Source organism: Enoplosus armatus, chromosome 1 (assembly GCF_043641665.1).
Source record: "Enoplosus armatus isolate fEnoArm2 chromosome 1, fEnoArm2.hap1, whole genome shotgun sequence".
NCBI lineage: Eukaryota > Metazoa > Chordata > Actinopteri > Centrarchiformes > Enoplosidae > Enoplosus > Enoplosus armatus.
The window spans coordinates 22,417,838-22,489,926 of NC_092180.1; the positions used below are offsets into that span (position 1 = coordinate 22,417,838).

Here is a 72,089-nt window from a genome sequence, read left to right on the forward strand (position 1 = left end):
ATTAGTAATGGCTTGTTTAACCATGAGTCCAGTCTCTCGACAGTGTTGCATGAAAACAGCTTTGTTGTGTGATGTAGCGGCAGAGGTGTGCCGATGTGTGAGCCAGTGTTCTGGCCGTGGAAGCCGTGCCTCCTCCTATTGCTGCTACCTGTGATCTCAGGCTTGTAAGGCCGTGTCTGCAGCCCATAGGCCCCCTGTGTTTTAAGAACCGGATAGCGTGCTCGCCGCTGCCGTCCATGTTTGCAGGATATTGAAAAAGACCTTTGTCAGGAAGCTGAGGCCCTCTGGCCATTGGGGAGCAGTGATCGTGCTGCTCCAAATGACCATATCAACTTTCTCTCTTCATCCCAATAAACAACAAAGTCAGATGTGTGATGGGTGACACTCATGCAATGGGCTCTTTCGCTTTACTGTGCCTTAAAAGAAGTAGCAAGAGACGAGTGCTCCTCCGGTCGCTGTTTTTTATTTTCCACCCAAGTGTATTTATTGCTGTGTAAAATAATATATAACACATGGCAGACGGTAACATATCTTCCTGAGTGCATTGTGTTTGCAATGTTGAAATGTGACTAGAAATGAATCAATGCACAAGGTAGCCCTGTTGCTATTACTATGCAAACCAGATAGATGGCTTACATTTAATTTATATAATATTCCCCGTAGAATCATTTTTATTACGTGTGGAGATCTTGGTAGGATTATTTGGCCTATAAAGAAATTAACTTTGTCTCTTTGCTAAGTACACCAATGCATCAAGCCATTATCTCCGTGATAGATGAATCATATTTGATATTACGCAAGACAAATGTATTCATATTGCATATTTTTCTAATTTTTCCTGTCTGACCATCTGTGTGTGTTACGTCTTACCAAGATTAATCCGCTGATCCTATTGGGATAGAGGGCAGGTGTTTTTTTTCCCTAACACACAATAGTAAGTCAGAGCTGATATCAAAGTATAATCCACCACATCATATTTTAGATCTTTGTAATGTATCAGGGACAGTGATTTCCACAACTGGGCCATATTGAGACCTGATTTATTCCGTATTATTATTTCATGTGTGTTAAGACTAAGCAAAAGGGGGCAGACTGCGACCAGAAAAGCGCTATGAAGAGCCTTGTGAATATCAGTGACATATGAAATAGTACTTTGTGCCCTTGGATCAGTGTGCTAAATCATTTAAGCAGAATGACCCTTGACTGGATTAAAGGGAGGAGGGTTAACCGGGGGGATACTGAGACCTGTTTGGCTGGAAAGACACAGGGCAAAGGTTGCCCTCCGGGCATGGTCGCCGTTGACCCAAATTCCATCCATCCTCAGCTACAAAGATCTGATGATTATTTTTCCAGGAAATTGCCACATTTGATCTCACCTACACCTCTCTCTTTACTTAAGTGGCTCTAGGTTAGGTGTGATTGAAGTCAGACCATGATTTACAGAGACAATACTCACCTAGCATGCTGTTCGGCCTGTTATAGCCACTGTCTTACATGTGCCCTCCTAAATTCGCTTATGTAGAAGACTTGTCTTTCCTAAGGCGTTAGACGGGACGAGTGGATGCACAGACAGATTGCAAACTAGTGTTAATGATCGGCCTGTCAGGCAGAATCTGTATTACTTAATCTCCTGGTCCTGCTGTACGCGATCAAAGCAATGCAAATGCAATGGGGTATTGATTTCTACAGCGTCCCTGCTCTTGCATTTATATTACTCCTTTTACTGCTACCCACAGCTTCCATCCACATCTCTAAGCCCAGAACTATTGTCATTCAAACAACCTGGAACAATAAAGCTGGTATTTCCTATGTTTTAGCTAATGTTGAAAGCTGTTTTTGCATGATGTTTAACAAAATACAAGTGACGATATCTTATTTGATGTTATTTTGTATGTACAGTCAGCTAACGATGACTATGTTTTTGCAAAAAAATAAATAAATCTGTATATCTCATGGCGGATATGAAACTTGTCAACTGAAGATCAGGGGATTAAAGAAGATATAGAGCTGAAACAGATGGTTTGCTATGATGTGTCCTAAATGCTAATCCTGTCAACCTTTCACATAGCCAGCTGTGATTGATACAGTATGACATATTGTAAAAGTTATATTCTGTGTTGTACTCTCTAAAAACCCTGTCCTCACACGTGATAGGCTGTCTCCAAAAAACAGGACAACTGACAGAGAAAACTAATTGATGCTGTTTTGATCAAGAAGGCTGTCTGAATCTGGTTAAAATATGTGTTACTACTCATGAAGAATGTCACTGGACAGCAGTGGAAACCCATTTAAAGTCCCATTCTTGAAATGTGAGCAGCCACAGTGAACTCTCTGTCACAATGAAACATGGTGATTAAGACAGCCAGTGGGAGATGAAAATGAATTCCTTCAGCTCTGAGGAGGTGTTGTATGGAATTGTCACAGGTCACCCCACAGGCGTCTGACGTTAGCAAAGTAATTCATCCAGCGCATTATCCCAATAATGATAAATTTCAAGCATTATGAATTGGGATGTTTCCTCACACAAAACTTTAAATTATATTTAGGTAAAAGGTCTAAGGATAATTTGGTTTTCTTTAAATTTCTCACATGCTGCTGTTGCAGACTTGTGATTCTGTTTATTCTCCAAAAGCAAATTGTGACATAGAAAGAGTGAAGTCCTGGCAGGCCGATTAAATCATCATCATCAACAGTTGTGCTGCTTTTTTTTTTCTTTATTTATTTTTTATAATTTTTTATTTTCTTTATTTATTTTTAACTAGTTTAAATGTCACTTATGGAATTTTAATATACTGGACTGCTACTGAATTTCTTTGGCCATGCGGGGGCAGCAGAAACAAGCTGTGAACAGTTGCTTATTTACAGATCGAGCAGATAAGGCGCAACACTTGCATTCATTTGGAGTCATGTTCCTGGCTAGTTGGCCAACGTAAGTCCAATATTCACTATCCTTTTACCTTTGGTTTGGTTTCTACCAGAGGGAAATATCTGGCTCTTTAGCTGCTAAATGCTCGTCTATGTTCACCAGCTAGTTGCTATCCCTGTCTGCTGAGCAGGTAGCGTACAGGAGGTTTTTTTGCTGAAAACACCATGGTGATTTTTTGACTTCTGTTTGAAAATGTGATGACGATTCAGCCTCTGGGGGTTAATGTTTCGGGGCTTCTGGTGTAGCCAGCAGATATCTGGATAATGGATGTCTGAGCCAAGACTTCCTTTTCCGTGCATTGGTCATTGTTTACAGTTAAATTAGCAATCTTGGAAACCCATCTGCTATCGTCTGATGATGATTTGAATGCAGATACATCTTTTTAAAAAACCTGAGATTGAAAAACTAATTCGTTGTCAGACAACAGCCGCTGGATTCCAAGACTGACTGTTTAACTGCATACAACCATAAATCGCTTAAACGTGATTGGTCAAAACTACTCTGACTACAAACAGAAACCAGAACATTTGCATAGAGCTTCTGCATGTTCTGCAAATATCTGTTTATAGAGATTAGTTTGCAGCAGATGTATCACATTTAACGAGTAGAACTGTTTTGCTGAGTACGTTTAAACAAAAACAGCAAAGAATGTGGCAGACTAAAAGCTCCTATCATGTAACATTGCTGTTTATTGGTCCCGTATGATTGTAGGCCTGAAATCTTTTCAGCAATGCTGTCTGCTCAACTCATACCCAAATAGTGGCTGTGCTTGTGTGTGGATGGCACCCTTCAGTTTTCTAATTGATGACTACTGGGTGCAGTCCGACGGAAGCAGTCTGCTGGCAAACACACGGGAGGAAACCACTGCCAAGACAGCTTTTCTATCAGATTGCTCTTTGAACTTCAGGCTTATGAGCTGCTGACAAACTCAGACTCTGCATGGCGGCGTACTGCAGTGCCCCTTGCCTTCCTTCCTCTACTCAATCCCTGAGACCTTGTGGAATCTACAAAGTCAACATTAGAGTCTGAAGAAGGGAAATATCCTGCTGTTTTTCCCTCACAAATGTGTGCAATCTCTGGCGCACTGTGATTTTGACTTAACTCTAAATGGAAACAGTGTTGTTTCTTTTCTTTCACGCCACCACCTAGCAGCAGAACAGCGTGTCAGACCACTTTCCTCAGGATAATTTCAGACATGAGAGACCCGTTTCAGCCCTCTCCAGCCCCCCTTTGCCTGAACGGTCTGGCCTTCATTAGGCCGCCTTATTGGTTGCACATGGCCAAAGTGGACTTTGTGTTTACCCTCACGCAAAAGGTGCTGAGGAAATTGCTGAGTCTTCTGTCATAAGACAAGTCCTGAAGGCGATTTCCTTGGCTTGCTTTGCACGCGTGGCTTGGCGTCAGCCCGGTGGCAAGGGGAATAATAAGGCTTAGAGTGAGAAGGGCCTTAAGCCTGGCAGGTCCTCATGCCTCACAGAAAACTGATATCTACAGTGGGCCGGACATGGAGCCCTGAGGGATCTCTGATGCCGTCCTATGGGAGATTAGCTTTGCTATCCTTCACCTTGTATGCTTCCTTTTTTAATTCACTAAACTAATAAACTAATATTATTTAAAAAAGATTAAATAATCACAGAAAGTGGCTGCTGTAAAGATTAGATGTAGTAGGGTAATTCATATGATTAATAATGTGTACAAAAAATGGCAGACCTGGTGATGGAATTCAACATTGGCTAGACCCAACGTAATGCAGTCCATCTGATATGGTCCTCTGCATTGCTAGTATTTTGCACAGTTGGTATACAGTACAGATAAAAGAAATAAGGCACAAACTTGAAGGGTTGTGTGTTTAGTAGATATTGTAGCTGCCTCTCAGTGGGAATTGATTGAAGGCCAGCTCTGTAAAGACAAACATAACACTTTTGTCTAGACTGGTTGCCTAAACATAATGTGGTCGTGTGGATTGAACGTAGTGTTAACTGTTTGTGTTCAGATCGCTCACCTCTGTTGTGTCTCCTCTCCAGGGTGTTTGGGCTAAAAGAGTCCCCACGGTGTCTGAGCACCAAGTTAGAGGTTCCGGGAGACACCATGTGATAATTAGTGTAGGAGTGTTAGTGAACTTAAATCTTCTGTTCAGGTTTCCTATGATTCTGTTGTAATGTGCAACTAAGTAAGTTTGCATAGTTTGATGTCAGGTGAGGTTGTTGCCAGTGGCGGGCTATGTAAGGCTGCCAGTTTAAATCAAGCCTGGCTGCTGGCAGGATCACATGCTGTCGTGGTCCAAAGTATTTTATGTGGAGAAGTATGTCATTTGTAACTTTGTCTTCATTGTGGGTGAAATAAACACCTGGTTGGTTTGCACCTAACCTCTGCCTCTGATAAAAAAGATATGGGACAAAAGGTGAGTTTATATATAAGAAAATGCGATCCAGGCATCATGACACAGTACCTATATGCAGAAATAGATTGCTATGATGAACATAAGAAGGCACAGATTTAAGTGGACATGCACGTATGTACATATGCTCTATTATTGTGTTTATACGTCTTTCTATGTGTGTGCTCTTGTGCCCTGGGTGAAGATGAAAAGTTTTTTGGACTTGTAACCCCGCTTCCCCTGCCGGTAATCACCCCAGAGCCCTGTAATCCCTGGCGCATGCAGATGCCGCCGGGGGAATATTACTGTTCATAATATTAATCTGCTCTCAAATTCCTTTCTGTTACCAAGATGAGGGGCCTCGTGCACCATGTTCTTATGGGTATTAAGTGTGCTACAAGAGATTCATCGAGAGGTAGATTCTGACTCGTCAGGGATCAAGCCCAGCCTGAGGTCGTATCGCTGCTTTAAGGAACACCCGCGAGCATGCAAAACCCATCTCCATATTCTCATAAACAGCCTGACATGAAAGACGCTGTGCCACAGCAGGGACACAAATCCACACCCAGCCCACATGAATCATGTCAGCCTGATCCAGAGGAGGGTTAAAGCCTCTTTAAGGTGCTCGGTCCCCGGCTGTGATACCTGACTTAGCAGCAGGTAAACCCCCGTGCCACAGGGCTGAAGAGAGCAGCATTGTCTCCATCAGCTGATCAAAGGCACGGTAGCGTACCGCCACTGCACACATCTAAAACCACAGGAGCAGAAATGAATAGGAACCCGCCAGATGGATTGGAACCCTTTTCCCATTCAGCTGCTGTTCATCATCCTGTACCTGGAATTTGGCATTGTAACATTTGTTGTACAAAGCTTAGCGCCATGGTGGATTTGTGGCTTTTCAAAGGGCCTCCGCACAACAGTGTAATCATACTAAGCCTCTGTGAATTTATTATTTAAAAAAATGCAAGTCTAATGACCACAATTACTTTAATCACTGGGTAGCTGTCTTTGAGGTGTGGAGACACAGAGTATTTAGCTAATATGAGCTATTAGGCACTCTGATGACCCTTTTCCCAAATGACACATTTCTCAGCTTTGCTCATTTGTATGTTGATGATGTACAGCATGTACAGCAACCTCACGAGTTCAGGAGTCGAGAAGCCTCACCCTGTCCTTAACTGGCACTCTGTGTTTATTAGTTAATGTTTGGTATTTTTTCCCCTCTCCCTCATGACTTGTGCATGTGCAGCCTGAGATGTCTGAGCGGGTGTGGAATTGGATGCAGTCCACTGTGTCACTGGGAGTATTTATGCAATCAGGAAGCAAGCAGGCAGAGGTGCGGTGGTGCCAGCGGTGTGTGAAATCTGCTGGCAGGATTGACACTTGGATGACGGATACCTGTAAAATACATTCACGCCTCTGAGAGGGAAGGATTATTTGTCTAGTGTTACACAAAACACTCAGCGACACTACTGAGGGACCCCCTCCCCCCCATGGTATTTGAAGAGAAACCCTGTCTGAAGTTAGGCCGAGGTAAAATGAAGAGAGAGGCCTCCACCATAACATTCAGATCATTTTGATGTCTGGGAAATGCACATTCAATTATTAAGGCAGCGCTGCATGTAAAGCTGTTTGTTCAGTTCCCTGAGCAACAGTCACACTGAGAACTTGTAATGGAAAGTCGTTCTTTTGAAACAGTGAGCATTTACATGCCAGGTGTTTGTGTTCTGCCTTCACAGGAGATTGGATGGAAATCTACATTATTTCTACATTATGTGTCTCCATGTCTGATCTCGTGGAGAGGAACAAAGAAAGATGGAGGAATTTGTAATGCAGCATATTGATCGTGTAAGCTGGTGTCTCTCGTTCTCCTGTAAGTGGTGTGGCGTGTTATGACCCTTAGCTTCCCTCTACAGGGGTATTAGTCACCATTAGCTGTTCTAAGGTCACCTTGCAGTGAGCTGACCATCCCTGTGGAGGTGACACTGTCAGAGTGTCACTTGGCATATGTAGACTTGTATCTTAACCTTGACCAAAGAAAATGTATTTTCCAGTAGTTAAAGATTTCCAATGGGGCCCAAGGCTATAAAGCCTCAGGGATTTTACTGTCCAACCCCCTCTGCTTATCCTGCTGCCCACCCTGTTAGCTATCAGTATAAATGCAGACCACCAGTCATGCATTAAGTGCATAATTATTCCATTTCCAAGATAAATCTGGTGTATAGTGTCATATCCATCATGGCTGTCACCTCCTACATAGAGAGTAGGGCACTAAATGAAAGCCTTTTTGCTCATATGCACTTCTATATAGTCATCAATTTTGAGCAGTCTATTCATTGTTTGGTTTGACAGACGTGAGCTAATAATGAATGATCAAGCAATGCCCCTCAAACAAGAACAGCCAGCATAAGCATACACAGGCAGTGTGGAAGAGGGGGGGGTCATTCCACAACACAGACAGAGCTAGACAGGCAATCCTCTTCTGCATTACCCCTTATTTTTTCAAGGTTGCTGTTCTGGCAATAGGGACAATGTCAAAAATTTGTAGCGATCAATATTTGTGAGTATGTCTGATCAAGAGGAGGACCGATATACAAGTGTTAACAAAGGGCCTAGGCCATACCAACGTGGGTTTACAGCTTGTATACACTGGGATATGATGTGAAAACAGTGGTTCAGTCCTCAGATGGTGCCCAAAGAGGAGCTCTTATCCTTGTCCCCGCCTTGTTTCACAGTAAATAACATCGCTTGTCCACTCAGCACGGACATGGAAAAGAGATTTAGGCCTTGACCACGGGATGATGTTTATTTTTTTACTTTTATTATGTGCTATTCCGTTTAACATGGGATTAGGCATGTCACTGCTGATATAAAGCTGAAGTAATGCTTCAGGGCTGATTGGAAGTAAAGCAGGTTATGTTATGTACATAATAAGAATATTTAGGCAATATTGGGGTTATTTTGAAAGGCTTAGTTGAGGACAGCAATCCAAAAACCATCGCTTTCACGCTAGTTTTCACTGGAGACGTTGGTTTGAAGACATGCTACAGCGTGCCATTAATTGAATATATATATAAAAAAATACTGCCTTCACAGTAAGCTATATCTTTATGTAGGTATCACAAACTGCAGTGGCCTTATCTTTTCTTATTTATTTTTTTTTCATTAAATTGGCAGCCATTTTACCTGCTGTGATTGACTGACAGCCGAATACATCACCACATGGCCATATGTTATTTTGTATCTGATATAACAAATCTGGCACTCTTTGTTGGCTGATATTAGTCTTTCACAAAAGATGCATTAGAAATGTATCCAGCATCGTTGAGGGGATATATGTGCCATGTATTATGGGTATTAGTTTAGAATAATGTTGGCTACCCTGCAGAATCTCACAATAGATAGTTCACATTCTGCTTTAGGCTCCCCAAACTGAAATGCGAAGATATGTCATGTGTTACATGCTTGACTGCCCCTGTTACATTTACAGTAATTGATTCTTTTCAATGATTTTAAAATGCTGAGGCCCCTGCCGGCATTGCATGTTTTAAAAGGAGTGCAGGCATGTCACGCATGGCTTCCTTCCACAGATACGCTGCTTTCTTGTAATTCAATCTGGCCTTTCTGCACCTAACCAAGGTGATTAACTCCCTGGGACACAAGAGCTGCAGGACTTCCTCCCCTGGATTATGCCCATTGATTATCACTTTCTGTAATCTCATGCATAATGATGCACATTCACATATTGTCATTCTATATCTGGCTTGGCTTTGAAAATGTTGATGTTATTGTTTTTTTCTTTTTTGTGATAACCTGACAGCAATACTGCCATATAAAGGCAAGACGCAGTAGCTTCATATTTGGTCAAAATCTGACTTTCTGACATGTTAACTATATAAAGAATATTTTGCCAAATGTATAATTTCTGTGACAACAGCTTTTAAAATTTGCAGTAAAAACAAAATGTTGCTAAAAACCGAGCTCTCTGGCTGTGTAGTTACTGAATTCTGGCTTTGTATTGCTGCTTAGGCTGCAGTAACCACACTCTGGTTTGGTAATCTATAAGGACTGTATATAACCCCCACTGTGGCACACAGACAAACAGCCAACGAGACAGCTAAAGCAAGAGAGCCAACGTTATATGGAGTGATAGCTAGCAGGTGAGAAAGCCACGGCTAGCCTTAAAACTAAACCTACTTACTGATTTGGGAATTCCACATAACTAAATGGCAGTAGTTAAATCTATTCATGATGCAGATAAAAAAAAAACTTGCTAAACTCCGGCTAAAGATAACTAGCTTAGCAGAGTAGCACTAACTGCTGTCACAGCTTTTCAATTTCAGTGGAATCCATGTGATTTGGCATTGTTAAGCAACCTTTAAATCTTGTAGTTAAATATATTAAATTGTAAATTACTTTTGTTGTTTATATTGATTTCAATATAGTAGACAGACAGACAGATAAATAGCAAAACAGAGATACATTAAATCCTGTAAGCTATGGACTGTAAATAAACAAAATAAATGTATTATCTTAAACAAACTAGTTCAAATGAACAAGAAAGCTAAAAGACCAGATTTGATTTGTTGATACTGTATCCCCCCCTTGCATTGCTCGAAGACTATCCAAGGGCAGAAGACAGTGTATGTACTTTCACTGGAGGTAAAATAATCAGCCTAAAGAGACGTTAAATGAAGGCATTAAGCCTTTTTATCTGTTACACAGAACAGATAATGCTGAGGTGAAGTTTGAGATGTGTTTCTGCTCTTTTATTTTCATGCATTTCCATTTTTTGTCCTCACAATTATGCTGTCAAAAGGGTCTCACCTACTGTATTTAAAAAAGCAGCCTATGAATTTTTGATAAAAACACATTGTAGACCAGCGAAATAATGCACACACAATGCAAAAAAAAGGACGCATCAAATGTGCTACTGCACTGCTGTACACAGCCTTTATCTGTATTGTGCTGGTAAACAACAGAGAAGTTATTTTAGAAATGAAGCAATTAAGCAGATCCAAAATGAACACAACCCCCTTGTAAACCAGCACATGGCGATGTCATTTGCATGCCTTTGAATAACTAATCTCTGAGGGGAGTTCCTTCAGATGGAATTCTCAATGCCATGCGCTCTTTGTTTTAAACACAGCAAACAAACAAACAAAAGCGTCCTGGGTCCAGAGTTACTTCAGCTGCCCCCCCCCCCCCCCCCCCCCTCCCCATCCTACCCCCCCCCCCTCCCCATCCTATCCCCCCCCCCCCCCCCCCCCTCCCCATCCTATCCCCCCCCCCCTCTCTCTCTCTGCTGACCTACAGCTGACTGACTGTGATTGTAAAGGCCATCACTCACCACCAGCAGGAAAAAAAAGATGGGGGGGTACCCTCTCATTAGATAAATAGAGAGTGAAAAAAAAGGAAAATAGCATCTCAAGTTGAGTGTAGATTTTCTTTTTTTTTTTTTTTTTTGGCCTTAATTAGAATCACCATCCATCATGGTCACATCATTTCTATTCATCCAGCTGATTGGGGACATGACAAATGAATGTGGGAATAAACGGAGTGTCAGGCTGGGGAGGGAGATGGATGTTCTCTCAGCAGGGAGGAGCCGGAGAAGTACAGTTAGCGCTGGCAAGTGGCCAGAGCTTCTGGGCTCCATGTCTCTCCACACATCACCCCAGGGGCCACGAGCAGGAGCACTTTCCCTCTCCGTGGACCCCCTGTTACCCTCCCTTCCCCTATTTATTAGTAAATTAACAACATGTCACATTGATACACTTGCAACCCCCCACCACCTGCCCCAAATGTCCAAACTCACCTCCATGACCTGAAGTATTGGGGTGTCAATCACAGGAAAATGTTTAATTTGTGCAGGCATGCAAAAAGGCTTTGGTTCTCCTCATGACTTCCATGGTGTGGTGGTGCGATGTAACACAAATGTACGATGAATGAGAGTTGAGAGTTGTAGTTGTTGTCTGGATGTAATTATAAAACAGAAAAGCAGAACATTAGCTGAGCCCTAACATTGAATAGATTAAAGACAGTTTAGCACAATGCTGTGTTTTATTCTGCCCCACTGTGTTCTCGGCAGGAGCTGGAGGGCCACTGTGCCCATTGATGTGTAAAGCAGAGCGAGGCAGTGCAAAGGGTTGCTGAGTTCAGACTGAATTAGACACCATTAGAAAGTGTTTGACTGACATACTGTAAGCCCCTGCTTCTTCAGACATTATTAGCAAACTCACTTTGATCCTATTATACAGCAGACAATTGTTATTCTGGAAATGAAGAAAAAATAATAATGTTATAAAGATTAATGCACCCCTACACCTCATTCTTCCATCCGCCCACTTTTGCATAGACCCGGCTCTCATATAAATTTGAATTGGTTTTTCAATTATTAGAGTGCCTCAGCTCTCTCTGGCTAAACAAAGAATTTCCATCAGATCCATTGAGATGAAGTTAGATTATGCATTACCCCAATATCCAATTTAATAACTCCGATTTTCCTTTATTGTTTTTTCTGTTTGCATTGTATTCCTTTAAACGACTTAACCAGGCTGGATGGTGGGCTGGCATAGACAGGAGTTCTGCAGCCTCGCCTGACAAAGACGAACACAGGGCTCGCATCAATGACTGAGAGCATGAATAAATACAGACCCTCTTCAGTAAGGATGACAAAAAAGTTGAATTCATGGTTCAGCTGACTTAGTGGAGCAGAATAAATGTAATTAGATTAATTACAGAGTAAATCAATATCTCTGTCAGCTCAAATAGCTTCAAGAGTGACAATGATCATTGTCAGTTTGTCAGTTTAACTTCTATTAATCATATTTTAATCACATTTCATCTTAGAGATTGCACTGTTCTGTCACTCTATTGCTTTTTATTGTGTTTGAAATAGCAAAAGTTTATCTACAGCATATATCTATATATTTAATTATTTGGTAATATACACTGTATGTGTGTTGTTTCTTGAATGGCAAGTAGCCAATCTTTGCACAAGATGATCTCACAGCTCTACTTTTCTAAAAGCCAGCACATCAGTGGTGTCATTTCAAATTTGAAGAATTATGGTGATTGAGCTGCATTTCAACCTGCAGAGGAAGTCAGAATCACTGTCACATCCAGACGCTTTAGTTTGAAAACAAAGAGATTGGAAAAAGGGATTGTGATCGCAGCTCCGTGGCATATTGGAACAAAAGCCCAACCTGAATGATTTATCTTTTTCCCCCTCTTTGAAGCGAGAAATGCTGTCTCCCCACTGCCTCAGTTTGAGCTGCGCTGGTGGAGTACCTGGGGAGGGCAGCGCCATGCAAGACAGTAGGCTGTGAAGCTCTTGTCCCCATATTTAGTCTATGCAGAGAGACAGTGCATACAAAAGGGAGAGGGAGTACAGCGGCTCTGGCCCGAGGCTATCTTGTGTAGGGCTCCCTGAGCTTGAACAAAGTGCGTGAGACATTTTCGAAACACAGATGCATTTTGTTACAGAAGAAAAGAATAGATGAGAAGTAATGGCAACTCATGAAAATTAAGAAAAAAGGAAAGCTCTGATGCATACCATGTTTCAGCAAGATCCCCGGGTGATTACATGCTATTGAAATATCCAACACAATGCTCGCTAATGCTTGCCAGTATTAAAGCCGAGAGGCAGTGTTAAATAAGGCCATTTGATACAAATCTGTCACTTGACACCCCCTCTGGTACCTTACAATGCATGATGTAAGTAAAAAAGCTCTTGAACTCTTAGGTGCCACCCCTGTAAGCCTGGTTGTATGCAGGTCTAAAGTTTTTATTTAATTATTAATGTATTTTTGGGAAGGAAAAAAAAAATCTGATTTCCCATATTTATAGCCGAAATACAATATTCTGAAGACATCTGTTATGTTATTAATTTCACATAAATCTTAAGCTCCTCTATGCTTGAAATGAGGCTTCATTCAAGCTGAATTAATGAAACATGATTGTAAGTCCCTCACGTGGAAGAGGCTGTCATACAATATTGAGTTGCTTATAATCACTGTGTAATCTCGCTGTCTGCCAGGGGAGGGCGGCGCGAAAGCCCTTCGTAAAACAATGTCTTGAGGAGATCAGAAGCCTGTATCTGGCAGGATAAAAAGGCAGGGAGTCTGCAGCGAGGGAGGAAAAATGACTCATTGGTCGTCTGTAGAGAAAAACTGCAGATTTATGCTGTGTACCCAACCGCTGTGATATGTGCTAATTGTCGAGATCAGAGTACTGCATGTTTGCTTGAACTTAGGTAATTGTGCATGTGAGTGCCTGGCAGTGCACAGAGAGACACTCCGAGGCCTCATGTGTGAGACAGAGTTGAGGACGCCCACTGCGATGAATGACAGCATCACTAACTCTCAAGCTAGCAGGTGAAAGACCCATGGGTGCAAGCCACAAACGGGACTCACCATGAGGGAAAGCTGTGCTCGCATGAATAATAAAATGTAGAAACAAAAACTGTGTGTGGGCACGTCTTCATCCGTCTTTTTTTTTCCAGCTTTAACAGCGTTATTTGGCCTGCGCTGTGTTTTATCTGGCGTGCACAGACTGCTGGGGCTGAATGCCTCGTGCTGAAGGTCTCAGGTGTTTTGATGTGTTTAATGTCAACGCCGTGGACAGCAACAGCCATAGCACTTCATCAGACAGACAGCCCCTGTTGCCAGGGGTCAGCAGTCACGGCACGCAGGATTACGGGGCTCACACTAGGCCGTTCTTGTCACATCGTGTAGCACTTGTCACACCTCTGCTACAGTGTCATTGCGTTGCTTGTTACACACCTACCCTGCGATGGACGAGTCTCCAAAATAGAGCCATTTTGTAAATCGTTTTGCAGTTCCAAAACCGCACATGGCATTCAATCTGTGTTAATACCCAGTGACGTATAATGTTCTTCATCACCTACATCAGTCAAGGGAACACTGGGCTTTATCTGCCATCTCCATCCACCACCGCTGCTCCAAACCCAGCCTAATTATTTTTTATGCAAAGCAACACAAGAGGAGCGAGTGACACAAAAACACAGTTGAAATTGGGATAGACCTCATCATTGTTTGGCTGCGCCCACGACTTAATTAAAATTCGCAAGGAGCTTGGCTCCTTTGTTCCCTCTGTATTGCAGCATTGTTCATCAGAAGTGAGCAGGAGTACAAATAATCGAGTGCAAACACTTCCTCCGGTGAAGCTAGCCCTTTCTCTAGAGGTTTACCCTACTTTACTTTTCAAACTGACAGAAATGGGTTGTCTCAAATCTGCCACGGCATCACTTCATTAAAGAAGTAGCCTGCTTTAAAACAAACAAACAATACACCCACCCACCCCAATCCCACATCCCCCCTGAGCAGGCACATGCACACTTGCCACCCAACCCATCCAAAATGTGTCACATCCCCAGCAATCTGTAATTTTGGACTCGAGGGGTTAATTGCCTGCCATGGCATCAAAGGAGAGTTTTGATGTGCTTTTTGAGGGCTGTCTTTAGCCAAGTTTGGGAGTAGAAGGGAGAGAGGAGTGAAAAGAGGGAGGGGTGTGGTGAGAGCAGACGGAGAGGAGGGCACATGAGATTTCACTCGCGGCATAGCAGAGCAGGCGTCTCCTCAGGTAATCCTGCCTCTCAAAGGCATTATTGAATTTTCTTGTTTTTCTTCTTCTCTTTGTCAAGGCAGGGAGGAGAGAGTGTGTGCAGAGGGAGAATTGGGGAGGGGGGGTTAAACAGAGTGAGCCTGACTTCTGAAGGGTCTGCAGCGGGTGCTTGATTCTCATTCACCTCTGCAGATCCACGTCAAAACACAGCCAGACCTTTTAAGGCGCCTGGCTTTGAAGTGAGTGGAGAGCCTCAAATCCAAGCTCTCCGCCACATATGCCCAGTCTGAAAAATTAGCAGCCATGTGCGTCTCCCTGCCCCTTTGAAGTTCCACGGACCGCTCTTCTCTCCATGTTCTAACAGAGAAATCAGAAGGTATGCAGCCTGACTCCCAGATTAAGGATAGTGATCGTGCTGGATGGGTTGCACAGGCAAAGTGCCTTGTCTCTGGCTTTTGTTCAGTCAGACCATGAAAACCTCTACCTTGTTAACACTGTTTACCTAACTCTTCAGAAAAGCACTGCAGAGTTGAAACAACTAGTAAAACAGTCAGTTGTGACAAAACCCCTCTGTGATCTGCCTGACGTGGATCTAAAGAGGTGAGAGTGTGAATCAAACCAGCAGCTGCACTCATCCAAGACGTTAACCAAATTTCTTTTCTATACCAATAAAGCCTGTGTAGAACTTCTCCTACCCGACATCCAGATCTTTGTTGATCATGAACAGCCCATAAGAATTAGTTATGACTAACCTGCATGATATAAAGTTACTTCAAATGTAATCAAAAGTGCAACACAAGGGCGGCATTAAAAGACAGAGCATTTGCCCTGAGGAACACAAGTGAAAAAAAAAAGAGCAAGGGTGTAAAAGGACTGGAGAGAGCTCCTGTAAGCCATTGAAAAAGGAAAAGAAAAGGATGTGCACAAAAATCATAGAAAAGTTGCTATAACAATATTTCTAGATGTTGCTCCGTCAGTTTAGGCTAACCTACTTTGTAAAAACCAATTATGAAAATTATTTGCATTCTCTTGACATAATGCAGTCTCCTCTAGTTGCAGGGGACTTTGGGAGACCCGTCAAGAAAGGAGTATTAACCACACAATGTGCCGAAGCTGCTTATCCCATTGTAATCTGACCTGATTGGAAGGGTTTGATTAAAAGCGAAGGGGGCCACACGCCTCCTAATCCCTGTTGAGCAACGCTCCATGACCCCATCTAACCTCCTCAAATGCCATACGGCCCCCTCCTGTCAAGACGGCTCAATGCACAGTACCAGACGGTGGAGTGTGCTGTGCAGGAGTTTAGGGCCACTAATCCCCCAAGCTTGTCTTGTCCCTTTCTCCTCTTATCCTCATCAATGAGACTTTCTCTCCCCACAAGAAGATTTGGGAGATGACTGCTATTTTGGTGCTGGAAAGTGAAATAGCCCTGAGGGGCTGTGTAAACATTGTGGCTTAGCGCTAACCGTCATGAGAGAGGCTTCGAGACTAGTCTCCGTACTTCTAAGGCAAGCAAATCCGCATCTTGTTATGAGGGAATCGGCTGTGCTAAAGCCTTGCTCAGTGACACATCTTGTTGTCAGAGGGTTTGTCTAAACAGGTATCACAGCTGTAAGCTGTCGTATCACTGCGCATCATCGGCATCCTCTGAACTTACTGTCATCACATCATCCACCCAGTTCATGAGGAAGCGTCAGTATCAGGGGTTTCAGTGAGAAACATCATTTTAGTGTCAGTAACACAGGAATAACATCTGGGTGTGAGCGCACCTGTGTGCGTTCAAACAAGTGTGCATTTAGGCAAACCCCCATCCTCAAGAGCATCTTTAAGGTGCCTCCTTTGCAGTGAGTGTCGGAAGTCATCTCTAAAGCCCCTCAACTCCCTTCTGTTTGGTGTCTGACTACAATGATAGAAATTGTCAGGTAGGGAGGTGCTTGTGTGTGCTTGTGTATGTGTGTGTGAGGGTGGGAGAGAAGAGGGGAATGGATCAGCTTGCTGTCAGTGTCAGTCTCAGATGGTTTCCTGTTAGTGAACTTTGAAAAACTGTATATTTATGTGTCAGTATATATAGTTTTTTCTTTTACATGGTATGCCCGTGTTTTCATACATGTGTTATAGTATAGTGGTGCTGGTGCTCTGCGGGCGGCCTGCCGCGTGGCTCTGATCAGATCTTATCAAGTCCAGAGAGGAGGCTGATGGCTGCTGGTTGGGTCTGGTTCAGGTGTCAGAAAGGGAAGGGAAGAAAGATTAATGGCCTCTCTGAAATGAAGGCTTTCCTCCAGTTACCCAGGCCCTGCCTGTCAGGGAGGGGTTCTCTAACTGACCGGGGATCGTCTGGGACAGGTAGGGTGATTTTTTTTTTTAAAGGCCTCTCTGCTGATTGGTTTGGCGTGTCCTGTGGAGAGGGTCACTGAGTGATGGAGTGGCGAGGAGACAGCGGACTGCCTTTGGTTGGCCTCTTGGAACAGCTCCCTCATTCATAGCCCTGTCTCGAGACAGTCTCAGGAGGCGAGCTGCAGATGAAAAGGTCCTAATAGGTTGTCAGTGGATCTCAACACTCAGCAGCTCTCCTTATCTAATGAGGATATGAAAAGAACAGTTTGAATAGAACCAAACCCCCAGTTCTTGTTCTGCTACTTTTTTGAGAAGTGCCTTGCTGAATAATTTGTGCAAAGCGGAAACATGTTGACACACGAGACAAGACAGCGCTCATGTCTTCAAGACGTTCAGTAAAAACTTCTATTCTTTAATCCAAGAATGGATTTCATGTGTCCAAAAAGTATCTCAAATTGTCTTTTTAACTACCATAACATGTTAGGGCAGATCAAGACCCAGAGAGAATAAAAACTAGTTCCACTCAAAATATAAAATGTTCGGTAATTATATTATATTTTGATTGTTTTAGGTGTGTAGTAATGCAGTAATGTATCCATTTTCATCTAAATTTAACTTGAATCTGCTAAAATGTATTTGTTTGCGAGCTTGGAACATTTTATCCTGTATATCAGTCTCAATAGATAGCGTTTACAGGCAGGTAGAATATGCAGGTTTCCTAGATTTGGGAGTGCTTCTTAAGCAAATAAACGAAGTAATAAATAATGCAATTTAAGACTAAATTAATATGTTATTATGTGCCTGCCCATACCTCTGGGGTCTATAAGGAGGTAAAAAAAAAAAATCTGTGCGCGTTGCCAGATTTGTGAAACACTTCTTATGAATTGCATATTCAGTGTGTTTAAGGTAGATTTAATTAGAGGAAGCCACTCGGGGAGAGTTTTGTTTTTCATCAGTAATGGCGGCAGGCAGAGACAGAGGCCCTTGGTGGGAATATGTAAGAGTCTCCTGTATTGTAGCACTCAGAAGCTCCAGGCATCTCACCTTACACGTTCACACTGGATCAAGCACTGAGTCTTTTGTGCTCTTCCATCCAAGCACTATTAGCCAGTCCCCACCAAGGCTATTTGGTGTTATGTCAGAACAGGCTATTTTCTTCTCCCTGATGGGCCCAGACACTTTTTTTTTTTTGGCTGTCGTCACCATAGTTATAGGCCTTTATTGCATAAACATGTTGACAAATGGTCCTTTGTAAACTTTGTTGCTGGCGACATTTATTCAGTAACAAAGCAGTTACTTGAGCTGGCTCCTTGGGCTTGCTTTCCATTCAGGCTAGTGATCAGTTGTCTGCACGCCAGTGGCCCCTGGGCTGCTAGCCCACCCATGACGGGGGGGCTTCATGAAGGAACTTATTTATAATTGCAACTGAGGAAAGGTTCCTAAAAGCATTTTTCGCTTTAATGAAGTTTACTGGCATCAGTAGGCTGGTACTTAGCCAAAAGGTTTTAGTATTCTTTAGTAACGTGTTAATATGATTTGTCTTGGCAACAAGCAAAAAAGTGAAATTGGCACAGAGAGTAGCCATGAGCTGGAATCCCAATGCCAAATTTGTCATCCGTGTTTTTACTTTGAGGTGGGGTTGGAGGAAAAAAATGTAATTAAGGCCATTGTTGCAGTTCTCGGTGGGGGAGCATTTGCTTTGGCTAAGCCTTGTAATTATGAATGATATCCTCTTTGGCCTGCTTTACTTTCTGTCCCTGCTGCAAAAATTGGATTTGTTCCACACACCCCTGCAAGACGCGAGACAATCTTTGACCTGGATTGTCGTCACCTGCATTCACTGCTTAGAGCAATGCCTTTCCCCATTCATTTAGCCCATTCACTTAAAAGCTTGCCATCTTACAAGCGACCGTGCTAACACGATGAACACAAAAAATGACCGCCCTGCCTGCAGAGAGGCTGAGTGATCCCATCAGCGTTGGGTTACCTGGCCGCCCCCCTGCTCACTGTACCTGTTGAGAAAGACATTAGTGCAGCGGTATGCTAAGGCAGGAGGGCGGGATGACCCCTGAGGGTTTGGTTGACGGTGTGAAGGCTCCTCCAGGCCTGAGTGCTCTCTCTCTCACTGGGTGTCTCGCCTGACCTGGCCAGTTAGGCCCAGCACAGACCAGGCTTTCATTCTGCCCAGCCCTGCGGCTTCAGCCCCTAATAAAGCTACCATTTGATCCCCTTGAATTTCTAAATCGTTCTCCTTTTGATTCCCTCTTAACTCGGCCTGCATTTTTCCACTTTGTTCTGAATGGAGGGTCAGGTTTCCGCTCCCAGTGATGGAGTGTTTGGTGAACTGTGTATGGCTTCGTGTATGTGTTTAGTAGTCTGTCGACAATAATTATGGCTCATTGATGAGATGATTTAAAGCTAAAAGTTATTACTGTGAAGATATCACATGACTGATATTCTTATGTGCATTTGGTCATGAATTCTAAAAACCTTGTACAAATGAGCTTTAGAGTGAGGATTTGATCATTGTCATTATTCCAGAGGAGCAACTACAAACACAAAGCAACAGTGTATAATTTACTCTTCATATATGTAGGTGCAAGAAATAGCTCATAGCGCACATACTTGTAGACAGAGGGGGAAGCTTGCTTGAAATTTACAGTAGGGTGAGCAGCAAAATGATATGAATAGACCTGTGGACTTCAGAGGCCCAGAAAATTATAGGTTTGTTTTAAAAGGCTGATTATTCTCTGGTGTAATGAGCAAAGTATACCCATAAATTTGCACGGCTGCCTCAAGGCAGAGCCCAGTGTGTCAGGACTGCGTGGTGTTTTCTCTTTAACACCCCTCTTTAACTGCAGAGGATGGTGTTTAAGGAAATTACACCCCAGGTAGCAGGCACTCCCAGGCTTTGTTAATTGAATGCCCTTTTCATAACAGTTGTCCAACGGGTTCCTACTGTGAGCTTTGTTTTTGTAATTGTTGCTTTAAATACACAAATTAAAACACAATTACTGTGTGAGCTGTCTGTAATCAGAAAGGCTAGAAAAATAGTGTCCAACTCCAGTCTTATCCTCTGCTTTGAAATACAGCTTTCACCCTCGGGTAGAAGACTCAGGGTTCCTCAGTGTAATTGTTAGAAGCATTCATTCATACCTTGGCAGTTAAATGATTCAGTGCTACAGAAGTTGTGTGATATGTCTTTGTTGCGACTAGTGACTAGTATCATCGTCATCATCATTAATGTGTGAATGAGATAAGAGTGTTTACGATGAATAAACATGTATGTTGTCACATATGTACATGTATTGTATGGTATTGTGTTGTATTGTGTCATGTATTATCGTATAGTATGGTAGCGTACCATGTTGTATTGTATTGTGTCGTATTATGTTGTATCAAGACAGTCAGTCAATTGTTTCAGCAAATGCCCCAAAATGATTTACGCTGATGTAAATCTCTGACAAAGCCCTCTAGAGGCCACAGTAATTATGAGTGGAACAGAGGAAGAAGTGTCTGCGTCAAAGTCTGCGTAGGAAGGAGGTCAGGATGGATTAGGTCAATAAAACATTAGACTTTAACACAGGAGACGGCTGTTCATTTATCGCTTCCAACATTCCACAGCTGACTTTTTTCTTTTTTTTTTTTAAACCATCATTCCCTAACCTTCACCACAAGGTTATTTTTGTAACCATGACGACAAAGCTGCCCTAACCTAACAAAGTACTTATTTTAACCCAAATGATCTTTCCCGAAATTTAATTGCTAATCTAAGACGATTTTGTGCCTAAATCTAACCAAACCTTAATCATAGTAATATCATAAAACAGATTATTTTTGATGATATGATTTATTATTTTTTCAAACAGTGATTTGTAACAGTTTTGAAAGGCACAGACAAATAATGTTGTCCTGCTTATAGGAAAATGCTAATCAGAAAACACCTCTGTATATGCTTCTAGAGGGCATGACCAAGCATCATCCTTTGTCGGTTAATTTGGAGGACTTGTTTCTTGTATCGTATCATGTTGTGTCGTATCATATCCCTTAACTGTATCCAACATGATACAACACAAAACAATGATACAGCATGATACGATATATTACACAACACAGTACATGCTACAATATAATATGATACTAAACAGATGGGACACGATATGACTGGACGTCTAATTTTACCTCATAAAAAGCAGTTTAACATCCACCATAAGTTACCACAAGGATATTTAGATAAAGTCCAAATGTGCCAATTGCATCAAATACTTCTAGCACATAGAACCCTCATAATGTATGTCAGTTTTCTGGTGTTTGAAAAAGTTAAATTAGTGGCATCCCTCTGGACCTTCTGTATGATCCTCCTCTCTTTTGCATTCTCTTTTGCATTCTCTGCAGCTTTCACGTTGCAGTCCAAATGCCAGGGGAGCGCTGACTCGGGGCCCCGCTCACTCAGATCACAGAGAAAGTATTTCCTGACATGTGTTGGTGCCCTGGCCTGTACCCGTGCCCGGCTCTGTGTGTGTGCCCGTGGCACTCAGCAGAACAGGGGGAAATGAAAGAGCTCTTATGCTGGTGCCAGTCACAGATGCCCAGCACCACCACCCGCCCACGTCACCGCCTGCTCTGTCTCCATTCCCCTCTGACACTGTCCGGACGGGGCCCTGCGCAGACCTGCAGGTGGCCCCATTAGCAGGGAAAGTATGTCAGTGGAGCTGCCCAGGGAGTGTGAATGGAGCAGGCTGTTCCTGAATTCTGGCTCCTCAGGACGAAATAGAGAGGAAGTAGGGCTGTACAGTTAATTGCAAAAACATGGGAGTACGGACTGCTGCAGTTTCTTAATTGTTTTGGCCAAAAGATATTTCTGTGGTGTAGACTATCAAAAGTGCTGTGTGTTGTGCTGTATTTGATATGTTTTATTTTATTCAAACTGAGCATCTTGTAGTACTTAAGCATGACAAAGGAAAACACAGGGTAAGCTTTCTACACACATATCAACATTGATATAATAATTGTAGCATTGATTAAGTACCATATATTGCAATACAAGTTTTTGGTCATATACGGGGGTCCTAGGTGTAAGGAGAGGAGTGCCTATGGGAGTGGGGCTACTGTGTGTGTGTGTGTGTATGTGTGTGTGTGTGTGTGGGTGTGCCTTGTGCAGCGCAGCATCCAGACTCCAGCCTAGCCAGATCCAGGCCCAGCCTCACAGCTATCTGTTCCACAAGCTGAGATCAAAGTGCTGGTGCTGGCAAATCCGCCTGGGCTCCGGGACAGCCTCGCTCCAGCAGCTGCTGAGCAGGAACAGCCCCAGCATGCCTTGTTGAGGTTGGGGAAAGGGGCTGAAAGATTCATGGGCTGGATGTGTCATTAAGTCACTGCATGATTGATGGCCCACATGACTAATAATGTCACATCTCAAAAGGAGACAAGAAAAAGGCAAATATTTTCAAACACATCATTTCTTGTTCGTTTTCACTCTGCCAGACACAGACTGCAAGCAAGCTTTCTGCCTGTCTGTCTTTTGCAACAACTTCCACTCTTGTCTTGTGAGCTCTCCAGGACTTGTTTGGAAGAGATAGATCGATGAAATCATTGATAAGAATTTTGGATCCCGGAGTGGCTCCCTGGGTGGCCTGGCAGCTACTGTACATGCTGCCTTTCTGACACTCTCAGAGTTTTTTCTGTAGTTATATAAATATATGAAATGCAATTAATTATTTGTTTTTTTAAACATTTCTTTACCTACTCATCCATCTTTTATAGCCACTTATTCTATTCAGGATCGTGGGTGGACTGCAGCCTCTCTAAGCATGCAGAAAAAGAGAGGCAAGAAAACACCATCACAGCCCACCACAGGGCTTACACACAAAGACAGATAAACACAGTCAAACTTACACCTATAGGCAATATAGATTTAAGCAGATAACTTGGAGGAAGCCCAAGCAAACATGAGCACATGCAACTCGACACAGCAAGGCTTCACTGTGCCACCATGGTGGCTATTGCTACAGTTATGCCTCTGAATATGTTGCACCTTTATCATGCAGTATTTGATGACAGAATCATGTTTTGCATTGACTAATATGTAAGACACTGTGCCCTTTTGAAATGAAAATGATTACATTTACAGTTTTTGACTATCATCACAAAATATTGACGATCAGCAGCTTCAGTCTAAAAGCATCTAATCACCTTTCAAAATCCCATATTGGTCAAAAACTGTGTGTGACATTTCATGCTGCTGGCTGCTACATTCTGTCCAGTTGATCTAATTTATTTCTCTTTTCAATGAAGGGCCTCCCGAGGCAAGGTGGTGCACAGAGACAGACATGTGAGCCTTTGGCCGTCTGTGTGTGTGTCTGCTCATTAATTAGGCCAGGGAATTCCACCGGCCCACGTTCTGAGGGGGAGCAAAGGTACCAGATGGACTCTGGGAGGGGTGTTAAGATAAGAAAAACAAAATGGACAGAAAAGGCCTGAAGAAGACACAAAACACACACACACACACACACACACACACACACACACACACACACACACACACACACAAACCGTTACAACACTGTCAAAATTGTCATGAAAGATCAGCCAACCCCAACCTACATCACCGCTGCCCTGCACCAATCCTGTAGCACTCTGACTATATGACCGAATAAGAATCCGAATTAAATGCTGTAAAATGTTATCAAAGCACTATCAAACTGAATTTGTGTTCTCCTCTGGAAAAAGGGCATAATCTGCCATAAAGCCAGATAGGCTGTGTTTGACCCATAAATACCCTGTTTGCATTTTGCCACAGTAAATCCTCCACCCTCTCCTGGTAAATGCCAAGTAAAAGAAGCTTAAGAAAAGATAGAGCAATGAATTTGTCGCTCATGAATACAGTTAATGTTGTTTTTTTGTGTTTCATATGTTACTTGATTTGATTTTCTGTTATTGTTATTTCAGCTCTTAATCTTCTGGGATTGGAACTCTCCAGGGTGAGTGTATCTTAGCCGGGCTGATAGACAATGACATTACCATCAGACTTGGCTCTTCAAGCAAACACTAAGATGTTTACTATTTCGCTCTATGTGATTTTTAACGGGAATAGTTGTTTTTGACAACCTATCAATCTGCCACAAGCACCAGAAATCACAATGTAAGGATAATATTTTGAAATAACAACACGCTGTCAGTGATTGGCTGAATCTTAATACGTGCTTCTAGCTTATCCAGAATCTGGCAAGTCCTCCTGCACTTGCTTTTTCGATTTCCCATTGTATTTCAAAATTGTGAAGAAAAAAAAATACAATGCCGAGGAAAAGAGGGAGATGCAGTTCAATAATTTTGATTGGGTGAATTAAAAAAAACTATTTCAATTTCCATTTTGGTGGAGGGAAAGTGATGAAGAAGGATAGATAGATCAGTTGATGAATTATGAACAGAAGGGGAAACGTGCAGGACTGAAATATTCAGATAAAAAAATGGAGCAACTGAGGATAACAGAGTGCGAGTGAATGGGCCCAGAGATTGAGAGAGTCCGGGGGGGGGGAAGCTGCAGATAGATAAGAGTCAGTGAGAGCATGGAGGAAAGTTGTGATAGATAAAGAGGGAGAGCAGGAGAGGGAAAGAGCTTCTTGATTGCCGGTCTCAGGCAGTTTGACTGGTCGGTGACAGCATGCTCCTGCTCCGACCATACGGCCTGTCTCCTTAGCTAACAGCCCAGCTGCACGGGGGAATGTCCCCGGGCCTGACATTTTGACACGGGCGCCACGTTGACAAATAGCTGGAGTTTTCACCTCCTGCTACACTGTCTGCTTCCTGCTAAACCAGCCCTCGCTGACTGTATGAAGTGAGGGGGCGGGAGGGCTGACAGATCTGCTGTCAGGCTGGGGGGGCTGCTGATCGAGGTCTCTGTGGGTGGCAGACTCCTACAAAGAGGGAGGGGCGGGGTGGCGCTGGCCATTGACAGAACACTTGAGCCAGTTTTCGGGGCTCTTTGCACACCGGTGACAGTTATCTCGCACCCTGCCCCACTCCAACACACACACACACACACACACACACACACCCTAACCCCATCCCCAGAATACTCCCAGCTGAGAGGGCTTGTCAGTTTGGTGTTGGCGAAGCAGTGGTGTAATCACAGCACAGCGTGGCATTATAGAGTGTGCGCCCACCTCCCAGGTGTGGTCATGAGACGAGAGGTGTTTTGTATGTGAAAGGGGCTGAGCTCCAGTGTGGAACATTTCAATCCAGTTTTTATTTATTTTGAATTTATTGACAGCGTAAATTTTCTTTGCTTAAAATTGCCCCACCCTTGAGAAAGGAATGTCAACCTCACTGAGACAAATTATTATTTTTATTGTTGACTCCCAGTTATGACAACCACAGAGAAATTGTACAAAGGCGATACTCATAATTATCACAACGTCAGTTCGGTTTACTTTTGTTTTCACAACATATACTGATCCCTTCCTGACAAAAGATAGGAAATGAATGTATTTTGAATTGAATCTGTGCCTCCTTTTTGCCTGAGGTGTCTTGAAATGTCTTTCACACAGTCTTGAATGGGAAAACACACAGGTGTGTGTGCACGCTTCATCCCCCATGTATCTGTGTATGAGTTGGCCGGGGTGAGCGTGTTGTTCCTTGGTACCGGTGGGGCTTTAAGTGCTGGTGGTTGGCTGTTATTATGGGGCCGTATTGATTAATCCCCTCGCCTGTATAACCTCCAGCTCACTTTGAGGTGTCCCCAGTGTGCCAGTGCCTGTGCAGAGCGTACGCTGTGATTAATGCCCATCTCCTGAGTCTACCCGCTACAGAGCACCGTGTCAGGCCAGATTTGTCAGCTCACAACTATAGATTAGTCTACGTCTCCTCTTCAACTTTGGAGCCACCAGTGCCCTGTAGTGTAAATCTGTCCCCTCTCTCCCCTCTCACGCGGCACCCGTCCCTTGGGTGAGAAGATGGCAGATGCATTAAACAATTCACTTAATAGATAAGCTACAATACGCTTGACTTTCTTTTCTCACACCCTCCCCTCTTTCCCCCCACCTCCTTCCTCCCTCTCTTCCCTTGTATCTCCCGCTGCTGAAATGGAATTGGATCAAAGAGGGAAAGACGGGGGTTGGGGTGGAGGGAGGGGTCCTCATTGGGTTTTGTTGAAATATTTATAGGTCAGGGTTGACTGGTTAAATTGAATATCTATGCTGATCTCACTTGCCTGTTTAACTTGCGCCTAGGCAAATATGTTTCCTAGGTGATAACCTTTTATGTACCAGTCTGACTTCATTGAAATGCATAGAGATAAAAATGTGTCACACTTCACAGCCAAGCCAGGCAGCCACTGATGCTCGATTATTCAAATGATAATTGACCCCCACCTGTAGCTTGCTTATATTCAGTAGTCAATCACTCCATTCTCTGTTAAGATATGGAGGAAATACGTTCTGTAATTTACATTACAAACCATTGCTGAATGTCAAGTACCCCAGGCGAGCCATTTGTGTGGAGAAGAATGGGAAAAATATATGGCCAATTATGATTTCCAATCTTTTTAATAATTTAAATGCTGTTGATATGTGAATTACTGGCAGCATAGCTCTCAGTCCTGTGCCCTGTTTATTTCCTAGCAGTGTTATTTTCTCCCTAACAAATGACTTGATGTTAATCTTCATATATAATTTTCATTTGTCTGATATAATGGCTTCTAGTGGCTTGCTGTCAAAGGCTGATAAATTGACAAGCAGTATCATAGCACTAGAATCAACAATGCAGAAATATTTGTTGGCCAAGACAGGGGCTTTTTTTTTCTACCATTGGGCACTCATGGTAATGAATGAATGCATATTCATGTATGCACAAACACACATATACACACATGTATGTGAACACATTCAATCATCTGATACTTTTGCAGTGCAAGCTTTGATCCCCATTGTACAGAATATCATACCTGTTCAGGGTATTTCCTCCAAACCACCGATGGCTTGTCAGGTTCTCCTCAGCATCACTCTCTGCATTACTGTCTGATCTTTGTGAGCACGAGCGATGTCTTTTAATGTTGTCAGATTCATCTAAGAAAACACACGATACGGATACAATTTGCATAAATTTCCAAATGGAAGGCGTGAAAGCATGCTCTGCAACTGTGCCTGTTTGTTTAAAGTCAGCCAAAGCTCTATAATTAGCAGTGTTTAATTATGGAAATGGCTGCCGAGGAGAATTTCAAACACACTTCTTCCCTGGATCATTAGTCACAGGGGCAAAAAAATGAAATGCTTTCAGCAATGAAGGGTTCATATTTCAAGCTTATAGCTGCTAAAAGGGTGTACTCAGAAAATCAATTTTATGAAAGTCCGTTCAGCACTAAAGGGAGTTCCATGCAACTAAGCAATTTTGAAATAATGTCGGTGGGGGCCTGATTCATGGACGGTAACAGGACTTTGCTCCCCTTGCCTGGGACATTATCCTCTAAGCCCAGGTCAGAGGTCAACCTCTGGTTTAAATCAACCTCTGTTTAGCATAACTCGATTCTTAAAGCGCTGCTGGCAACCCCGTGCTGAATAGATAAGTAGTCTTCTGCAGGCAGAGATCATGCAGCGTACCAGATCAAAGCTGTCTGAAGACTAAAGTGGGAGGGGAGAAAGTTCAGGTAAACAATGGGAGGAAACCTAACCTTGACCTCATGAAGTGCTAGTTACCCTGCACCACAACAATGATGTCTTAACCTTGTCCACAACCGCACACGCACTCACAGTAAACGCGCAATTCCTGCATGCCTCCCAGCACACAGACGCCCTCCATGCTATAAATCCAGTCCCCGATGCTTCTTTGATATCCTCCCACATTAAGCCGGGTGTCATTCCCTGGTACGAAAGAAGGATATGGACGACACATGTGCGGGGGATAGCGGAGACGCATGGGAACGTCAGTTCTCCCAGGCTCTGCTTTAAGAAACCACATCACCACCACGCGGCGCCCACTCACTCAGTGGGAGGCCCCCTGCGCTAATAGCTTGCTTTTGGGCTTTGGTGTCTTTTGGTGTGTGTCCTGTGCTCTCCGGCGGCGGTTACTACGGCAGCAGTGGGGACATTTTTTGGTGGGTCGTTTAAGCTGGGAGGTCACATATAAAAACGGCTACAGCTGCACTGGGACGGCTGGCCCACGCTCGTCACAGGGGATTCCCATTAGGCAGATTGATTGTTTCCTCTCCTCTCCTCCTTTGATTCATGCCTCTAATGAGCCATCGGCCGTATGGCACCACTCAGGGCATCTGTGCATCGGCCCCCGTACTGTACATGGCTAATGGGAAGCACATACTGTACTGTAAAAGCACACACACACATACAGCACAGACCTCAGTCACACCTGGGATATGTATTGTCTGTCCATGCTGCTTTCTGGCAGGTTTGGCTACATTCACCTACCTTGTCCCTTCGCATAAAAAAGCTTCACTCAACTTACAAAAATCAGAATGACTTAAATCACTTGGAGCTATAAATCTACAGTAACGTCATGTGGATAACTTAGTTTGCATCACAGTACCTACTGACCTCACAGAACAAAGCAGATTTCAGATGAGTGTAGATGTGCACTGAGCACGTGCACACGTTATTTATTCTGCCACAGAAAAGAAGGGACAGCTTTACAGCCCTCCACCACAGCCATTATTTACAGCCTCAGCCACCCATATATCCTCCATCATCCACTTTTACGGTACACACAGACTGATAATTATGATAACAATAATAACTACCCATATGAAATACCTTTACTGCACTTGGGAGTATGAATGCGCTCTATTCTTTACTAGACATTCTGTGTTCCTCAGCGGAGGGTTAAAGCAAGCACCAGTCTCTCTCAAATGAAAGTCAGCCTGCATCTGATATTGATTCACAGCTACGTTTTGGAACATTTTATTCAGGATAATTTTCTACCTTGGGAATTTTTTGGGGTGTAAATGCTCCATAGCGAATCATTCAGCATGTTTGAAGATGCCGTATAATTGTTTTTCTAAGCTTGAGTCCCTCTACTTTCATAGTGCAACTGAAGATAATACTGCCTCTCCCTGTGTGGTGGTTTTTGCACATCAAAATGAGCTGGAAATGTGTATATCTCCATCTGCATCCTTATCAAAACATTTTCTCTTTGCTAGGAGGAACCATAAAATACCGTTTGGCCTCCCTCCTGCTGCAGTGGTGTGTCAAATATTTTAACTCGCAGCTCTAGAAAGATGTATTTGTTCTGAAAATAACATAAAATAGTGTTTCTCCCAACGTTCCTTGATCCATATGGCATCGTAGTATTGGTTTTAATGTTTCAATGCAAGTTTAAACCAATGCAAATAATTAAAAGTGTGTTACAGAAGTCATTGACTGGAAGAGAAAAAGAGACAGGCTAGAGGGTAGACCAGTGTTTCAGCTTCGATGAACTGCAGATGAACTGAGTGAGTCGAGGCAGAGTCATAAACACATGCCACTCTGTGTTATTGATTGGGGAGAATAAATGAATGTTTGCTAAACACATTAGATCAGAGAAGACACAGCTCTCACACTGATCAGGGTGATCTGCAGGGTGGCCCCGGGTCTCGTCTGTTTGTGTTTGTATGCGCTTTTAATGATGTGTGTGTGTGCATGTTAGAGTGTGTGTTGTTTTGCACATGTTTTGCGATTCTGTTCTGTATGTTTGTGTCTGTCTGAGCACGTGCATTTTAGCGATGCATCCAGGCTTGGCCCCCGAAGCCGCCCGCAGTCTCAACTTGCCGGTGATCTCACATACACACACACTATCACCTCACCTGATTTGTGCCAAAACCCTTCAGGTTGCCTCCTCACTGTATGTGGGGAGAACTGTCTCTAGAGGTCACTGCAGTTCCATGGGTGACAGATGCAGCTGAGGCCAGCAACAACATCCTGTTTAACACGGCCACTTAGACAATAGGCATGAACTGGAGGGAAGAAGGCAAAAGCTGGGAGAAACCAGAGAATATCACAGCGAGTTTCACACTGTCAAATAGCCACATGCAGACAGACATGCACCTATGAAACAAACCTTGCAACGTTGTCACCAAAAGGCTGCAGATCCAAATCCGCATGAAGCTGTGTTGGGTGCTAATAGCAGTGATTTCACACTGACACTGAGCGCTCCATGGCTGCAGCTCACATGTCTGCTGCTGGACAAGGGAGGAAATGAAATGTATCCAAGCCATCATCCCTCCGGTGTACTTTCACCAGTGGTGGAAAGTAAAGTGCTGTACAATTTTGAGGAACTTGTATTTTACTTGAGTATTTCCATTTTTTCCACTTTATACTTCTACTCCACTACATTTGAGAGGCAAATATTGTTGTTTTATTGTAAAGCTTTAGTTACTAGTTACTTTGCAGATTCAGACTATTAATACAAAATGTAATAAACCAAATGTATGATATATGATTATAAATTACATTTTCCCCAATGTACATTAAGGTATCAATAATTATAATCAACAATATGATATATATTATTCTGAAATGGGTATTAGTATTAGAGTAGTATATTTTGAAATTAATACTTTTGTATTTTACAAAACATTTTGAATGCAGAACTTTTACTTGCAACAGAGTATTCTATACTGTGGTATTGCTACTTTTACTTTACTCTGAGTACTTCTTCCACCGCTGAATTTCACAGCTATTATTTAACACCTTATTCAGTTACATTAACTACTGTACCATGGCATGCACATAGCTCAATAAGTTATTAAATTTAGATTTTCAGATTTTGAAGTTCTCTTGGGAAGGTTGGTAATACAAGAAAAAAATCTGTAAAAAAAATGCCCGAGGATTTCCCAGCCACTGGCAGCCCTCGAGAATGATCTTAAAAACACAAAAGCAGCCTCTTCCTTTCCTTAGTTTTGGTTATGCTTCTCAAACTATTATTTTGATCTGGTATAGGAATCGAAAAAGGGGAAAACATGCTGCCAGGCGCCTCTCTACCGCTAATTCTATTACACTGGGTTATTTTTAAAAGTTCCTTCTCTAAACATTTACTGTCAGCAGTACACAGGGAGCTGCTGTTCCATATGCTTTGTTTGTATTGTGGTTGTGGTCGCAGTGGGGCTGAACCCGCCTGCTTCCAGTGAGCTAGTGGCAGCTACGTGGTCCACCATGCCAAGTTTAAAATTAGTAACAAATTTAATATGTACTCTGCTGGCATCCGGTGCCTTTTGTAGAGTGCAAAATGCTCCGATAGTTTGTCGTGGGGTCTCTCTGGAAGACCACAACCAGGCCCAATATAGAAACTCCAATTGGAAGACGAAATCCAGAGCAGATGCGGATAACGTCTCCAGTGATCAGGCTAAGAAAGCTGAAGCACTAACACGGGACCACCAAGACAAACTCGGCTCTCACTGGCAAAGGAGAACATGCGTTACTCCATGCTCCTTCCCCACGGCCATAACCTCAAGCCCATACTATTAGCATGACCTAAACGACAAAACCATGCTCCTGTTAATGGCATAATCGTGGAGGGAAATGATTTATGGCTTTCATTTTTAAGGATCACTCTCCCCATAACTCCTAATATGGAGGAAAATATCTGTTTTCACTAAGGGAGCCCTCCCATAATGCCTTATAGGCTGTTAAAGCATGGAAAAGAACATATTGGTGTCATAAATCTAGATTTCAAACTAGACAGCATAAAACACAGCGCGGGATCACAGACTGGGACAATAGTGAAGAAGTTAAACCAAAGCAAAGGATTACTGTACATCTTGACTGGCTCGGATATGAAGTCTGGAAGTTTGAGGTAATTTCTATTAATAGTGCCTCATCAACAGATCTCTTCTTGGCTTCCTTTGCCATCCATCACATCCTCAGCTGCCCACAGTAATATACAGAGGATTTACAACACATTTTTAAAATGGATAGGACTTGTTTTTACTTGTGACTGGTGCTAGGTAATACAACTTATCCATGAGTTTTAAAGGGATTTGGGTTCACAGGATGTGGATAATTTGCCCTTTAAATACAATATATCAGTTTTTATCCTTTTTTCCTTCAGTGTGTGCATGTCATTTTTCATGACTTAAATTTTTATCTAAGGGCAAATAAAACAAATGTAATATTTTAAGTAGGTAGTTATCCAAAAAGATAACTAAATAAATATTTCCTTGACAAACCCTGGCTCACCTTACCTGCATTTTTCTCCCCTGGTCATGACAGCAGACAGAGTCAGAGGGCTGGTAATTCACTCTACTGTAGTTTGGCCTCTGACCAGTAGAGGGAAGTCATTGATTTATTTCTGCCATGTTACAGCAGGGATCTGCATTCGCCTCCTCTGGGCTCTTGATTATGAGTGATTCTAAAAAAATGTGTCAGTTATTATTTTTAGACAACCGCATAATGCAAGCACAGTGGGCCCTTTTGAAGGCTCATTTATTACGGAGGAGATAAGCATGTTCCAGCGGCCAGATTCCTCAGGAACAGGTCACCAGCCCTGATTAAAAGTGACTTCACGTCAGGCCATAAATATTTGTCAGCCCACCTTTGAAAGGCAGGCGAGCCGTGGCTTCTCTGCTCGTTTGCCACATGAAAGTGCAAATGGAAACACTTAGGGTTGGGAGCTGCATCAGTCATAGCTGGAATAAGATGGCCAATAAAAAGGGCGTAATTATGATGCTCCATCATTTGACACAGCTCGGGGGTTTGGGCTGTTTGCCTGCATGCTATAAGAGAGCGAGGGAGAAATCCCACCCGTGAATAATGGGACCTGTACTTTTATGAGCGTACTGTGTTTAAGAGTGAACTTTGAAAATGTGTGGTCTGTGTGTCACCTCCCTCCACTGCTCCCTCCTCTCTCTCCACCACCTCCTCCTCCTCCTCGTCTCCCCTCAGCTGTTTACCTTGCTGCTGTAGAATGTGGAGCGTGTTTCCACTGCCCCTCTTTGATGCCTCTCATTGCTCCGTGGCATCAAAGCCACGTCACGACCGGCGTGCCACCACAACAACGACGCCTTGTTGTCAGCCACCCTGCTTGCTTGTTTGTTGGGCACTTTATGGCCCATGCATTGATGCCGCTTGGGTGAGAGCCTGCTTGGTTTGTTTGTGATAAACAAAGCCATATTTCACGTTTCATGACCTCCATACAATGTATTTAAAGGATGTCACTTGATTTACAGGCCACGAGGCTCTCTCAAGCGTCTTAAATTACTTTTGCTCTTGATCAAGAGCCTTGCGTAGGTATTCGACATGACAAAAGTGCACTTCTGTAATTTTCAGTCATTTTGCATGCATAGGTTTTTGAGGCCAGTATTGTCACAGTAATCATATGTTCTGTAATCATGGAGATACTGTTCTTGGAAATGCCTCCACATTCCTTGGTGGGTCTGCTTGATATAGGAGGGGTAACAGAAAGCAGAGCTGATGTAGACATCAGGCAGGTGTGGAAACTCCATTAGAGCTAGCAACCATTTGACTTGCACACCAGAGTCTAATCCTACACAGGAGCTTCACACAGAGAGGCAGGCCCCCAAGCAGAGCCCAGTGGAGAAGAGTGCTGTCGACACCATACTGTTACACAGTCCTGCTGCGAGTTTCCCTCCTGCCCGCATGATGCCAATGAAACTAATGTAGTGGAAATACTCAGTGTTCAGGTGGAGGAGGCTGTTCATTATAAGGTGCTACCACTACAGCTACTCATTGTGCTGCATATCTGTGAAGAAGGGAAAAAAAGAAAAAACAGTCAGGTGTAGACGCTCCAAGAGAGACAAGCTGCTGGCTTCACATGCTGGACTTCATCTGTCAAATCTGCAGTGGTGTTGGCACAGGCTGAACTCAGGAAATTGGAGACATAAATTGAAGAGAATTGATAGTGCTGCTGCTGCTTTGCAGAATACTGTTGCTGAACATTGTTGCTGTCTGCAGTCCAAATGAACTGCTCCGGAGGCTGTCACCTGCACGGCTTCACGAAAATAAACCCATTGTGACACAAGTTGTCTCCAAATCATCCTAAATCAGCCTAAACCAAGAGTTCCGCCCTGAATGTGATTTGTGTCCGTGTAATGTGAAGTTACTAAATTGAGTGTGTGAGTCTGCACACGTTGAATGTGTATGGGACTAAACATTTTACAGTTTCAAAATGCCTGCAAAATTATATTATTGTCATCCCTTCTATAAAAACCCTGAGACAATAGAAACACTGTAGAAAGTGAGAGAATATGTTTCAGCAGTTTAGTTTAGTTTATTTGCACATAAATATATAAAAAGACTGTAAGAATTTAAAAAAGTTTGAACATTGTGCAGGAGATAAATAAATAAATAAACAAAGGACAGGGGGCACTATACTTCAATTATGTACTGTAATTGTATGTTCCTCTTAAAAAAAACAAGGTATAACAGTGGAACATCATCCCATTACTGTTACTTTATATAATGATACCCCTGAATACACATTCTGCAGCCGTAGCTCCATTGTGCATGGCCATTATGTTTTCATTTACAAGAAAATTGATTTACTACATGTTTGTGTATAATATTGGGCATCGGCTAAGTTAGTTGGCATAGCAACAAAAACAATTAAAGCCTAATGCTAGATTAAAGCTGCACTGATGTTTGACCACCAAAGGGCAAAAAAAACATCACAACAAGCTGACAAATAAGCAGCCACTGCCATCTCCGAACTATTAAGTTGCCTTCTTTCACGTCCGGTGGACATGAAGCAACTTTAGCGATGTCTAGTGCAGTGCCCCTTGAAAATGTGCCTCTTCAGCCGATTGCTTCGAGATTGTGCTACAATGTAACTTCTCCGGCCTCTTCGGTCTCAGTTGTTGACTTCTGTCGGACTGTACTGAGGGACGGAGAGCGTGCTGTACCCAGCATGCCGTTAGGCAGAGTAACAGGTAGTAGGATCAGGTTATGTACAGTGGGTTTATAAGGTTACATAAAGTGGGTTATAGTATGATGAAATAATCAACAAATACATTTGTTCTAGTACATCAAACTTTACCAATACAGAAAGTATGCATGAGGTGTAAAATGATCCTGACCGAAAGGTAAATTAACATGCCCATCCACCACCTCAGCCCAAACACTTTTCATGGTATTTTAGTGTCAATACACTGCCTCTGCCAGTCCCATGAGCCCTGCCTCCTCTTTCACATGATTCATAGAATTGCATACAAAATGCCTCACTTTTCATGACTAAAATTTGTTTTCACAAAAGCTACATAGTTTGTAGAGTACTGTTGAATTTGGGATTGATACCAATTTTGTGGTCAGGCTATGACGTGACACCCCCTGTTTAAAAGTCAAAAGACTCAGCAGCAGGCATTAAAGGCCAACAGATGCCCAACGTAAAGGGGAAGAAAAACAGAAGGAGAGAGCGAGATTAAAAATGAGATGTGGGGGATTATTAAAGGGCATTAAAATGACAGAAGATTATTCTGATGTTGGTGACGCCAACCTGAGGTCAGCAACAGAAAACTGCCAAACATAAAAGAACAAACAAGATAACAGGGACAAGTGCGCACAGTTTAGCATTCCGTGGGTACAATTTGGGGATTCAGGCCGCACATGAAAGCTCCTCTCGTGCTGCCATTCAGCAGGAATTCATTTCATTGTGTCTCCTTGTGGGTTAGCCTTTCATTGTGTGATTGGAGTTTAGTTCTGTATTTGTTCAAAGCACCATTTGTACTCCTCCAGTAGTTACAGATGGTTCAAGAGTGGCCTTGCCCTTTGGTTCAGCAGTGGAATCGACACCAGGACAGAATCATTGGGTAATCATCAGAAGCCATGAAAGCATAGATTTTAAGCTTTGTTACAGGGTGACTCTTAACTTCATACAGTAGTATCACTGGCCACCATATTCACAATAAGGCAGTAATAGATTGTCAGTGAACTGAGATGAGAGAAAAAGAAATGTAGTTACAAGTTATTCCCAAATTGAACAGGACAGAGAAGACTCCAATACCCTACTTCTTCTAAAGGGAATGACTTCTTAAAAAAAAGAAACAACGCCCTGGGAAATGGAAGCACTAACATCACTTTGTGTCATGCTCCAGGCCTGGTACATTCGGACCCGGTTGGGGACCCGTATGAAAAAGCCAAAGGTGCTGGAGCAGATCACTCTGCCTCGAGTGCAGCACTGATGATGGAACGGAGGCCTGGATTTTTCGGGACACGAACAGCGCAGGTCAAATACAGGGTATAGAAAGAGGCAGGGGTCGCGATGCAACATCTACCCAAACCGCACAAAGCCAGCTTTTCATCCCCTCTCTGGCCATTCCACCAAGTACATAATTGTCTTTGACAAAACTCATTAGCGGAGACCTTGTAGCAACATCGGCAATCAGAAATTCCATGGAGGGAGACATGCACAGAAACAATGCCCCACACACATTTCATTGCGCCTTTTGACAAAATGTAATGAAGTGTGTATATTGTCCCCCTCGTCTGAACTCTGAGCCACTGGTACAAAGACTTGGTTTGGAGCCTGAGCTGCCCAGCGTGGGACACATCAAATGGCACCTTCATGCTAGCTCTTTTGTCGGACTAGAGGGCAAATTATTGTTTGAGATGTTGTTGTTGTTGTTATTATGGCTCCTGTTTATACGGAGAGACTGTTGCTATCGTGTCGGAATAATTCATATTCTTTTTAAGTCGCTGGCACATGCTCATTAAGTGGAGGCCTGAATGTAAAGTGCACATGTGATTGATGCTCCTGACAGTGCTTTGTCAGAAGTTAACCCCTCATTGACCTACAGCATTATATGGAACAACATACCACAGTAACAGTCATTGTTAAAGACCCTGGTTAAGAGAAAAAGCCATAAAGATAACAACTGCATAAAACAAGGACACGGGGTGCTTGTATGCTTCACTCGCATGCCACTCAGGCTTCATATTAGGCATGAGGTGTCTTTATCTCACCATCATTTTTTAAGTGTGCAGTATATTTTACATTTTAAGTTACATTTACGCATTAAGCTGACACCCGTCTTACAAGATGTATAGTAGCAGAAGAAAAAGGAAAACAATTGAACAAGTGGATCTCTAACTAACTGTAACAAGCGAAAATGACATGCTTAAATTCTTAAAACATAACTTACAAACACAAAGTGTTAATATAAACTCATCTGACACTGCCTTGTCAAATGAATGCACTTTGAAAACACCTGGAGGCAGGTATAGGCCGCCCTGTACACTGCGTGTGAGAACATGTTGTCGTTTATATTGATTTAAAAGGTTTGTGTTAAATTTCTACACTCTCAGCCACTACAGCTTCGTGTGAGAGACTGACAGACTGATCAGTAATAGCATTCCCACTCTCTGTCTTGTATTTTAAAACATTTATAGTGCATGGCAAAAAAATCAAGTTTAAGGTGACCTCCAAAATTGAACGTGAAGAAAAAACAACTATGCAGCTGTCGAGGATTTAAAGTTTTGTTCTTGTCTGAAGTTATTTACTTGTATGAGTGTGTGGTGTGAAATGTCACACATATTTGCCCATCGTTTGAAGGTGAGGATGCAGGTTGACAGGGAGTAACACCCTACCTTAAATTACCATGTTCAGGATTACAATTCCTTTCCTTTATATATATATGTATATATATGTAGTGTGTGTTACATGTCTCAAACATTGCCTCTAACAGAACACCTGTCATTTCTGACAGTCAGCTGGCCTACTGACTTGAAAAGAGCATATAGGCTGCAAGCAGCAACTTGGCCCAGAAAAGATCAATGATCTGTGACAGTAGAGGAGGGGTGGGTGGGGGGGGTTGACTGTACACTTATGCAAATGTTTGATAATAACAGACATATGAGTATAAAGACACCCTCTGGTTTCATGCAAGGGATGGCCACAGATTAATGATGTCAAACCTATTTAAGTATTCATGTTTACCATGGCTTGTTTTTCTTTTTTTGGCATATTTGAGCCTCATTCACAGATTATCTAAAATCTGTTTTGGATTATGCAAACATGCTCTCATAGACTCCCACCTCCTCCCTCTGCCTAATGAAAAATGTAATTTACAAAGAGGAAGGCGTGTATTAGGGAGATTTAGTTGTGCATATATAGGCTACCTAAGGAACGTGTTATTCTGTAACATTGTCTGGCCTCAGATTAGAGACGTCAGACAAACAAAATGTCTTGTGTTTGTCCCCTCCCCTTGTCTCCACCACCACCACCAATAACACCAAGATTCTTACTCTCACTTATATTTCATCTATTAAATGCTCGTTTTCTCCCCATATAGAAGTGAATTGCATTAATGTAGCGTCTGATTCATGGCATCCAGATCAGCCTCCATTTACAGCTGACTGATGTGTCTCTTGGTTGTCTCTGCTCTGCGCAGCCGCTGTGGCCAGTATTTAAAACACTGTGTGTGGGACAGACTAATTGACCATGTTAGCTGCTTCGGGCATATACGCTGCTATATGAGCCCATCACGGCCATTATCTGTGCTTTCCCCCAGGTACGTCGCCATGGCGGTAATCCCATTGCGCATGCATCATTACCTTCAATCGCATAAGGCAGCTTTTCTTTACAGCCTCCGCTTTAATTAAATTTGGTTGTAAATATTTGATGCACACCTACCCTACATTTTAACGTAAAGAGCAACGCATCAGGCGTCAGGACTGATTACTGGTGAGGAGGAGGAGGAGGAGGAGGAGGAGGAGAGGGGCTCCCAGTTAGCAGCTTGTCATTAACAGGCGGACTGTTACAGTATCGGCCTTGAGTGATCCAGACTTGGACACTTCATATACTATAAAAGAGCTGTCATCCCTGACTCACATCAGGTGGGCTGAACTGGTACCCTTTTTCCTCCACACATTTTGCTGAACATCTATTTATTTATTTATTTTTGGAAAAGGAAATGCCTTCGGCCTCTTGTATACTCCATTCAATCTCCTACAGGTTTATTGCTTATGGCAGGAAAAAGTTCCTCAGTAATGAGAGATTCTATATATTCTTAAAATAGATCTATTTTGTATATTATAGGCTGTATTAAAAATATATATTTGTCTTTGCCTTCAGCCTCACGCAGATCATTGATTAGGTCTCAGATTAACACAGGAGGAAAAAAATGAACCGGGAAAAAATCTAAATAGGCCAAAGTTATTATTGCCGACCTTCCTCATCCCCATCATGTAGATTCCCCTGGATTTAGCAGCCTCCGTGCATTACTGACAGCTCCGCCATGGGCCAAGGACACACAGGATGACCACAGCGCCTCTGAATTGCCCTAATACGACTTTTTATTACAAGCATAATCCCACAAATGCGACCTCAAATGACGTTTGGCGAGGTTGTCGACTGCTTGACTATTTTGTATTGTTTCAGTGCTGGTCTGGAATCAAATCTACAGCCCTGAAATCTAAATCTTTGCCTGCTGATGTAATAATAATGCTCTGCTTTCACAATTCAGGGGATCAAGTCAGAGAGAAAACAGAATAGGCCCCGAATAGCATCATTGTTTTAATAATATTATTTAAAGACTTTAGATTAGGTCAGGAGTCGGTAAAAAGCCAGCAGTTTCAGGCAGACACGTTGTTCAGAAGTTATTGCTATTTTACATCGTTTGTAAAGTAAAATAAGTTTCACAGCTGAATATTTGTTGTAGATTGCAGAGTAGTGCGTCAAAACCAATATCCCAACAGCCATTAGTTTACAGAGCAGCCTTTTGTCGTTTACCACTATTTGATTTGTTAAAAGTTTGAAATGTGAGGATCAAAAAGTTTTTCAGGGCGTCAGCAGGCATCACAGACTACAGTGATCATCTTATTACAGCCCCATAACCAGATGGACCATATAGGCAAAACAGCCGAATCAAAGGGACTTTGATGGACCATGTGAATTTCTCTGCCGGGTTTGATCCTACAAATGACCTTTTAATTAACACAATGTTAAGTTAGCGCAGCGGCTCTCTACACAGGGGACAAAGCAGCATTCATCCCGTGTCCCTGCCTCGTTGCTAACAAAGTGTTTGATGCCACTCGTGATTAGATGCTGACAATAGAGAGACGATGTCCCCTTTCTTCCACAACTTGTGGATTTCACTCACGTCCTCCTCTGAATTATGACCTTCCGTCGGCGCTGCGGCTCCGTGCGTCGAGTCAAGATGATCAACTTTGATCAAACGCACATCCGCAAAGTTGTTTTAATTGGCCGACTGGACGCTCGGCTCTATAAATAACCGCGACACAGAGAGCTCTTGGAAAAAAATGTATTCTTAGAAAAAAAATGTCATGAATGGCAAACACAGAAGAAGCTCACATTTTTTTTTTTTTTAACACAATGACAAAAAGTCTTCAGGTCCACGCGCAACACAGGGGATCCAGTCCTTTTATGGTCAACTTCATGTCCGGCAAGCTTCTCTCTTTTACATCAGGCGAAATGACACGAAGCCACAGTAAAACGCAACATGTAACAAAACACTGAAAGGAGATACGAAGTCAACCAATAAAACACATTCAATAACAAACAAACAGACAACAGAACAAAATAATAAATACACAGAGAAATAAATAGGGTCTGCTAACACTACACGATTGCCATACACAATTCCGGCCGTTTTTGTTTTGTATCTGGCCAGTCTCTTAGCTTTTGCATCTAGAATTTTTTTTGCATAAAGTCTTTTAACACCATAAAAACAAAGTTGTGCAAAATGACAGCCACGTCCACAGTTTGACAGCTCCCAACTGCAGCAGCGCCAGGTAGCTCCCACGTGTCATATTGAGGCCGCTACTCGGCCAGTGTGTCCTTTTAGTGCATAATAAATGTCCCATTATTTATTGTGGTACCGCTTCCAGCAATCTAGGGAGGGGGGGGGGGGGGGTGGAGACAGCAGGAATTAAAATAAGCAGGAATAAACATCTTTATAATAAGGTGTTTCATTTAAAAAAAAAAGGGTTGTTCAGTAAGGTGGTTGCAACACAAATGTTAATATTTTGACAAACTACTTTTGACACCATGCATATTAGTAAACTGTCATTTGTCATTTTAGCAATAATTATATTAAGATCAGATAAAAAAAAACAACAACATTTAGCAACATATATTTATCAAACTGTGAGGGTTTCTATGTGTGTATCCTTGTTCTGCAGTGAGTGTTTGATGCTGTTGTTCTGTGCCCCTGTGTTTGTGTGCCAATGTGTGTGTCGTGACTTCACTGGTTCCTTCCAGTTCAGTGCAGACTCTCTCACCTGCTTCACCTCTTCATCACCGGTCTGAACGCAGTGACCTTGTCATCCTGCACGGTCCCACAGGCTTCGCTGAGGTCAGATGGCTGTGTCTCTGCTTTGCCACCAGAGAATCCTACCAGACCCAAATAAAAGCAAATCTGAGAAAGTTGCCTCAGGTGCAAGTTGTGCAGAAAGTATATCCGAATGTGTAACCTTAGAAATTGGCTTTTTTATATCTAACAACGCATGGAAGTTTTAAAAAATGTATTTGGCAAAGTTGGAGATGCACAGAAAACCTTTACAGATGGGAGATTTAAGACCAATTATATCCCTTGAAATATGTTATGGTATAAGTAGACATACCTTCAATAGTGGAGTACTGACATGTGTCTGGGAGTGCAGCAAAGGATGAACAGTGCAGTTGGAGGTCCTTGTGACTGTAGCTGCCAGTGCCATAGACTTTTGAGTGCAAGGATGAGCCCTCAGGAAAGGGGCTCTCAGTGTTAGTGACACTGCTAGATTCATGGAGGCCTCTCATGCCCCCACACTGTCCAGTAGGAGCCCCGGTAAGCCTGGTGTTCTGGAGCTGGCAGTCCCCGGTTGAGTTGCCTGTCCTCAGCTCCAAGCCGTGCTGTTGGGGGCTCAGTATGACCCCCGAAGCCGCCGTGCGAGCCAGAGACCAAATCCGAGGCTTATCCGATGTTTCGAAGTGAGACAGGGACAGCGTTCCTGGGGAGCCGGTAGAGGAGGGTGCCTTGGATACTATAGGATCCAGGAAGTCGGAGGGGAGAGGAGGGAGGGTGGTGACACCTTTGATGGCGCAGGGGAACGCATGGAAGCTGTTAGTTAAACTCAGGTGCAGCTCGGAGCCGCAGTCTCTCTTTTGAGGGGCTCCGGACACTGCCATGACCCTCTGGAGGTCCTGCTCATCTGCAGCCACCTTTTCACAGTCACTGTCCATCTTGTCACAGTCGTCCTCGTCCATGTCCTCCAGATCACTTAGATGTAGATCCTTCTCCTCCTTGCAATCACTAGAATCTGCATTGGAAGAAAGGAGATTTTTAGGTAACACTGTTTGAAAAGTTGCCTATTGTACATTTATAGAGACATAGTTTGCTCAGTCAACTTTTAAATGTACTTTTTACACTGTGGAGCCCTAAATGATTGGCATCTGTATTATTATAAATAACCATCTTTTTAGTTTAACAGTAAGTAAATAGTTTAACGTTTTACCCCCAAAAAGTAGACAAATAATTACCTTTGGTGACACAGTCTTGGTCGTCCTTGTTAAGGTCATCCTTCCTGTCATCGCTGGCCTTATTCTTTGGTGACCAGGTCATCTTGTTCTCCTTCTTTAGCCTCCTCCTGGCGTTGGCGAACCAGGTGGACACCTGGGTGAGGGTCATTTTGGTAATGATGGCCAGCATGATCTTCTCTCCCTTGGTGGGGTAGGGGTTCTTGCGGTGCTCGTACAGCCACGTTTTCAGGGTGCTGGTGGTTTCACGAGTTGCGTTCTTTCTCCTGGCTGTGCCATTAAAGTCTACCGTCCCGTATCTGGAAAGGGACACACACAAGTTCACATACACACAGACAGTGGCCATTAGTGCAGTTAGTGAAGGATATCATAGACTACTCACACAGACATCCTATATCCCTACTCCCTGCTGTTTGAAATATACACAGCTTCGCTCCATGTATCAGTGTGGAGTTACACTCTGACCTTTGATCTGAATGCAGCATATTCCCCCTGTGAATGACTCTTCTTAATGATGAGTGGTAAAATACTTTTTGGCAGGTCTGCTAACGCTCATATTACATAGTGGACAAAAAAGAATGTAGAATTTACCTGTCATACTGATACTGTCCCAGTGAGTGGTCATAAGGATAGTATGCAGCCGTTTGAGTGATGCCAGAGTGTAAAGTGCCTGTGCTGTCCTTAATGTCATACTGGGGATTCTGTAAAAGACAAAAAGGTTGTTATAAGTTTGCAACATTCATTCTTTCTCTGCATTTTGAAAACAATCTGATATATAAATTAAAGACATTTCCAATTTTTGTGCTCTCAAACCAAGAGTAACTCAGTCTAACAAGAGTGATTTGAGCTGGAAAATAATTCCCATACATGACATCAGTATGTCTTTTTTAAATGTATTTTAACAGGTCTGAAGCATTATGTGCAATACATGATCCTAGAATTATTTTTTTATATGATTTTATTATTTTACTTTTTCTTTTTCTTTTTTACTTTTTTCAGGTACAATGTGCAATATTTCCATGGACAGTGAATTTTAGCTGACTTCAGGTGTTTGTAATAAGATAAACTGAAGAAAGAAAAGTTTCAGCTGCTCTGCAAAATGTCATGTTAACAAGTCATTTAGTCCTTATCTTACTTACATCTTACTCGAAGTGACAGTGGAGTAATACAAGTAAACTTTTTTTTCAAAATGCTGGTCCAGCAACAGACACAAGAGCAACATTTGTTTTAAAGAAGACATACTGAGGAGGATTACTCTATAACAACAAATGACATTTGACTCAAATAAGACAAGTTCCTCTACACTGCTTCTACACCACTTCCCCTCACCCAGGTGACAGGATTTTTTTTTTTGACTTGTTTTGAAGGGGAGGAAGATGAGGCTGGATGCTGGATTAAACGGCATGTCGAGACGGATATGTTTGCAGTGTCAGATAAATTGATGAACAAAACCCCGGTTGATCGATCAGCCTGAGCCCCCCTCCCCCCCTTTGCGCATCAGATGAGGCTGAAGTGAGCCCACCAGAGAGGAGTAGATAGCGGATGGGTCGGTGCTGTAGGGGAAGTAGTTGGCGTAGTTCTGGCTGGCGGCGGCCGCTGCGGCGTAGGGAGAGCTGTACATCCCCAGCGCGGCGTTCAGCTCCGTCCGGCTGCTCGCCAGGAGCCGGTTCTCGTAGGACGGGCAGCAGAAAGAGGCGGCGGCGGCGGCGGCAGCGGCGGTCTGAGAGCCGCCTGTCCCGTCAGAGACCGACCTGGAAATCGAATCGCAGCAAGTCGTACTGGGGTTTGCCGACACGAAAAACTGCATGAAGAGAATCGTGGATAGACATGGTCATTGGCTGCCTCAGCTCCTACCTGGATGTCTGTGATAACTCTGAAGTGACTGTGGGTGATGCACGTGCAAAGAGATATCTAAGTGAAGTTGCTCAGCCTGGTGTTGAGTCTTGAAATCTTAAAACGAGTGAAAATGTGAGCTGACTTCGTTTGTTTTTTCAGTTCACATCAGTTCAATAACACGAATCAGTCATTATCTTAACTTGTGACCTGCCTTAATTCAAGGTAAGTCACTTTTCAGAGAATTCCTGGAATGAGAGGAAGTGGCTTACACTGCTTTTTTATGTTTTCATAAAAAATTTGAATTTAATAAATTAAAGTAAAAAACAACAAACATCGGAAGGATATTTTTAAGATGAAAAGAGATCCGTGCGTAAAAGTGTTCCTGCTTGAGTTTATCGTTGGTTTCCAATTTGAACTCCTACATTGGATAAGAAAAATCTAAAGTTATATCAGTGTTAAGTAAATCACCAACTAATTTCAAATTTAAAAGATTTGAATTTTATATATAATCTACTGAACGTTAAAAATGTTATCGAGGTGAAAGTTGGGTGACAGCTTTTCCATGAGAGTAACTTTTATCCCCTGATCGACTTCAACTTCTGCGAACTTGTCATTAGGTGCAACAATACTGTCTTAAAATGTAAAGAAGCCACTTAAATCGATATTTAAAGCTTTAAAGCTTTAAAGATAATGAAATGTGTCTCACATTCCAGTCATTTAAGTTGAAAGTTTGCGAGTGTATACAGCATGCGTTACAGCCCAATTACACCTCGTAGTGAGCAATAGGTGACATCCATCTCTATTGTCATCAGAAAAACACGTGAGTTCATTCATAATTCAGTGTAATTGGACACGGGTGCGTGTGTATCGATATTTGGTCCAACAACAAAAGCATCACGCGAAAATAGCTGTCAATACTGTCAAAGCAGTCACTCCTTCGTGAATGTTTCTTATGGAGAAAAAGTGCTCTGCCTATAGTGAAATAAAAGAAAACATGCCCAAAAAAACAGCCATTTATGTGCGTGTTTGTGCGTGTGTGCGCACACAACACTTAGCAGGAATAAAAAGCAAAGTGGCTTACCTGTGAAGTTGCATTGTAAGGGTATCCAAATTGCGAGAAAGACATAGCTGCTTCTTTTGTTACCATCAGCAATATTCTTCACCCTTGATCGATTGCAACCAATTCTACTTCAAATCCACCGTCTTACACACATTTCCACGCACGGCCTTTCGCTCAATAATAGATGACTTCACTCATAGGAGGGAGACTTTAGGCTGGCACCAGCTGCAGATTGTTTTATATGAATGAATAATCCCCCCCAAGGACCCGATAAGAAATGAAATTAAGCGTCATTAAGTGCAAAAAAAAATTGTTGTTGTGTTAGCTGAAGGAGGCTTAAAGGATAACGTAAGACTTGCAAGATATGGACTCTGCTTGTGCTATTATTTGTGGCTCTATAGTTCTTTAGCATTCATCCATGCAAGGGTATCAGCGTGACGTCACTGTAATCCCGGAACGGCAGGGTACCAAGGATAGAATAATGTCTTTGCCAATCACGTCCAACGCACGGTTTTCTTAAGGTGCACTGTACACAGTCTTGTCCCGCTTTTGTAATAGAATTCTTCACCGATTTGCTGAGATAAAGTCCCGGAAAATTGTATTATTGTTCATCATTATTGAATTGTAGCATGGCAACGTATGGAAACCCTTTGTGAAGTGAAATGAGTTAGAGAGAGAAAAAGAAACACTGGAGATATTTCTGGCAGACTTGTGAGTTATAAACACGCAGCCATTCAGCAGATTACTTTTTCTTTTCAGCCAGGAAAGGAATCAAACATGTAAACCAAAAAGACCAGATTGTAGTGTGAAACTCTTTCTTTTATTTACAACCCATCACAATTAAAGCTGGTTGAATAAGCACATCTAAGACTTTTCTTTTTCTTTTTTTAATCTCGACTTCCGTTCGCCTCTGGCTCTCTGGCCAGAGGTCCATCCCGGAGTTAATGACGATGATGTTTCTATCTTTCTCTATTAGAGAGAGGGGCAGTCCCAGCAGGAACGGTTAGAGGGGTTTTTGGCAGGTCAATAGACCAGTGATTGATGCGCGCCTGGAGACCTACGTGACCATTACGCGTAATGCGTAATTGTATCAATTAACAAATGGATACATGCCCTTGTTTAACCAACGAGTAACAGAGTGAAAATATGCCTTAGAGGTGAAATCCGAAGAGCTGTGCTAGAAAAAAAAAGACAGTGGAAGCCCTGCTCCCCAGTCTAATTAAATATCCGTGGATGGGGGCGACGAGAATTGCATTTTAATTGAATGATGCTCACTTGAAAGATGGGTAAGGAATGATGCTGCCTCACACTGAATGAAACGAGAAATAATTTTAAGCCTTATTAGATCAGCAGCTCAACCATCACCAGCTCTGTCGCTCTCTCCCATAAACATAAACAAGCTGTGCCCCCTCCTCGTGTGATGCTGAGCTGGGACAGGGAGGGGGGGTCTATTATTTCCCTCTATACGCACTGTATTTGTATTGACAGTGACAGCGATGATCAGTCCCACTGAGGCATATATTCTGCCTGTTTCTGACTATCTAGGGCTGTGTAAGGTTTCCGTTGTCACTACTGATACCTTGTGCCAGATTTCCCGGTGCCCTGCCTTTCCATATCTGATGTATGGCGTTTCTCTCCTTGGAGACGCATCTGCGATTATGGGCTTTCTCTCCGAGGGGCGCTAAAGAGCCGCGTGTACGAGATGAAGATCTCCCTTCAAGAGATTTTCCACAGAGATAAAGTGGACAGAGTGGTCATGGTCCAAGCTCTGGGAAGTGCCTGCGAACCCATACCCAACATAGCAACTCTCACACACACACCACATCTTTGGCTCTGACAAGTGCTCATTGTTTCTGATGGGCAACTAAGCTACAGCAGGAAACCTGTTGGTCCTCAATAGTGAGCATTATGTCCCCTGTTACCAAACAGTATCAAACCTTTCATGTATTGGAAGTATTATTTGAATAAAATGTGCCTTTCATTTCCATTTGTTCCCCAACTTGTTGATTCATTCAATGTCCAGTAATTTCTCCCTCTGACGTTTCAGCTTAGAACCAGGCTCATTCTGCACCCAACATTTTCAAGTTGTCAAAACTCACACCAAAATGAGCACAGTGCAAATAAGTCAAAATCAATTACATCTTCAAATGAAAGGGACAAACCAACTTGATTATACCATAACTGCATTTTCAAATACATTCTTGTGGCATGAATGAAGAGAGAGTAACTGAGGACAAAAAGTGAGCAGGCACAGTACACATGTGTGTCATTTACAGTGTTCCGGATCAAATATCTGGACGAGCAAAACAATGTATCTCCAAAACATCTACTTTTCACGAAATATGAAAAACAGCCCTGTTTTCAGCTTTGTGACAAAGCAATTTTTACATAATCCAATGGGCTTTTAAATCGTTTATTGAGCTTAAGAAGTAGGATGATTTTCTCAACCCCTAAAGGAACATTTAATCCTTCAGTTTATCTGAAAAATTCAAAATCACAATTTGGAGATTTTAACTGGGCAGTGACGAGAGTTCGAATGGGAATAACACAGATGTCAACAACAAGCAATATTTAACATTTTTAACTTTCCATTTGCTATTAATGATGGATATCAGAACTTGTTATCTAAGGATAATTCACGCTTTCACGCCTGAACCGTTACTCCACAAGAGAATGCGCACAGAGAAGGCTGAAACAAGCTAAATGTAATTGCATGCCGGTGGTCGATGCATTTCTACAAGGGCATGCATGATGGCCCAAGTGCATATGGACAGACTCATGCATAATGCATGTCCAGCAGTCAGTGCAGATCTCACTGAATCAGGCCGAAATGAACACTAATTGTAATGGCAGACTGACCACAGTGCCCTTCCCTCTAAAATGTGTGACAACCTCGCAATGAGACTTTTTTTTTTTTTTACAGTGTTTTGTCTGGATTACTTAGTAATCACATTGTAACAAGGTTTTGTTTTTTAGCAGGCTGACAACAGCAGTTAGTGATTCCTCTTTCTCAGATGTTTTTTTGAGTTGAATTACTTTTGGCTAAGTCTGCCATTTTAGAGGTTTAAAGTACTACAGAGTACTACTCTCCCAGCAGTATTAATGCTATAGGAATATTCCATCACAGAGAGTAGCTTCTTAAGCAGCAGGATGGTGTAGCAGCCATGCTTAAGCTGTCGGGCCTTGTCCAAGTTTAAGCCTCTGCCCTGGTCCACAAGCACCACCCTGGGTTGAAATCATGTATGATTTAAAACAAATACTGTACAATTGGGAAAGAAGGTGGAAACATTTATATAATCTTCTTTGGAGTACCAGTGACAAAACAAAGAGCAGCAAAAAGAAAGTAGATTCTGTGTATTTTCCAATGTTTACCTGCATTCTCAGTACCTGTCAGATACAAAAAACTAACCATGCCTCTACTTGAAACAGGCTACAACAAACTGTGTCTTTGTAGACATACCATTTGATCCATGACTGGTCATGTAATAGAACATTTAACTACTAGCAGACAAAGGCATTCGCCCTTATAGTACATTCACTCACGTTATTTAAGAATAAGCAAGTCCAAGCCACCATTATATCTTGTTCTAACAGATCCATGCGGTTACTAATGAGACTGAGTAATGCACGCATCCTCCATTAGAGGCATCACTGGGTGGAAAAAGAAAAAAAACCTGGAAAGGTTAAGTCAACACTCAATAGCTCCCAGCCCTATTCTCCTACTTAATACATTTCCTATGCTGACTTAATGAACCACACAAAGCCTTTCTGGTTTTTCATCAGATGGGGGGTAGCGGTGGTGGTGGTGGTGGTGGAGGTGGAGGGGGGGTGTATGAAATGGTAATAAGGGCAGACAGACGGAGAGACGGAGGGAGAAGCCCGAGCCGAGCAGGGGATGAAGCTGCACCTACCTGGAGGTGTGTGATCTCATTAAAGCCAAATTGATATATGCCAATAAATCCAAGGCCCTTGTGATCTGGAATTATTATAGACACACACACACTGCATACACACAAACTTCCCCCATGAAGAGCATTATTAGTGCTGCAAAATTATCCAAAATGGAAAGAAAAGTAATAAATATTGTAATGAGAAATAATAGGGCAATGGCGGATATGGTCACAGCAGTGGCCGGTTAACACCAAAACAAACTTCTCCAGGGCTGATGAATAATTACAGCGCACACAGGGAGTCATTAAAGCTTCATCAAACAGAGAAAAAAGGGATAGGGCGAGTATGACATCATGACAACTGTCTCAATAAATCAATCTGCTGAAAAAAAAGGACTATAATTGTTTCTGATGACAGTACAAGTTTGATCACTATGTAAGCAGTGCCACTGCTCTGATTGGTATCTTGACTTTAAAAGACAATGTGCATTTTGAAAGAACATGTATACGCATATATCCATTAGGTTTTATTTTCCACAATTTAAACATGACTCTGTACATTAATGGCAAGGCATAATTGGTGTTTCATTTGTAACCTTGTCACTTTGATTGCTTGTAGTCCGATGTTTAACTCAAACAAACCCTAGGCGTTTTGTGTTGGGAGCCCGCACATCCCAGAGGCCCCTAAGGGCTCCTGGGAGAGGGAGAGGGAGACAGAGAAGGAAACGACAGCAAGAGAGAAAGAGGCATGTGAGCGTTGTTTGTGTGTGCTGGCTGGCAGAGTCCCCTTGAGGCTCTACTGTAAAGCTATCATCAGTGGTGGTGTCAGGGATTTGTAGCTTGTCACTGAGAGAGCGAGAGAGTGCTGGCAGTGACTCTGGGAAATAACTGCTTATAAAGAGAGAGCCTGGCTCGCACAGCGTGTGTGTGAGTGTAGGTGTGTGTAGGAGAGATAGAGAGATGGAGAACGAGTGGGAGGAATGTGTGTCTATTTTCTCCCCGGGGTGTCTGGAGATGTGTGGGTGTGTGTGTGTGTGTGTGTGTGGACGGGTAGGTTGTGGGTCGATCATATGATGTGTGGATCCATGTGCCGACTTTCATCTCGGGGCCTTAGGCTCTTTGTCTATGTGTGTTCTTGTCGGCTGGTGCTACATATCTATTCTGGGCGTGTCAAAGCCACTGTGGTGGCGTTGTGTGGATCCACGTCTCCTTGTGAATTAGAGTTCACATTTGGACCTGAATGTGATCAAATATGTATTTTCAGTCACCGGCACTAAGGAGTCTGTGTAGGCTACCACCCTCCTACTATGCCTGTGTTTGTGCATGTGTGGTCTTCGCCAAGATGGATGCTGACTTCAAACCGAACTTTCCCTCAAGGCGGAGGGCCAGCAGCGGCAAAAACGCTGCTGTCGGGTAAATACATGTATCGGCAAAAAAACAAGTTCCTCTGGAATGACGAATGGAGGGCTCATTTTCTCATTGACAACCATGTATTTCTGAAATCGCACGTTGGCGGTTGACCAGGTTTCAAGGGCCCGGGGGTCATGAAATTCACTCAACTCATAAATGATCATGTCAGCGTTCAAACGCAGAAAGAAAAAAAAAGGAAGACGAGGAAAATTGCAGTTACATGGTTTCCATCTGACTGCAGCTGCTAAATCCACAGCAGCATTGTGGCCCATCTCTAGGGCCCGCAGAGGCAGAAAGACAGTTCCTATTACTGTCAGTCCAATTACCGGCCACAGCACAGCCACCGCTGTCAACACGGGTCATGGTATGTATCGGCATCTTTTCTCTCATGTCCAGCCATATTTTCTAGGCAGGGGAACTTGTATGTTATGCGGCTTGAGCTATGAGCAACTGGTTATCAACATTTAATATAATCAACTCTTATAAATTAGCCATTGTGTGCGGTCAAGAGTTGAGTAGAGTGGGGAGTGCTCACTCGCTCGCTATGAGATGTGAAGGACACCCACAACCCAGTGTATATGGATAATAGCCTGCTTTAAGGCTATACACTGGAAACAAGTAAACATGTGTGAAAACAATGACAACACAACACAGAAATGGTTGCAATATTTCCTGTGGTTTTACTTGTCCTTGTGGCAATCCGCCGCACATATACAACTGTATACCCAGAAGTGGGGAATGTGATGAGAAGTGGTCTAAACATTGAAGCAATCTCCATTACAGAAGACAGTGCTCAGCGTCAAGCGTGTCTGCTGAGCTGCCTCTAGTGTTGCACCACACGGAGACAGAACAGGCCCAGCCCCATCTGGTCCTGGTTCAGTCTGGTTTACTCCAAAGTGGTGCCAATACAAATAGCCGTGCTTGATGTTTGTTTGCATAAATTGTTTTGAAAGGCTTCACCAAGACTTTTTTTGGGTGGATTACGGTGGGGAAGTTGGGGAGCCAACCGTGGTGGAATAATCCTCACTGAGCTGACAGTTAGATTTGCTTTTCTTTAAAAAAAAAAAAAAAAAAAAGATTGTTTTGGATTTTTTCTCTCGGTTCCTGGCAGTGAGCTTGGACTGTGAACTTTTCAGTGGGCTGTGCGTGTGTAAGTGTGCGAGTGCGTATAATAATGTGGGTGTATGATGACGGAGAATGCTCTCTCTTCTCTCGTAGCATAGCAGTGTCAATTTCAATAACATCAATGTAGCGTTTAACACATGCTGAAAGTTCAGTTGAAAGTTCAGAGGCCCAATGCAATGTAGGGAAAATGTCTCTCTTCCTTAAGCCCACTTTGATTTTTCTCCCACAGGTCAAGGCAATGGAAGGAAAAAGCAATGTCATGTAGTGAGGTGAATTAGGCTTGTATTACACTGATGAAACAAAGTAAGTGAAAATGTATCTTCAATTACAGTAGGCACATTTTTTTGTTTTGATTGTACATCCTGGTAAAAGAAGACATAGCGACCAATTGGTAGTCATCATCACTTAGGTCTGATTTTGCAGCAGGTATATGAAAATTGACCTGATTGATTTCATGTCCAGGTAAGTGTGCCAGCTCAGCGCTAACTGGTACCAGACAGATTTTTGTGTAAACTGTACAGATACCCAGCCCCCCCGAGTCTCAGCCAGAGCCTCCAATAGGATGGAAATCACAATCTACCAATGACAGTTCAATCGTTCAAGCCCTCTGTTCCTCATTTGCTGCTTAGCCAGTGGAGGTCCCTCCATGGTCGACTCCCAACTAGATCCAGATGCGGGCTAAAGATATTTTTTTGCTGCAACATTTGTCTTTGTCTTGAGCTCCTCTGCAGCCACATCGTGTCAGACTGCAGGGCTAATGATGGTATATTTTCTTGTCCATGGACAAAAACCTGACATTTCAGCTCTTTCCTTAATCATTGATGGGTTTGGTCTCAACACACTCAGAGGTTTGACAAGCTCAGCGACCAGAGTGATATAATATGACAAGACTTATCTCAAGACTGTTATCTAAACATTGATGCAAGTAAATTCTCTTTTTTCCGCTTATATCCTGCAGTCATATGACTTTTATTGCATCTGAACATCATGAAAAAATATTCCTCGTGTGAATCAAACTTAAGGTTGTATGAAGAAAAGACAAGAAGGCTGATCAGACTCACACTAATAAAATCCAGTGTCAACCAGCTTGATGTTATGCTCTTTACTTCCTAAAATGTCTGCCTCATCAGTTGAATTTCCACTCGGACATGGTTATTTCATTTCCCTTTCATTCTCTTTTTTCGTCTTTTTCCGTCGCCCAACGGATCTACCTTAGAACAAGAAAAAAAAGAAAAAAAAGAATCCATCTAACTTAAAAGCAGATGTTACATGGTTGCCAACATCAAAAGGTCCTGTTAACTGTAGAGAAGGTGAAATCATATACTTCTGATTAGCCCCTTTCGCTGGTTAATGTAAACGAGCTTAGTACATGGTTGCTGAGTGAACCCTGACCTTGGCCTCATGGCCAATACATCATCAGATTACAGAAAAAAACACACACTTTTGTTTCAACTTTGCCTTGTTAAGGCTAATTTCTGATTTGCAGATTGTCAAGCTTACTTTGCAAGAGGACTGGATCAGATCTCCACAAGGCCCCCTGCTCTGGGGCAACACGGACGCCTCTAAATAAGGGGGCAGTATCCTTGAAATACAACATGGCTCCTTTTAGGATCCTCTTTCCCTCCTCAGTTCAAGATGTTTCCATTTTGAGGTCGAGATATCTAGAATGTAGATGTGCCCTCTATTTATCTCAAGGATATTTATTCTGAGAACGATAAGGGGTAAAATATGGAGTGAAAAGTGGTTCATGGGGGGAGGGTGGGGGGTAACAGCATTCCTTTTAAATATATGGTGAATGAGGGTCCTTCAACAAGTGTTGTGTTTACTTTGCTTGTGGGAAAACAAATCGACACAGGCGGCGTCTGAGGGGGCTGTAAAACAGCTCTTTGGTATAGAGCACGGCTTAAATTCCAAGCGGCAAGCATAGCAGTGTCACCCCAAGGTGTTGAGAGCAAATATATGGTGTTACCTTTAGGCTAAATAGGGGAAAAACACAGAGACTGAAGTGCACATCAGTGACAAAGTAGAGCGAGTGTTTTACCTAGGAGCAGCAAAAAAGAGAACAAATAATAACACAAATCATTATATCATTATACACAAATATATATATCTATATATCTATATTATATATATCTATATATCTATATATAGATATATATATTTATATATATACGTAACTAAAAAGGAACACACACACTAAATGTACTTGTGGTAGAAAGACTAAAACGTATCCTAAAATCTCCCATTTTCATAATCAAATATTGCAATACAATGAGGGTAAGTGTAGATAAAGCTTAATTTCCCAGAATTCTGCCATAACACAAGCAAAAAGCAGTGTTTGAGCCAGGATTGTCAAGGAGGGGGTCAAACGGTTCAAACGGGTCAAATGGTCCATTAGTACTTTTCTAGGGGGTAACTGCTCCATCCCAGGGAATCAATAATCAATACTGTGAAAGCTGTTCAACTATTGAGTGCTACAAAATAATATCAAAATAATACAATAATTAAGAAATTATGAAATCGTATGGATGAAAAAAAGAGTGAGAAAGTACTGTCTTTCATCAGACCTCAACTGGGCAACTGTGAAATATTTTATCAGTAGGGGATAACTGGTACGAAAGTAACACGAGACAAAAGTAACAAGTCCAAACAATTCTGATATGCCTAACTGTGTCACCACGTACAGCATGCAACACTTACCAGAACTGCAAAAAAGCTTGTGTATATGCCATACTTTAGCAGAGTTTTACCCGGAAAGCTGTTTTGGATCATGGTAAGTAAATTCGCTCAAGCAGTAATTTTTTATGAATGACAAGTTGTGTTTATTGTTTCATGTGTCATAGTCATGATCATTTAACTGATTGTTTAGTACTTTAACACATCCTAAAGTTTGCCATGTCAGAGTATTTCAGTATAGAAGCCAGGTCAGGTTTAACTGTCAGGAGACGTTTCTTTCGTCCCTCTACAGTAACAATGAGCGTTTCTTTAGCCACTAATGCAACTTATTCTAATTATTAGTTTTTCACTCATGGTAATAATGACAAACTGCTGGTCAGGCACGTCTGAAGATAACAGATATCCAAATTGATCCTGTTGACAGCCCTCAGTCTCCCATTTGGAAGCTAACTTAGTAATATCACAGACTGATGGGGCAAGCTGCTCAGCCCTGGATGTCTGCAGATTATTAAAGTATGAATATGATAACTGCAGGACTTTGACTGTTGTTTACTATCTGCTAGCGTAAGCGGTCAGTCAGTATACTACCCTGCTAACGCTGGAAAATGACGTGTGCAGGCAGCTAACGCAAGATTGTTTGTTGACCCGACGGACTCATGAATCGATCTTCGTTTCAGATATCAGAACAGATACATAGCGGCATTTCACTCCCTAAAAACATCTTTGGCAGAGTTTACAGACTCAACAGCTTGCAATACGTTATCGGATAGCAGCCAACAGTTTTCTTCGGGGGGTTTTTGCAAATAAAAGTTAATACAGCTTATAAAATCTAAAAATGGGAAACCTGCCAATAGCATGGATCCTAGCCCATGATTTTATGGAGACAGTTGGGTGCAGGGAGGTTGTAGTGATAGAACATTTTATGTTTTAAAGGGATCAGTGTGCAATGGTGCACTCTGGCTCAAACCCTGAAAGAGGTCAAATTATAGCACCTAGACCTGTAGCACCTGTTAAAGAAAAGAAATGATAACATGAGCAAAGGAAACTCACTTCTCTACAGCTACAGGGACATTCATTCTGTCTGCACATGTCACCTTGTGTTCCATCAGATCAAGCCCTGAGCTTTTTTTTACCAGGCTCAAATTGATGTTGCTGTTAGCTTCATTAACTTTGTCTCTCCTTTAAGTCTGTAAGTCTGTATGTCTGGTGACTGTGTGTGTGTACACACTGCAGGCTGTGTGGATGTAGTACGTGCTTGACCTTTGCCAGTAGGAGAGCAAATGCAGTGGAAGAGTGATACCGGTCCTCTAATCTGCTCACTTAGCCCCCGCTTTGGGGCTCACTTTGCTCCGCTTCATCTGAAGCTCCCTCATCACAAACTGCTGGCGGTGCTCTCACAGACTGGAGTCCGGCTGCATTCACATACACTCCTCTGCCTCGGCCCCTCCATTTCTCTTTCTCTCTATTACATTTTTGCCTCTCTTTTTTCTGTTCTCTTTTGGCCCTCAGCTTCACCTGACATATCTTGTGTAAATTTAATCTTGGTGAGCACTATAGCATCCCGCCATTATACTCTAGATTAAGTGCATATCTGTGGGATGAGCCTGACTGCATTTACATCCAGCTCTCTCTCTCTCTCTCTCTCTCTCTCTCTCTCTCTCTCTCTCTCTCTCCCTCAGCTCTCTGTGCTTAGCCTGTCTTGACCTTTGTGTACTTACAATCTGTAAGGCACTACAGCAGTTCGGGTGTGTGTCTCGAGATGGGCACCTTTCCTGACTCCAATACAGGAGAATAGAGGATATTCTCTCTCTGTCTGAGTACACACCTGTGTTCACGCAGTCTGTGTGTGTGCCTTTTCAGTCTTATTGTAATCCAGATGGAGTGGCTATGAGGGATATCAAAGATCCTCAAAAGTCTGACATGCAGTTATACACACTGTGGTGTGGGTGTTAATATTTAATTTATTAGATGAAAATGATAACAGGATAAAAAGAAAAAAAAAGAAAAGAAATAAGAGCTGTGATGGTTCCACCCTAATGCAACACTTACCGGCACAATTTGATTCTGGTGTACTGGGATATGATGGGCTTCAAAGGTGTAAGGGTAAAGGGTAAATTTACATTTTCATTACAGCAGCATTAAAAAGCTTTACATTAATTTGTTAACAGCTCCTCATATCTGGAACCTTAACATTTATGGATATAACAAGTAACATCTACTCATTTTACATGGTAATTATTATTATATTTTATTGCAGGAGATCTTCTAAAACAATACCACACATTGAGCTCATATTGTATTTAAACACCTACTACTTTAAAAGAAGTCACATACATGATTCAACTTCAAATTTCCAGCTTGCTAAGTGTAATTTAGTATATTTTTAATAACCATAATTATGTTGTTTTTTGTTTGCATTTTAAATTAGCTACTTTTTTAACAGTAGCCTATATACAATAAACTTTGGTCAGATACTGTAAGCAAGTACTGTCTACACACTTGGCGATGAGATGGCTGAGCAGGGTCATCAGGGACAGTGGTAGGATCGAGCACTGAGGCTGAAGTCTTGTAGCCCCTAGTCCTCCCCCAGGGTGTGGGGGTCCTTGCCAGGGGCTTATCGCTTCACACATTGTCATTTCCTATAGTCTCTCCCCTATTCATCCTTCTCCCCGTCCTCTTCCTTCCTCCTCCCTCCAGTTCTTCCTCTCCTCTCTCTCCGTAGCACCTCCTCAAGCTGTCGGCACGCTGGTTCGGAGGGTTTCCTTCAGGAAGGAGGGGTCCATGTTCCGACCACAGGCTGATAGAGGGCACCTGATAACCCCTGAGCCAAGTGCTACACTGCCAGCTGACATGAAGCAGATGTCCTCCTGATCCCTTTCTCTTTGGGAACAGGACACCCAAAAACAAATACTGGGGGCTTGAATGTCAGCAGACCTCTCTGCTACTGAGAAGGTGTGGCGTCATACTTCAGACTTTATGAGCTGCAGAAATTGTTATGATAACATTTGAGCTTTGGTGTGGCACAGCAATCAGTCTGCATATATTATTTAAGCTTACTGTAGGTAGGTATCACATTTTGTGACACAAGAAAAATTAAAGAAGTTAATTTAATTGAGAAGAAAGAAGTTAGAACACTGTGGATTGTAGCAAACCAGCAAGTGCTTACTGTGGTATTATTATTGGTGGAGTGTGTACTCTACTGTCTTTGCATGTTTCTTTGTATATATTAACTTTAAAAGACATGTTGTTTTATTCTATTTTAAAATACATTTTTAGCATTTGGTAAGGGACACCAGATGACTCCAGTTCATCACCAACATCATTTTTTTCCCCATTGGTCAATGTCCATGACAAATAAACTGACACAATAGAAAGAGTTAAAATACATAAAAACTGAAATAGTTTCACACAATATAGCCTAATAAAGCCCTGGTGGTTTCCAGTATGTTCATAGAAACTTGACAGTGAAATGGGACAGTGCAGCATTATTTTAACGTATTCATGTAAAAGTGCATTGAAAATCATGTATCTCTGCATTTTTCAGATAAACTGGGATTAAGTATTCCTTTATGGGTTGAGAAAATTCTCCTTCTTTGAAAGCTAAAAAAAAACAAAAACACATTGGATTATTTCAAAAATGTATTGTCTCAAACAGATCTGTTTTTTAGCTCATGAAAAGCTGATGTTTTGGATATAAGCCTACATGGTTTTCACACAACAGGGACACTACACTCATTAGTAATTACAATCATGAGGACATCGTCTGAAATGGTGGTAAGCTCCGACAAATGCAGCAGCCCTGACATTTAATGTCACATACAGTGTTAGAGAGAGTTTTAGAGACCATAGGAAATTATGTAATGTGTGTCCCCAAGCCTAGGTTATCTACATACACACACACACCCTCACACACACACACACACATATATATATATATATATATATATACACACCGGTCAGCCTCTTGGGGAAAAAGGTGGAGTTGAGTGTACACAGAGACCTTACAGCCCTGTGACCTCATTACTATTCAGAACCAGCGGTGAGAAGACGAGTGGTGTTGCGTTCCCAGTACAGCTCACCCCCAGCACTAGTAGATGATGTGCACGAATGGGGGGGGGGGGGGGGGGGGGCAGCAACTTCCCCTGAACTGCATCCTCCACCCCCACCACCACCAGTGCTACACATATACACACACACACTCACTTCCTCCTGGGAGATAGGCGGCCTCTGCTTTCTGTCAGGGTGTCCTCAGCCACAGACCCCTAGGGTCTCTTGCTTGGTGGGAATCTCGTCTTCTCACTCCACAGATGCCCCCCTCCCTACAGATGAGAAGGAAAACAAGACCTGAGGAAGACACTGCTGCTCATCCTCTGCTATCGTCTCCCATATTTTCTTTGCTATCTCTCTCCTACGCCCCCGTCCCCTTCTCTTCTTCTCTTTCTTCTGTGGAGGCGGTCGATAGCGTTAATTGGCTCACTCAGTCACCGGTACATTGATTGCGGTCACTAATAAAAGGGCTATTGATTGGCACTTTGTTTAACACTGGCCCATGCAGTGAGAGCTGCCCTCTAATACCATCCTGACAGCAACCTTTTCCTGTTTGCCAGTCTCTTAATGTCATAAATTATGTCAGTCGATTAAGGAGATATTTCTTTCCTCACGTTTTTGCCTCATCAGTGTAAGGACATTCTCAGATTGTGGCAACTGAGAGCTGAGAGCAACAACCCAACATCTTGGGTATTAGGCGTGTTTACTGTCAAACCCACGGTCAGATGAAAAGACTGGTATGAACTTTATGTATCCAGTACAAAGATACAGTATATTCAGGCATTACAGAGCTGGATTTTTAACATATTGCATATTGTTTATTCAACTCGTGTAGAGAAACATGGCAAAAAACTATACTAGTCCAGAGTTTGTTGGTCAATAAATATTGTAGCTACTTCATATAGCTGCTTCTAAAACCACAATACACACTAGAAAATAGAAGTAGAGGAGTAGTCCATTTTATACAACTACACTGTTATATGGCACAGATGTACCATAACAGACACATAATGGGCCCTAAGGAGACCAGATGCTGATGTCCTCAATATTGCCTCAAGTAACATGTTTTGCACTTTTCAAACATACAAGATTGTACCATTGACTTTGGTTATTCCGCACCAAACATTTTGGACACTTTGGATACATCTATTGAAGATACAAATTGTACAAATGGTGCCATATTGTACCCGTACAGGTTACATGGAAAGATTCTGGAGTAGCTCTGTCAGTTTGAAAAAAAAGAAACAAAGAAAAAATACATCTATATGTCCACATATTTGTGTTTGTGTTAAATGAATATACATTGTTGATGTTTTAGACAACAGACAAGTCTCAGTGCTGCTTTTGACTTCCTTCATCAATTCACGTGTCCCTCATGCATGCTTCATTCCTTTCTCACCCAAGCCACCAAGGAATTTTAGCAACACATCCAAATGTATCACTCTCAGCACATTAACTCTCATTTTACACCATTTGCTGGTAATTGGCCACCTCAATTAGAATGGTACAAGGTGATTTTCACTTTACATTTTTAGCAGACACGCCGCTTCCCCTGTGAGGAACATGCAGGTTGACAGGAAACAGCCTGTCCAATATTCTCAACATGAACTCAATATCTAGTTTTATTGCAATTAGCTGTGCGCCATTCTTCACCGAGCAGTCCTGCAGCTTCAGTGAGTCAAAGGCAGGTCTCCTGAGTGAGACGATGAAAACTGGAAATGGGGTGTAAGTACCTCCATGAGAGATTTAATTATCGCCATTAAATATTCAATGATCAATAGAATTTGTTTTAGCCGATCAATAGGTGGCCAGGCCTGGGAAGGACAATGTGCATAAGTTACTATTTGCATTTCAAAGCAGCATGTCACGTGGCCCCATTGGAAATCCATACCATTTTGTTAGGCTGTATTTCATATTTAGCTGCTTTATCCCCTTATCACTGACTGCTATTGATTCCCTTCCCTTTATTTACTGCCTGCAAACTGCCTTAGGTTTAAAATGTCAAAATGTTTTTAGGGAATCCGATATACCTCCATCTGCCTTCCTCATCTCATATCTCTTTATTTCTCTCCCCCTCTGTCTCTGTCTGTCTGTCTCTGTCTGTCTGTCTGTCTGTCTGTCTCTCTCTTCAATTCCCTTGTCTCTCTTTCCTCTCTCTCCCTCCCTCGCTCTCACTACCCCTCTCAGTAGAGCTGGAAATTAAACCCTGTCATCTTCCCACCCACCGTACAGATCTATGCTCACTCGGGTGTGAATCTGCACATTATTCAAATAAATATCTCAGAAGTGTCAGGGGAATACTCCGAGCCACTTCAAAGACGCCCGCCCACCACCCAACCCTTCAGTGTTGCTTGTTCTTGCTGGAGTCCTATTTTGTTTACCTGAACTGGCTCTAATGGCTTGTTTTTTGCAGCACCTATCATATGTTCAAGAGCGACACTTAGCCAAGTTCAAGTGCACGCATGTTCAGGTCTCACCTAGGCTTTGATTGTTCTCCAACACTGAATGTGATGTTGTTTAGTTTGAGCCAAAAACATTGTTTCTCTCTCTTTTCCTTGCAGTCTGTCATCTGTCTTTTAACCCTGTGTTTCATTCCTCTACCTAGATTTGTGCCCTCTTTCTTATCCCTCAGTCTTTTTCCTCTGCATCCCTTCTCCTCCACCTTTACCAATTCGACTAGTTGGTTTCCCCAGGTGGGATATTGTGTAAAGAGGCCTGTGTGTACTGAAAGGATGAGCCCTCAACAGGCGGAAACACTGCTGATGGCCATGCAAACACAACCCAGAACTACATGACATGCTTGGGTTACAAGTGCACTTGAATTATATACTTATTTCAGTTATATACTTTGATGGGGGATGAGGCCAGATCCAGTAGAAATGCACATATACTATATTAAGTACATACATGTGCATATGTGCCAAAAGCAATGCAATCAATATCTCAATCAATAAATATTACCTTGGTTTATATTGCACAGGTGTAACAAGCCGTATATGCAGAAGAATCTTTAGAAACAGCTTAAACAGCGGTGAGGGTCACATGGCCAGCATGGTTCTCTCCACACTGAGCTAAACAGGGGCTGCAAGTAAAGAAATATTGAGCATCCATCCATTGTGAAATGCAAAAACAATAGCTGGATTATAGTGCTGTGCGCTGTCTCTGTTGACTTATACAGGACCGCCTCTCTATTTGCGAGCAGGCCTATCTATCAGAGCAGCCCTCAGCCAGGAGACCACAGAGGTCAGGGAGTTAACCTTCAGAGGCCTGAGGGCTGCATGAAGCATCATCAGTGCCATCAGGATACATGGCCTCAGCACTGCCGCGCAGCTGGGGGAAGGAAAGTCTGGATGAACTCAATGGGTGTGTGTGTGTGCATGTATTTGCTTGCACATCTGTAGGTGCCTGTGTGCATCTGTGTTGCAAGTGTAAATATGAGGGTCATGAATGATAGTTATAAATGTTGCAATAACCTCAGAGGCAGAAGGAAACACAAGCTGGCTGGAGTAGGAATCTGTGTGAATCTGAACACCTTTGCCTATAATTAGTATGTGCTGATACATGCTATTAATGCAGAAAGATGAAAACGCTTAAACTAAAAATAAATAAATATATTTTTAAAATATAATACAATAAATACAAATTATCATTATTATAAATAATAATGTGCCCTGGACACTTGATGTATAGCTTCCCACTCAAATTCATTTATTTTTAGATTCTTGGTAAACCAAACCATAAACTTTACTTTATATTCTACAGTTCAGCACCCCACACCAGAGGAATGAATCCACGGTGTACATATTAACCCATACACAGCACACATACACAATAAAAGAGACGGGTATGATTACAAAATACGTGATCACCTGTGTATGCCTACGTGATTGTCATCTTTATCAACACGCTTTTGTTTTACGTGGTCGACTTTATTTTGCCTGTTTATTCGGTTGTAAAGAATCTGAGCTGGTGTTTTTTGTTCTTCCGGCGGTAGTCAACACTGGTCCACACTCCAGCATGTGGCAGTAATGCTGCGTAACGTTTGTGTGTTTTTTTTTTCGTCCCAGCGGAACGTTTGTTGCCGTTAATCAGTAAAGCTAGCAATCTACCTCACCCTGTATCTATCTACCTGAGGTCTTTCCAATCCTTTAAATTTCCATGATCCAGAATCCTGCTCCTCCAAAATGCATGGTGTTGGCGTTAATATACACACGGTGAAAGACATCACTCATGATTTGGCTGGGACACTTCAGCTTGTATGTTTAAATTGCTCCCAGTAGTATCCTTAATCTGGGTGGAAATCAATATGGCTTTTACTGTCACATTGGAGGGGCGGAGACCATGTATTGATGTTCAGATGTCATTTCAGGGGGATTTGATGTTTCTGTCCTCTCTTCAGTGAGGAGATGGCATGATGGATCAAATGATGGTGTCTGCTTGCTTTCTCCAGGGTTTTACTGGAGCCTGCCTTTGTTTGTGGTGAAATGGCAGATGTAAAGCTGAGTCAGAACGTGCTGCGCTTACAAAGAAAAACAAGAGGAAAAGATTTAGGGAAAGATGCTATTGATTATTTTTTTTGTCAGGAAAGCTGTTTGAATTAAAGCCTGATATCTTAATGGGGTTATCATCATAAGCTCCAAACCCAGGACGAGGGCTCTGAACAGACATTATCACACACAGATGACAGCATGCACGCACACACAAACACTGAGGCATTTTATCTAGCCATTTGATCAGTATAGAAGCTGTGTGCTGAACTGTGTGTGTCTCAATGCACTGTTTCTGCACCTGGTAGCAAGTAGAATTTTGTGTTGGTCTTATTCTGTTGTAGTAAAGATGGTTTTGCATCTTTATTCACTGTTTAATGATTGTAGAGTGATGGGTTGGCACTGTGAAATAGAGTAAGGGTGTAGTAGTACAGCAGTTCTGGATGGAGATAGATTAGTGAGGTTATAAATACAGAAAGGGAGAGGTAATAATGTTGATGGGAGTGAAGAGTGAGTAATGTTTAAACCGCAGTGCATAGGATGGAGTTGGGGTCACATGGTTTACATAAACCATCAACTAGCAATGAGTGATACCTGTATTCAGGATAAATATTCTATACTCTCATTTATTTCTGTTTTTATAGATGCACCTACTTGTTGACGAAATGTTTCAGACTTAGTAATCCATTTTAAATGTGACTAGTAGTAGAATGTGAATCTTAATCATTTTAAAGACCCACTTTGTCCCACTGAATTGTGTTTTTGAAGTTCTTGTTTGTTTTGCCTTGTTAAGGATTGAATGAAAAGAGAAGGGAGCCACAGTGAATGGGTTAGATGAAGAGGCGACAGGTGCTGACTTCAGTTTGGGTAAACTCAAACCTGCAGCATGTCAACCAGAGAAGCACCATTTCTTATTGTGTCATTCCTGTTATGCTGCCTGCTGGGCCCCCATCACAGATCCTGATCACGGTTGATTGTGGTACGGAGTGCACACTAATTACAGCTTCATGGACATTTGACAGCTGCTTAAAACACCTACAAGTATGGAACTGATGCACACCTGATTCCAACTTTGTGCACTGTTGGTTGATATATTGTTGAAATATATATTTGTCTTTTTTTTTATCTTACCCAGCAACAGTTGAGAGAGAGGCTATATTTGCCTCGCCACAGAATACATCAGAGGACGTAGTCTTGCAATATTTTGAATTGTATGAACATTATCGTTTAAAAGTACTAAAACACTTTTCACAATTTGCGGTTTTGTTTCCCTTTAATCCTGGAAGTTATTTGCATTGTGCATAATTGGTTTAGATTCTTTTTGTTAGCTTCTTATACCTATTCTATTAACCTAGATACAGAGCTTGATCCATGTTGCTGTGTTTTCGTCTGTAAGCGCCCCCACCGGCTCACCTCTCCCTCTGTCTCTCTCACCTTCATATTTATAGATTTATCTTTTCTCCTAACTGTCAGTCTCCATCCCTCTCTGTCCCTGTCCCGCTGTTCCTCTCTAAGGAGTCTTGCCTCCTCCCTGACAGCCCTTGAGCCCTAGAGTCACATTTCAGGCCTGGCTGCTACTTAAAGGCCCATAATCTGCTTGGCGAATGGCTACAGTGAGGCGGACTGAGCGGAAGCAAATTATTCGCTTTAAGGACTCCTGCTGCTGTGGGACCCGGGGCTAGTGGCTGATGCCGTTAACGTTAACACACACACAGTGTGCAAGCCATCATTATTTATTTAACCCGTTAAGTGTTTAAAGTGGAAGGGGTCTACCGGGACACAGCTTGGTTGATGAAATTATTCCACATATATATATGGTTAAATCCTTCAGGGAGAGGAACAAGGGAACATAGAAAGATGAAGCCTTCCCTACATTTTCAGATGCAAGGTCTGTTCACATGATATCAGACTGAGGGTGCTAGTGTGCTTGGCGGACATGGTGGTATTACAGACCTCACAACATTGGAGGAATTCAGTGTGATGTGTATTTAATGTGAATGTTTCCTGGGCTGTGTGTAAGAGATAGCGAGACAGTGTCAGAACAGAATAATATGCATAAGTGTTTGTGTTTGTGGTTGTGTCTGACACCGTGTTACCAATTGGCATTTCCACATAATGCCACTACAACCCGAGTTGTTTAGCAAGCCCTGGCTGAAGATAAATATCGATATCCTCTAGCATTCACAATGTCACTGGCAACCCTGATTCACCTTGAAGCATGTGTGTGTGTGTGTGTGTGTGTGTGTGTGTGTGTGCAGCTGTGTTTCTGTGTCCAGGTGCATCTGTTTGATCACAGTAATAGACAGAGGGGATAGCATATTTGTTTTCTCCGTGTGTGTGGAATAAGGAGTCCCAGCATTAATAAGTAATCACTGGATGTTGGCCCTCCCATAACATGTTGGGCCAGCAGTACTTGCCCCCAGTAATGACACCATTATAGGACCGAAGTAGCCAGTTGAGTTTACCTCTGGGAATCTCTTCTCTGTCTCCCCTCTGCCTCAGCTCCTCGTCATGAGGCTTGGGAGGTTGTTTGTTGCACCTGAACCTGCTGGACCTCAGTGTACTACACAAATGCAGCTGATTTTTTTTTGTGCTCACTATAATAACCATCAGAAATACACAAACAAATGCACAAACGCTGGTATGCTGTGCTCATCAGATATGATGCATATACACACGTGTGGTTATACAGACCAAAATACCCTTTGTTAATACAAGTCCAACTGAAGCCAAATCCAACCCATGTGTAAAACATAGCAGTGTTTGAATACAAGCAACATTTTGGGGAGTGTTATGTGGATGTGTAATTTGTTATAATAAAGACAACACACAGACAGAAAAGGAGAGAAATTGAGCTACTGTTTATTAGATAATATAAACTATGATGATGGCAAGTAGAGACAGAGAGAGAGATGGGGAGGGGGGGGGGGGGGGGGGGGGGGGCTGAACAGATTGAATGGCTAATGAAATGGGTACCTCCAGGCCTGAATAAATTCTCTGGTCTGGCGATCCCCCAGGATGCTGGCCTCCCAGGGAGATTAATGACCACTGGGCCATGGTATAATGAAGTAGTTTGCCTTGGCAATGTGCTTGTGAATTCATCACAGTGTCCACAAGTGGGCTGGCCGAGCACAACATCTTTATAAATCCCCCTCACTCTTCTCTCCCGCTGCTGCAGATTTATGGTTCCACCACCCCCAAATGGTTTGGCCCCTCTCACCAGACCCCGCCCTGGCTGACCATCACTATCCTACCGAAATCCAGGTCACTGCACTGATGGGGAAGAAATGGGAGGCTAATCAGATAATGGGAGGTGAAAATGGGCGAGAGCGAGTCGGAGTCTTCAATCTCTGAACTCCTGCTCTGCCTGTCTCTCTTTCTCTGTCTCTAGGCAATACATGTAATGTGAGGATTTTCTATAACCTAAGAGGTGATTTTAAAAATTAGATCATTATTGATGCAAGTTAATGAAAACATGTATACTTGAAATGTTTTGTTATAAGATAACTCGGTTACCAAAGAGGGAAAAAAAACGATGCGTAGATGCGATCGTTGGATTCACAGCGAGATTCAGAGCCAGCAAGCCATGTGGAGTCGTAACTATTACGTGAAAAATGTCAAAAATGGTTCCACTTGCAAACTTTATTGTAATTTTGTGGAAAGCTGCTAATTTTGTCACATGGGCGGCAAGAACTCCCTGAGATCCTGGAGGGACTGATTAGAGATTATTAAGTTTATGTTTTGACCAGTCATAAATTACTTGTATCTGTATTGGGTATGCAAAATGTAAATCGAATTAAGCTAAGAAATTATAAAACAGCTTGCCATAGGGAGAAATGGGACTGCTCAGCCAGATTCCTTGCTTACACACACAGTGCTTACATATTTCTATTCCATCCTGCAGCTGTCCTCCAACAACAGCCACATCCCCATGTTCATGTTCAAAAGTTGTACATTGAGCTGAATTTAGGCAGAGCCACTTTGCACTGACAAAATGGGAATAAAGAGAACAAAATGGCAATTTTCTGAACAACAGTGCAGCAGCAGAGCAAGTGTGTCTTAAAATGTGTGACTTGTACATCTGTAATCCACAGTGGTTTAGTGAATGGCAACAACTGGCAGATTCTCCCTGGTCTTAATAAGGGAAACCTCACAATGATCCACACATTAAAACTTTATACAACCAAACTCCTATTTCAGCATGTGATGGATGCTGAGTACACCTAATTGTTAATAATAGTTAGATGTCTCCAGTGACTAGCTGAGTCCTAAATACATTCCCACCAAAAGCCAGGCATTTGTTTCAGGCCTGTGCCCCCTGTTGCTGAGACATTGCCAGCCTGTTAATGGCTGAGGACTGATGAGCCCCAATGTTGCACAACTCTATCGGGCTCATAAAGCCTGTCTGCTTGATAACTGGAGCTCCATATGGAATAGTGGCAAGGAAATTAAAGGAGAACAATAAAGCATATTGAGGGATATTTAGATTAAAATGCATTTAATTGGGTTCCTGCCTAACGCAGTTGAGATGTGTTCTCACATAGCCTTCCGTTCTGCGGGTGCTCTTTACTAAAGCTAAATGATGCTGCTGTCACGGTGTTTGTAGCCTAACCTGGTAAAGATTATTAATGAGTGCAATAAATCCAAATTGCATAATAGGAAGTTATGAAAAAAGGAATGTCAGAGTTAAGTCTAATGAGTATTTAGTTTGTTTACCAAGAGCAATCGTCACCCTGTGCAATGTGTACTTAGTAATTGTCAAAGGCTTTACATCCCCATTCTTTCTCAAGACAGCTTATCTTAATCTACAGTGTCTTATTTTTCTTGGAAAGGGATGGATGAGTCGAGTAATTGTACAGTTGACATCGGCTTAGACAACATCATCCCCTTAGTCCCCAGCTAATCCTACAGAGTGATAACAATAATGGGAAAAAAGAATGGAGATATTTTTTTACAAAAGAAGATATGGAGTTTAATTTGTAATTAGCTGCAGAGGTCAAAGACTTGATCCACCATCTGAAGGTTATCCTCCCTTCTTTTTTTCTTTTTTTCCTCTCTTCTTATTTTTCCCTCTCCCCCCCAGTAGTCAACCTCTGAATCAGATTATGACCTTGTTGCAAAGAAGTCAAGTGTTAATTGTGTGCATGTGTGTTTGTGTGTGTACTTAAAAGGAAGATCAGTGAATAAAAATGGGGATATTTCCCTCATGATTGCTTGACAGTCTGAAAAAGAGAGGTGTGTATTTGTGAGCGCCTGTGTTTGTGCGCGCATTTGCTGACGAGTGGAAGTGTAATTTATTTTGGGGGGGTTATGACCCTGCACCCCCATCCACCCCCCACCCCATCTGCCCTGCATCAGACAGCTCTGTGTAGCCCCTTGGGGGCTCTGAAGTAGCAGAGTTGCCCTCTTTGCCCGTATGTGTTTGTGTTAGTCTGTGTGGAAAATCAGACGTTTTTGCTAGTGTGTGTGCGTTAACGTGGGTGTGTGTGCGTGTGTGCGTCTGTGCTAGTATTGATCCCCCCCTCCTTTCTTATAATGAAGTGGAACTACAGCTCCATTACGAGCTGCTCTGCCATTGGCTGGAGGTAATATGAAATTAGCTAGCGTGCCGTGAGCCTGTCAGTATTGATTTCACTAGCCAGATTACTTGTTACAAAAGAATAGAGCTGTCTGTGGCATAATTGAACAAGTTAACTCCTTGTCTCATAAAATGTAGGCCTGTATTGATTGTTACAGGGGAGGGCTCGGTGATATGCAGAGAGAAAGTAAGTTGTACGGGTGTTAACGGTGAAGAGGTGCTGATGCTTTCTTTTCTTCCCCGCCAGTGTCACCCTGACACTTGGATCAAGGCGTTTCTTGCTGAGTTGCAGGATGGCGGACACCAAATGAGTTGTGTTCCCTCAGCTACATGTTACAAAACACATTTCTCGTTTTTTCCTCCTTCTGTCATTTTTCATTTCATTTGCCTCAAGATTTGCCTCAGTCCCATTTTCAATTTATTACCATATGTAAAAGGTGTCAGAGCTTGACATTGTCAGAGCAGATTTACTTTGGTTTATCGTGAGTGACCTGTTTGTAAGTAGAGCAGCCATTGCTTGAGTTGTTATGAGGAATGATGATGATGGCTGCAGAAGCCTCTCTATCTCACTCTTTTGCGGCGCTGATGAACTGGAGCACGCTGGCCCTGTCTAATCACACTTGGCAGATTTGTGCCATGGAAAGTGAGGTGTTTAACAAGCGTCCCGGTCCATTAATTAAGGGCCTCTTTAAGAAAAAAGGGGAGAAAGTGTGTTCAATAATTTACATGAGCTAAAGGTAACTAGAGCAGCTTTTGCCCACAGAGGAGAAGGGAAAGATTCTGTGGTCTCTCGACTGTATACATGGGTGAAGCCAAGTGGCTGGATTCATAAACACCTACACACACACAGCTGCAGTGTAATGAGCCTTTAGCCTGTTAACCCTATCCAGCTAATTCTGAGGCGAGGTGCTTCATGATGCCTCTGTTGAGGGCATATTCTACATACTTATCTTGGGTAATTAGAAAATGGGGCTCAGTCAACAATAAAAATGATTGTTCATTGAAGAGCTCAGGAAACTGAGGGTTTCTCTGACCAGGTATGGAACAAAGGAGGGGGTGATAAATTGTTTGTGCGAATGATGCTGTTGTCCTTAAAACAGACATGGAAGGTACAGCGTTTTCCCCCTCCGACAGGGTGAGGGATTAATGAAATGCTCTTCCACGCGCCGATTTCCCGCACTCCACTGCTGAGTGATAAGTGGCTAACCAACGAAGCCTGTAATTACAATCTTACAGAAACCGGCCTGATCTGTATATAAATCTCACCATCCAATTACAAGATGTAATAATTCTGCACTCAGGCTGGTAATGAGGTCTAATACTGGTGCATGTGATAATCCCCTCTGGATGCGGGCTTGATCAGATGTTGGCTTTGTAATTAGACTGGCAGAAAATCATTATTTCGTGTTCGGAAAAAAATGAGGTTGGTGGGAAGTTAATTTTCTCCCCATTCTCTGAAGCGTAGACAAGAATTTAATGATTTAATCATGATTGTTAGCTATTTTGCAATCAATTTGTAATGATTGTGTCGCAACAGAGGCTTTCAGGGAGAAGGGCCTGTAAAGATTGAAGGTGTCATTGATATGGCATGGCTCTGTCAATAGATCTATACAGTGTAGTGCTGATACTGTGGAGGAGTGGGTGTATACTTATATGCATACATGTGAGTGAATGTGTGCATGCGTATGTGTGTACATGTTTTGATTGTCTGTTGTTTGTATGCATGTATGTAAGAGTCAACCATAGGCAATCTGATAACAGCCACCCTTAATTGTTTAACAAGCCTGAGCTGAAGATTAGTACTCTTATTTGTTTGTGCTAACTGGAAAAAATAAGCAATTTCCTCTTCGTTGTACCGTACCCTCCAGTACCGTTTAGCCATAGAAATAGTTGTATTCAAATTGAGGATTTCTTTGGAAACATCCTCGTGGACAGAGTTAACTTCTTGTCCACTTCAACAAAAACGTGTTATGAAGTTTCAGAAGTTGAAACCTTTAAAACAATTAAATGGGAGGTGATTGTGAGTGAATGGACAATCAAATTGGTGGACTGCGAGAGGATCTCAAACAATGACTCAGTGAAATGCAGAGGAGTCAGTAAAAAATAATTGCACACCAAAAGTGCAACTGGCCAATTTATCAAACACCTGTTGAACAACCTAAACGTGCAGAAATGCAGAAGTACGGTTGCATATCTGCAGTGATAAACATGCCTGTAGCATTAGTTATTACTTTGACACGGTCTGAATCTGCAGTGAGAGGCTGCCTGAACGCTGTGGGGAGAAGGACTCGCCTTCCAGTCTGGTTTCGTCTCGTTCTGCTAATTGACACATTTAGGTGATTTCGTCTTAAATGTCATATTTGAAGTGTTTCCACGACTTCTGTTGATGTCGGCATACAGTTTGACACTAACTGTTGTCCATTTTAGCTCTAACTTAACAGGAAACCGTAATGCTCCCATACAGTGAATCTAAATGTCAAGGAGGATCCTCCAGCTCTGGTCTCTGATTTGTGTTGTGCCGTTTGGGTGGCAGCGACGCTAAATGAACTTGACTAACCTTGCTAAGCCAACTAGCATGTTATAGCTGATAGACAACTGGTGCACTGACGTGGCACAGAGACCGTGGACGTTTGTAATTGCAGATTCGGTCTTGGTTTCAGAACTGTACCCCTTCTTGTAGCATAATAAGATATTCAGTGTGAGCAGACAGATTGTAAAACTGTAGTGCCACATCTCAGTTCACGTTTCAGTCAAGGCTTGAAGGCAGTTCTCCAGAGGTTAACACTGTATTAACAGCTTCTGCTGCCATAGCTCTATGCAGTGTTTGATTAGAATACCTCCTGTTTGATCATCTGAAGCTACTTAGTTTACTGGAGCATCCACCATGCAGTAGATTTAGGCAGTCCTGTGGGTTTTCATTTGGCTCATCTCTCTCCTAATCTCTTGGCGATTGCCGCTGAATACTTTATTGATAGGGAATTGACTCCATTCCTCCGAGCCGATTTCTATAATTGATACTGTTTGAAGTTGCTCCCACAGGACGGAGCGTTCAAAGGCTGGCTACTGTTTTGATCAATTATATTAAAGTGCAAACTTTAAAAAATCTGGATTGAGTCAATACTGCCTTCTAGCCTACTTTAATTCAGCAGTGGTTATGCAGGTCTCAATAAGAGCAGTGTCACAATGACTCAAATTAAGGATGCTCATTAACATAGCATGGGTTAGTACTGTACAGTATTATGGTATATTTACATATAGAAATATCGCCATCTATTTGTGGGACTGATATTGTTTAAATAAAATATGCTATCGCCTTAAGTTTTAGGTGCTTCTCACTTGAGTATAAGAACAGTA

The 72,089-nt window shown here is 42.4% G+C and overlaps 1 protein-coding gene across 1 annotated transcript; it reads right to left on the bottom strand.

Annotated features, from left to right (window-relative positions):
* Positions 1-41,397: 41,397 nt before the first annotated feature.
* irx6a (iroquois homeobox 6a) lies at positions 41,398-45,609 on the bottom strand. Its single transcript, XM_070910018.1, has 6 exons — positions 45,544-45,609; positions 44,149-44,427; positions 43,218-43,327; positions 42,662-42,925; positions 41,735-42,411; positions 41,398-41,504 (listed from the first exon to the last, which is right to left on the bottom strand). Exons 1-6 carry the CDS (start codon positions 45,607-45,609, stop codon positions 41,398-41,400), a joined length of 1,503 nt encoding a protein of 500 aa, XP_070766119.1.
* Between the last annotated feature and the right edge of the window lie 26,480 nt (positions 45,610-72,089).

Coding starts and splice junctions, on each gene's coding strand:
- irx6a (XM_070910018.1), bottom strand. CDS start 45,609: ATGGTAACAAAAGAAGCAGCTATGTCTTTCTCGCAATTTGGATACCCT. Junction 42,412..42,661: donor GATGACAGGAAGGATGACCT/TAACAAGGACGA, acceptor TTCTTCCAATGC/AGATTCTAGTGATTGCAAGG. Junction 41,505..41,734: donor TCAGTACTCCACTATTGAAG/GTATGTCTACTT, acceptor TGGGTCTGGTAG/GATTCTCTGGTGGCAAAGCA.